Source organism: Scyliorhinus canicula, chromosome 11 (genome assembly GCF_902713615.1).
Source record: "Scyliorhinus canicula chromosome 11, sScyCan1.1, whole genome shotgun sequence".
In the NCBI taxonomy this organism is placed as follows: Eukaryota; Metazoa; Chordata; class Chondrichthyes; order Carcharhiniformes; family Scyliorhinidae; genus Scyliorhinus; species Scyliorhinus canicula.
Genome location: NC_052156.1, coordinates 93,237,689 through 93,309,777, shown reverse-complemented (window position 1 = coordinate 93,309,777; position 72,089 = coordinate 93,237,689). Strand labels below are relative to the sequence as shown.

The window sequence follows — 72,089 nt, the reverse complement described above, 5'->3', positions numbered from 1 at the left end:
TCATCCCCGTGTATGCGTGGGTTTCCTCCGGGTGCTCCGGTTTCCTCCCACAGTCCAAAGATGTGCAGGTTAGGTGCATTGGCCATGATAAATTGCCCTTAGTGTCCAAAATTGCCCTTAGTGTTAGGTGGGGTTACTGGGTTGTGGGGATGGGGTGGAGGTGTTGACCTTGGGTAGAGTGCTCTTTCCAGGAGCTGGTGCAAACTCGATGGGCTAAATGGCCTCCTTCTGCACTGTAAATTCTATGTAAATAAAGTGCAGTTCCATGTTGGAGTAACTAAAGGAGAAACTTATAACTCCAATACTTGCCCTTACATTCCAGAACGGCCAGAAGAAACCCTTTTGCAAGGACTTATGAGTAAGGCCTTCCTGAAAGCCCATACTAGTCATTGTAATCTAACCACAGGAATGCCTATCTTTGCCCACAATCATCCCGTGAAGCAAAGGCACCTTACACAATTCCAGTGTGTAACCTGCTCCAACCAGAATATTTACTGAAAGTACTCTCCCATTTGTCTGCACTGTTTGATCCAAGCATGGGAATTTATTATGGAAATAGAAATGAATTTTAACTACGACCCGAGATCCTCCGACCCAATAATTTCAGATCCCTAATCAAGGCAGCACGGTAGCATAGTGGTTAGCGTCAATGCTTCACAGCTCCAGGGTCCCAGGTTCGATTACCGGCTGGGTCACTGTCTGTGCAGAGTCTGCACGTCCTCCCCGTGTGTGCGTGGGTTTCCTCCGGGTGCTCCGTTTTCCTCCCACAGTCCAAAGATGTGCGGGTTAGGTGGATTGGCCATGCTAAATTGCCCGTAGTGTCCTAAAAAGTAAGGTTAAGGGGGAGTTGTTGGGTTACGGGTATAGGGTGGATACGTGAGTTTGAGTAGGGTGATCATTGTTCGGCACAACATCGAGGGCCGAAGGGCCTGTTCTGTGCTGTACTGTTCTATGTTCTATGTTCTATGTTCTAAGTACCTGACAATTATGAAGCCGATTCTAGGCTGGCAGAAAAGATAATTCTGAAATTAAATTCTTATAAAATAGCACCTCAAATAGGATGTAGCCCTGAACAAGTCCTCAAAATACTGACCATGGAAAAAGAAACAGGTCAGCAAACTCCATTCAATCCAATATGTACATTCTGGGCAGGAGGATATGCCAGGTGCCTCCAAACCAGGCATAACTACCCAAATACCATGACCCTAGCAGAGCTCCGACAGCCAGACACCTTCCGTATGACCTACCCAGATGATGGTAGATGGATGGTCTGCATGGAAAGGATAGTGTCCCTTAGAGGACAGGAAGACGTCCATAAAGTAATAAGACAAGCCGATACCCAAAACTTCCAAGAAATATTTTCAGTTCTTTCAGAATAGGAATATGTCCTCAATGCCAAGAACACCAGAGATGAGAACAGATTAATTGATCAATTTAAGAAATGATTCGAGAAATTCTCCCTCTGTCATGGGACACAACCAAACCCCATGCCTCCCAGCCTATGAGCACACGGAAGCTAAATTTTCCAACCTTACGCTGAAAATGGTCTGTGACGAAGTAAGTCACGAAATTGGATTTGGATCATGGCAATCGGATGCCCAAAAAATACACCAAATGGAAATAGCCAAATTAACCATGTATGGTCATTCTCCACTCCATGTGAGTACCTACCAAACCTACCTGAACGACCCCAGGTCATCAACCCAGACTTTTGCTGATTGGGTAAAAAACAAAGAAAGCCTGCTGCCCGGAACTGGCCGAATGGATTTAGAGCGCTGCAGAAAGCCGCACTAAGAGAAGGAAGTAATGATGTCCACCAGAGATAGGATAGATGGGACTTACCCCACCCAGGCACTAATTCTAACTGACTAGACCTGCCTTATCTTTCCAGATGGCCAACCCGGCTATGTCTCCATATACTTGGAGGATACTCAGCCTATGGAGAAAGATCAGGCATATTACTCTTGTATAATCTAAAATTTTAATTCTAATTAGCATTAGAAAACCTTAGAAATAGCTTGCCTTATAACAGGAAACTAATATTATTATTGAATGCATTAACCTTACTGTACCTTCGAAACAGAAATCTATTTCCTGAACAAAATACCCACAGTCCATATCTTGCTAAAAGAAAACTGTCCATAACACTAATCCCAGAATCACACTCAACATGAGGACAAATTACAAAGCAAAATTCCTCTTGGGATTCTGTTGTTATCTCCTCTTATTCTGGACCCTCAAAAAATAGACTGAACCGCCTATTCGGAAATCAGAAGCATATATCATGGGAAAAACACCCATAAAGGATTGGTGGCAGAATCAACCCTTTTCCAAAGAGCTAGAAGGAAAAGAGGAATGCAACAAAGATGGACATTCATTCAATATGAACCATGACTATAAAAAGCGAAACTCAAGGACATTCATCAAGAAAACTATCCGAAGAAAACATTAGCCACCAGACTTATTTCGTTCAAGAGGAGGATGTGGCGGTATCCACCTATATTAAAGGCTGATCAGAACTGATTTTATATTAAATCATTTATTTACTTTACATTAAAAGCTGATCAGAGATGATGCTATATTAAATCATGTATTATATTGAACCCTATATTAAAAACTGATGATTGATGAGTCCATTATCAATGTAAACCATTACTTATCGCAATAATGATTTTTTAATATGTATTATCTTTGTAAGAGTCCAGATGCAGTGAACTCATTAAGTCCAGTGGCCTTGCGACTAAGGGAGGCTACTGCTTGGCAAGAGACCCCGCCAAGAAAGGAGGCTGGTATTTTTCTGGAGATAGCTACCGGAGGTATCAATCTCGTATCTTTAGAAACAGGTGCCCTGATAGGCCTCCCAGAAATTAAGGCCTTGCCAACCAAGAGAGAGATTGTTCTTTCTCTTGAAATAACTCTGGGGAGTTAACTTGTTTTTCAGAAAAAGGGGCTGTGCTAAAACTCCCCTCGAACTCCTTAGCTCTCCCTGGGCGTAAAAACAATATAAATAGTCAAGCAAAAGCTGTGAAAGTTAGAGTTTCGCTTAGAGAGCTGTTTAGGATATTACTGGGTGTTTAAACTGCTATCTTGACTTGTTGAGCTCTGCTCTTGATTGAGTATCGAGCTCCGAGAACTACTAGTCGTTATAAGTATGAAATGTTAGTAGTTTAAGCAAATATGTAGTTAAAGAAGCTCAGAGGCCAACTCATCACGTCTCCTGTATTTGTCAAACTGTATCATTTATCAAAACACTTGTATTACCCTTTTTTCTTTAAATAAATTGCGTATATATTTTACAATACAGATCCGTGTCTATTTCAATAAATAAGAGTGACATTTAACTAAGGCTCATCATATTCTAACCCTCTGAGGCTATCTGGAGGGTCACTTGCCCATGCCTAGCTCTCAAGAATTAGAAATATTTAGTTGAAGTTAAGGAAAAGATAGCAATCTAAGTCACAGTCTATCCTGTACACTGAAGGTGGTGAAAGCAAGGCACATTGTGTATACTATAATCAGATATTCCATATAGCGAGTCTTACTTTAGATATTCACAAGACCTTGTCTAGTAGCTTACAACCTCGACTAATCGGGAAGATCTTAGATAAATACTCCTCAACTGTCACATCACCCAATTAGTGGGGCCCAAAAGAGCGCGAAAACTCCCAAGCATGAGAAGAGAGTCCGCCATGCGTTCGTCCTCTCTTGGACCTGGCGCCTCGGCTACGTCTGTTTCCAAGTGCAGCACCGCCAGAAGCAAGTCCAAGTTCAACGCTCGCTACCAGATGGATGAGCCCAGCTGAACAGCAGTTACTTCTCCAGACCCAGCAGATCCAGAATCGAACGGCGGCCACTGTTCCTCTGACCTAAGCCGGGTGCCTGAAGTTAAGTACAGGTTGTCTTAGTCGATAGGTGTAGTTAACTAGTAGTGTTTATGTTGCACAACTAATTGTGTGTAAATAAAGTACCCTTGACCTTGAACTAACTAACTGGTGTTTGGCTCTTCGATTGATAGCCGGTTGAACCTTGTGGTGGTATCATTTGATACCTGGCGACTCTGAGCATTGGAATATAGATACCAAAAGAAAGGAGGGCAAACCCACTGATTGCTGTAGTTAGAGCAAAGCTACAGAAAAGGCAACACCAAATAATATTTAGAATTTTAAATCTATATTACCTTTCACTATCCCTTCTGACAAAATGAATCACCTCATACTTTTCTATATTAAATTCCATCTGCCATTCCCCTGTTCAATCTGTTAGTTTATCTATGTGCTGTTGCTGCATTTCTTTAATCTTCAAATACTAATCTGAGTGGAGGATCAAGCACCTCATTGTAGACAAGCACAATACAAACTGGAGGCACTGTACAGGCAGCCAGCTTGCTTTCATTGAATGATAATATCTGACATTTTGGCCCTGGCCCAAATGACTGTCACAACATGTCATGCACCATGTACCAAAGTGCGAACAAATTCTATAATGTTGAGCAAAGTTATTTGGCTACAGGCATGACCAATATCTTACAATCTAAAACAACAGAACTTACCAATTTAAATATTCTCTTACATTTCAAAGACTGGTTTAAAGCTTTGAACCTATTCAAAAGCTTGCTGTAAAATGTTTAATTGAAACGGGAGAGAAACTAAATAAATACTTTGGCCTGGATTTTTCCTCCCAGGCTGGGTGCACAGAGTCGGGACATTTCCCAATTCCGCGAACCTGATCCAGGAGAAAGCCGTTCATACCCGTTATACCATACTATTCCCCTCTACACCCCCCATTGCTGCTTATACCCTCCATGCTACCTCATGCTCCTCTACCCACCCATGCCCAATGCTAACCCATGCCCCCCATTCATTCCATGGCCCTTTTTGGCCGTTATGCCAATTTAGTGCCAACCCATGTCATCCACCCTTTGCCCTTACCCCCTCCATGTCAACTCCCTCGTACCCACCATGGGCAAACCTCAGGAGTCAGGCTGACATAAAATAAAGCTGTGCATACTGATCATGTCACTATTTAAAAATAACTTATTGGAAATCGCAGCAGTGCTCCTGGGCATGGCCCAGTCACAGGCCCTGTTCTGCTATCTGAGACACCCGAGCAGCAGCCAGGCCCATCCAGGCCTGATCGCCCCACAAGATGCCCGCCAATGGGGACGCAGGTCACAGGGCAGGAATCACAGCAGGCCGCCTCCACTCCTGCTGTACTGTCTGGGGATCCACCTAGGGGGTTGGCTACGAGGAGAGGTTGAGCAGACTGGGACTGTACTCGTTGGAATTTAGAAGGATGTGGGAGGATCTTATAAAAACATAAAATTATGAAGGGAATAGATAAGATAGATGCGGGCAGGTTGTTTCCACTGGCGGGTGAAAGCAGAACTAGGGGGCATAGCCTCAAAATAAGTGGAAGTAGATCTTGGACTGAGTTTAGGAGGAACTTCTTCACCCAAAGGGTTGTGAATCTATGGAATTCCTTGCCTAGTGGAGCAGTAGAGGCTCCTTCACGAAATGTTTTTAAGATAAAGATAGTTAGTTTTTTAAGAATAAAGGGATTAAGGGTTATGGTGTTCGGGCCGGAAAGTGGAGCTGAGTCCACAAAAGATCAGCCATGATCTCATTGAATGGCGGAGCAGGCTCGAGGGGCCAGATGGCCTACTCCTGCTCCTAGTTCTTATGTTCTTATGATTACCACTGGGAGCGGGTGTCCTCCCCTATACCACCACGGTGCCAGGTGTGCCATCATCTGGCAGATATGTCGCAGTGTTTCTCTGCTCAGCTGGAGACTTCGATGGCATGCCTGGTCCAGCAGCTCCTCTAATGACAGGCGGTGTCGGTACACGAGAGGCCTCATGCGGTGCCTCCTTGGCATCTCCTCCTTCTTGGGACTGTTGGGCAGCTGGCTCACCAACCTTGGCGGCTGCTGGCTGTCCCTCTGTGGCATGCTCTGCTGCTGCATGCTCGGCGGCTGCCCGCTCCGCTTCTGCAGCTTCCTCCTCCTCGACCAGCACCTGCTCACACAGCTGCAGAGCGTCTCCCAGGGCTGCGGCAGGAAAGCCACCATTGATGGTTGAATTCCAATATCCATTGTCTGCAGGGGGTGAAAGGCCTACATGTTAGTATGATGCTTACACCTCTGCCCAACCATGTCCACTGGGCTACATGGTGGCCCCGGATGGCACTGCGGGCTCTGCCCTTGCAGGTCCTTCCCCCCATCCTCACACCCCTGGCCCCGTCGGCGCCCAGCACCGTGCGGTCCTCAGGCCCCCATCCCTGATGCCAAGGGTACTGTCGGCACTGCCCTAGCCCGGGGTATGCGCCGCGGCACCCGTCGGGAATACTGTGGGTGTTGCCCTGGACGGGCCGCTGGTGTGTGACGGCCAGATTTGGGGGGGAGGGGGGTTGGTGAGGTGCGGGGGCAGCCATACGGTCAATATCACTCTGCAGAACCAGGGGTCGAGGTGGGTGGTCAGTGGGGTGCGTAACGAGGTGGCAGCGGTAATGGCGATCCATGCCTGAGCACCGTCCCATCCCGTGGGGGGGGCGGGGTCACCCTGGCCACTCGGCCTGTACCCTCTCACCCCCTCCCCTGGCTCTGGCAGGGTCCCCCCCCACCGCCCTCGTCATCCTGGCCAATGTTCGGCCCGGCTGCCCACAGCTGCTCCTCTCTGTGCCCCACCTTCTCTCTCTCTCCTTCATCAGCCACCACGGTGGTTTCACGATTTTTAAAAGCACAAGTGAACGCGCCATCGGAATCGCAGAGGCCCTGGAAAATACCGGGTCGGGCCCGCTAATGATATGCAAACGGTGTTTACTGTATGTGTGTTCTGGTGCATATTGACACCGCTGTCGAGGTGACGGAGAATTGCGATTTGGCGTCAAATCAGCGCCTGCTGTGATTTTGGCATTGTAACCTATTCTAAGCCCAATTTCGGCGTCGGCAAACGGAGCATCCCACCCCTTGTTACTGCCCCTCTCCCATGAGATTATCACAAGCCCAGTGGTAATAGCCTCTTTGAGAATCTGGAACCAATTGGATGCCAAATTGCCAGCTAAGATTCTGGCCACAAGAATTGAGGATTGCGTCCCAGGGGTGATAGAGGAGGACCAGACTGGGTTTGATAAACGCAGACAACTCAATACCAAGTCCAGAGACTTTTGAATATTATTATGATGCCCTCAGAGGGAAGGGAGGTGGAGGAGGTAACAGGGATGGGTACAATCGAAATGTGGAGTTTTTTCAAGGAACAGCCACTGCATGTCCTTGATAAGTATGTACCTGTCAGGCAGGGAGGAAGTTGTCGAGCAAGGGAACCGTGGTTTACTAAGGAAGTTGAAGCACTTGTCAAGAGGAAGAAGAAGGCTTATATTAGGATGAGACATGAAGGTTCAGTTAGGGCACTTGAGAGTTACAAGTTAGCCAGGAAGGACCTAAAAGGAGAGTTAAGAAGAGCGAGGAGAGGACACGAAAAGCCGTTGGCGGATAGGATCAAGGAAAACCCTAAGGCTTTCTATAGGTATATCAGGAACAAAAGAATGACTAGTGTAAGATTAGGGCCAATCAAGGATAGTAGTGGAAAGTTGTGTGTGGAATCAGAGGAGATAGGGGAAGCGTTAAATGGATATTTTTCGTCAGTGTTTACACTGGAGAAAGACAATGTTGTCGAGGAGAATACTCAGGTTCAGTCGACCAGGCTAGATGGGATTGAGGTTCACAAGGAGGAGGTGTTAGCAATTTTGGAAAATGTCAAAATAGATAAGTCCCCTGGGCCAGATAGGATTTATCCTAGGATTAGGGGCAGCAGGGTAGCATGGTGGTTAGCATAAATGCTTCACAGCTCCAGGGTCCCAGGTTCGATTCCCGGCTGGGTCACTGTCTGTGTGGAGTCTGCACGTCCTCCCCCTGTGTGCGTGGGTTTCCTCCGGGTGCTCCGGTTTCCTCCCACAGTCCAAAGATGTGCGGGTTAGGTGGATTGGCCATGCTAAATTGCCCGTAGTGTCCTAATAAAAAAGTAAGGTTAAGGGGGGGGGGGGTTGTTGGGTTACGGGTATAGGGTGGATACGTGGGTTTGAGTAGGGTGATCATGGCTCGGCACAACATTGAGGGCCGAAGGGCCTGTTCTGTGCTGTACTGTTCTATGTTCTATGATTCTCTGGGAAGCCAGGGAGGAGATTGCAGAGCCTTTGTCCTTGATCTTTATGTTGTTTTTGTCGACAGGAATAGTGCCGGAAGACTGGAGGATAGCAAATGTTGTCCCCTTGTTCAAGAAGGGGAATAGAGACAACCCTGGTAATTATAGACCTGTGAGCCTTACTTCGGTTGTGGGTAAAATGTTGGAAAAGGTTATAAGAGATAGGGTTTATAATCATCTTGAAAAGAACAAGTTGATTAGCGATAGTCAACACAGTTTTGTGAAGGGTAGGTCATGCCTCACAAACCTTATTGAGTTTTTTGAGAAGGTGACCAAACAGGTGGATGAGGGTAAAGCGGTTGATGTGGTGTATATGGATTTCAGTAAGGCGTTTGATAAGGTTCCCCACGGTAGGCTATTGCAGAAAATAAGGAAGTATGGGATTGAAGGTGATTTAGCGGTTTGGATCAGTAATTGGCTAGCTGAAAGAAGACAGAGGGTGGTGGTTGATGGCAAATGTTCATCCTGGAGTTCAGTTACTAGTGGTATACCGCAAGGATCTGTTTTGGGGTCACTGCTGTTTTTCATTTTTATAAATGACCTGGAAGAGGGTGTAGAAGGATGGGTTAGTAAATTTGCAGATGACACGAAGGTCGGTGGAGTTGTGGATAGTGCTGAAGGATGTTATAGGATACAGAGGGGCATAGATAAGCTGCAGAGCTGGGCTGAGAGTTGGCAGATGGAGTTTAATGCGGAAAAGTGTGAGGTGGTTCACTTTGGAAAGAGTAACAGGAATGCAGAGTACTGGGCTAATGGCAAGATTCTTGGTAGTGTAGATGAAGAGAGAGATCTCGGCATCCAGGTACATAAATCCCTGAAAGTTGCCACCCAGGTTAATAGGGCTGTTAAGAAGGCATATGGTGTGCTAGCCTTTATCAGTAGGGGGATTGAGTTTCGGAGCCACGAGGTCATGCTGCAGCTGTACATAACTCTGGTGCGGCCGCTCCTGGAGTACTGCGTGCAGTTCTGGTCACCACATTATAGGAAGGATGTGGAAGCTTTGGAAAGGGTTCAGAGGAGATTTACTAGGATGTTGCCTGGTATGGAGGGAAGGTCTTACGAGGAAAGGCTCAGGGACTTGAGGTTGTTTTCGTTAGAGAGGAGAAGGCTGAGAGGTGACTTAATAGAGACATATAAGATAGTCAGAGGGTTAGATAGGGTGGACAGTGAGAGTCTTTTTCCTCGGATGGTGATGACCAACACAAGGGGACATAGCTATAAATTGAGGGGTGGTAGATATAGGACAGATGTCAGAGGCAGTTTCTTTACTCAGAGAGTAGTAGGGGTGTGGAACGCCCTGCCTGCAACAGTAGTAGACTCGCCAACTTTAAGGACATTTAAGTGGTCTCTGGATAGACATATGGATGAAAATGGAATAGTGTAGGTCAGATAGGCTTCAGATGGTTTCACAGGTCGGCGCAACATCGACAGTCCAGGGCAGCACGGTGGCCTAGTGGTTAGCACAACCGCCTCACGACGCTGAGGTCCCAGGTTCGATCCCGGCTCTGGGTCACTGTCCGTGTGGAGTTTGCACATTCTCCCCGTGTCTGCGTGGGTTTCGCCCCCACAACCCAAAAATGTGCAGAGTAGGTGGATTGGCCATGCTAAATTGCCCCTTAATAGAAAAAATAATTGGGTAATCTAAATTTAAAAAAAAAACATCGAGGGCCGAAGGGCCCTTACTGCGCTGTAATGTTCTATGAACACCCATTAACACTCAGGAAGATGCTGAAAAGAAACAAAAACCTTGGTAAAATATTCATTTTAGTAGGTTGGATTATACCCGCCAAGGACAGGGGAAAGTTATCCCACTTTTGCAAATTGGTCTTAACCCTACTCATTAGACTTACGTAGTTCAATTTATTGAGCTGGCCCCAATCGTGGGGCATCCAGACACTTAGATACCTGAAGCTAGAGCTGGCCAGGTGAAAAGGCAGCATCCCCTAGTTAGTTCTCTTCCCTGGGCGAGTTGACCACCATAGCATGGTGGTTAGCATAAATGCTTCAAGCTCCAGGGTCCCAGGTTCGGTTCCCGGCTGCGTCACTGTCTGTGCGGAGTCTGCATGTCCTCCCTGTGTGTGCGTGGGTTTCCTCCGGGTGCTCCGGTTTCCTCCCACAGTCCAAAGATGTGCGGGTTAGGTGGATTGGCTATGCTAAATTGCCCGTAGTGTCCTAATAAAAGTAAGGTTAAGGGGGGGTTGTTGGGTTACGGGTATAGGGTGGATATGTGGGTTTGAGTAGGGTGATCATGGCTCGGCACAACATTGAGGGCTGAAGGGCCTGTTCTGTGCTGTACTGTTCTATGTTCTATGTTCTATTCCTGGAGGACTGCTACATAAAATTCGCGACAGCGCTGGCCCCGCACCTGCGGGAGATGTTCACAGACTCGCTAGCTAGGGGCACACTGCCACCCACGTTAGCACAGGCCTCTATCTCGCTGATACCTAAGAAAGACAAAGACCCAACGAACACAACACAAGCTTTATACAATAATCTTACCCTCAAAATTAATTTGGCCCTCGACCAAACCTCTTTAGAACTTGAAAAAGGTACCTCCAATCCACCTTATCAAATGCCATTTCGGCATCTGAAGACACAATCACCTCGGGCCCAATGGATGGGGAAAGAACAACATTCAACAGCCTCCAAATATTGGCTGACAATTTCCGGCCCTTAACAATGTCTGTCCGATCCTCCGCAATCACCTCAGGGAGACAGGGAGACAGGGTTCCAGCCTTACTGCCAACACCTTAGCCAGTATCTTGGTATCAACACATAACAGTGAAATAGGTTGGTATGACTCACACTCAGTGGGGTCCTTATCTTTCTTCTACAGAAGGGAAATAGAAGCCTGCGAGAGTGTAGCAGGCAGGGATCCCTGGGACAAAGAGTCATTTTAACATATCTACCAACAACGGGACTAACTGATCCACAAACTTCTTATAGAATTCCACAGGAAACCCATCTGGCCCAGGAGCTTTACCTGTTTGCAACCACCCAATACCTATCAGAATTTCCTCAGGGCCTAACGGTGTCTCCAACTGTTCCTGCTTCTCATCCCCCACCACCGGAAACTCCAACCTACCTAAAAAGATTGACATGTCCAACTGCCGACCCCCCCCCCCCCCCCCTCCCACTGCCCGGTCTCTGACCTATAGAGACTCTTCTAAAAAGCCTCAAACGCAGCATTAACTTTATCTGGGGTGGAAACCGAGCTGCCCCCCCCCCCCCCCCCCCCCCCCCCGAGTCCCTAACCTGGATAATCTCCCGGAAGGTTACGTCAGCTGATGAGCTAACAGACGGTTGGCCTTCTCCGCAAATCATAAAAGACCCCCTTGAATGCTGCCAACTGCCAACTGGACATTGCAGCCCAGCCCCTGAGCGTGGGCCAGTCACAGCGGGTCATGGCTGGGAGTGTCGGCGACAATGTCCAGGCCGACATGGCGCAGATGCAGAGGGAAGTGGCCCAGTCCCAGAGGAAGATGGAGCAGTCACTGGCTGATGTGCCACAGATCCACAAGGTAGCGGCACAGTCACAGCGTGATGTGGAGCATTCCCAGATGGAGGTGGTCCACTACGTATGCGCCATGGCCACGAGCGTACAGGCCCTGGCTGAGACGAGAGTGGGCCTCCAGGACTGGCAGTGTCAGGTGGCAGGGGAGCTTCTGATGAGCCGGTGCTCCAAGGGGCACATGCGTGCCATCAATCAACTCTGGACATGGGCATGCCAGCGATGGTGGTGAATTCTGCTGCCCAGGTATCCTTATGTGCCTAGTCTAGACTGAAGGTTATATAGTCAGTCCTATAAGTACATTGGGCATCTGTCACAGTGAGGGTGCACCTACATGTGGATGTTAGCGATATCGCACACAGGTCCCCGCTCCACCCCGGAAAGACCCAAGGGCATAAACGTTCAGGGCGACCCTCACCGTTTCCTCCTCCAAACCCCGGCTGTGCCTTACAATCGGCGCCAGGTATAAACCTCGATATTTCAAATTTGTGCAATTCTCCACCCGATCGCGGTCTGCATTTCCAGCATCACGAAGCAGAGAATTCAGCCCCACCTTTTGTTCGTCTAAACTCTAAGTCATATAGGCTCAGACTGCTCAATTTCCCCTCATAGACAATTCTCTTTTACTATCAGTTTGGCGAACCTTTGTTGTAATCCCTCCAAGGCAAGTAGATCAGGGGATTAATTGTCACTTGACTCAATTAACAAAACAGAGATTATTACCTGTGAACTGAGCATTTTAATTTTGACTCTAACTGCTCAAACTCTCTCGACAGAAGCTCAAGTCTTTGTTGTTGGTTCCTGTATGGAACACAATAACTTGATCATTCCCCCTCCAGCTTCAAGATCTTGTCCAGCCACAAGATGTTCCGAACCTTGGCATTGGGTGGGCACAACCTTCACAACTGCTGTATCTACCCACACCCACCATTACTTAGCACTACCCTGGTTGTAAAGGTGTTGCATTATTTTGTCCATCATCTTTCTCTTTCCCCTATGCCTCATTTCTCCCCATAGTTCACCCTCCTCTCACCTGTCCATCAATAATACCTATGTCTCCTTTCACAATTCCTGGGATTGCAGGACTGACGTATGAGGAGAAATTAAATCTGTTAGGATTGTATTCGTTGGAGTTCAGAAGAATGAGGGGGAATCTCATAGAATCCTATAAAATTCTAACAGGACTGGACAGGGTAGATGCAGGAAGGATGTTCCCGGTGGTGGGCGAGTCCAGAACCAGGGGTCACATTCTTAGGATACAACTGAACCATTTAGGACTGGGATGAGGAGAAATTTCGTCACCCAGAGAGTGGTAAGCCTGTGGAATTTGTTACCACAGGAAGTAGTTGAGTCCAAAACATTGCATGGTTTCAAGAAGCAGTTTGTCTAGTTACATTTGTTTGATGATGAACTCCATAATGTTAGTGGTGGGGGATTCAGTGATAGTAGTGTCATTAAATGCCAATAGTAGGTGGTTAGATTCAGGGCTGGTTCAGCTCAGACAGGGCTGGTTTAGCTCAGTGGGATAGACAGCTGGTTGTGATGCAGAACAAGTCCGGCAGCACGGATTCAATTTCCATACCAGCTGAGAATTCTGAATTCTCCCTCAGTGTACCCGAACAGGCGCCGGAATGTGCCTACTAGGGGCTTTTCACAGTAACTTCATTGCAGTGTAAGCCTACTTGTGACAATAAAAATGATTATTATTATTTTGTTGTGGATGGTCATCACCGGCACTTGTGTACCCTGACTGTTATATGTAACAAAACAAATCTTAGTGTTGTCCAGGTCTTTCTGTACATATTCATAGAATCCCTACAGTGCAAGAGGCTATTTGACCCATCAAGTTTGCGCCAACCCTCTGAAAGAGCACCTCACCCAGGCCCACTTCTGTGTTGTAGCTTCACCAGTTTGGCATCTCTACTTTAGATATGCCTAGTGCTACTCCTGGCATGCTCTCCTACACTCCACATTGAACCAGTGTTGTTTCCAGACTTGCTGGTAATGGTAGAGTAAGGGATATGCTAGCCTTAGATTATAGTGCAATACAATCTGCTGCTGCAGCTCCTCATGGATGTCTAGTCTGGAACTGCTGGATCGATTCAAAATCCACCGCTTTTAACAGTGGCAGTCATGTACATAGAACAGTACAGCACAGAACAGGCCCTTCGGCCCTCGATGTTGTGCTGAGCAATGATCACCCCACTCAAACCCACGTATCCACCCTATACCCGTAACCCAACAACCCCCCCCCCTTAACCTTTTTAGGACACTACGGGCAATTTAGCATGGCCAATCCACCTAACCCGCACATCTTTGGACTGTGGGAGGAAACCGGAGCACCCGGAGGAAACCCACGCACACACGGGGAGGACGTGCAGACTCCGCACAGACAGTGACCCAGCCGGGATGTAATACAGTAATGTTTTCAATATGAAGATGGCACTTTGTCTTGAGGACTGTGTGGAAGAAACTCCTGCAAATACTCAGAGGATGAGGTAAAGTAAGTTTTACTCATAAGTTCTCTCACCACCTCTCGCAGGTTCTGCCTAGCAGAAATGTCCTTAACAACACAGCACTACTCGGTTTGTAGAGGTGCTACCGAGCCACATGTCATGATGGATAATGAAGTCTCCCGCCCAGAATGCATTTTTTGCCATTGCTACCCTCAGTTCTTCCAATTGGCTTTCAACATGACACCAATTCAGCAGCTGAGGGAGGGTAGCAAACAGTACTCAGCAGCATGTTTCATTGCCAATACTTGACTCGATGTGTGGAAACTTACTGGGGTACAGGGTCAATATTGCGGTGCCCAGGACTACTTCCTCACATTTACATACAAGCGTCATCACCTCTCGTGGGTTTATCCTGCAAATACAACATGACGAAGGAGATCCAAGGGTTCAAATCCCACTACTGCAGATGGTGAAATTTGAATTCAATAAAAATCTGGAATTAAAAGTCTAGTGATCACCATAAAACCATTGTCGTTAAAAAAAACTCATCTGGTTCACTAATGTTCTTTAGTGAAGGAAATCTACTGTCCTTACCTGGTCTGGCCTATAATGTGACTCGACCCACAGCAATGTGGTTGACTGTTAACTGCCCCTCAAGGGCAATAAGGGAGCCGGCAACACTCACGTCCCATGAAAAAACAAAAAAAAAAAGAGGGCATTTCAGTTGGTCTGAAGTCAATAATATGTTTATTTCCAAAAGAATCCTTCCAAAAAGGATGTTGAGTGAATGAGATTGGGCTTGATGACAATTCAGTTATTTCATGGTTACCACCGCTGAGGCTAGCTTTTTATGTTAGATTTATTTCCTAAATGGAATTTGAGTTCCCAGCAGCCGGGATGGGGTTTGAACAGCTTTGACAAAGTCATTGGACTTGAAACGTTACCTCTTTTCTCTCCCTACAGATGCTGCCAGACCTGCTGAGATTTTCTAGAATTTTCTCTTTCGTTTGGGATTTGAACTCATGTATTCAGAACGTTAGTCCATGCCTTCAACTCATCAGTCCTCAACAATTACTATGCTACCATCCATTGTGCAGTGATCTTCATAACATCTTCCCAAGACTCTCCTGCCCTCCACCTTTTCAAAGAAAAAATACTAACATGCTTTGGAACTTATCCTGAACCCACCCAACGCCACAGTACTGATGCACTTGAAAATCCCATACAAACAATTATCATGATTTAACTGTGGGGACTCACTTTCCCATTTTCAGAAAGAGTGTTAATTACTCAGGAGAGGCTTGGTTAGCATAGACCATGCTAATCAATTGAAACATACTTAAAATCTGATTTGTTGATGCATCCACTTTGAAAATCTATGCTGTTTACTGCATCAACACTGCCATCTTACCAAATATTGTTAGAAGTTAATCATTGCAATAACAGATTATGCACAACGACTAGCTATTGATTAAATGTGATACACTATTCCATGCTCTGGACTCTAATCCAAGATGATGATGAGCTCTTAGTTGTCAATTAATGGCGAGATAAAGGAGAAACATCTAGAAGGTAAATCTACAGCATGCAGATGCAGTCTCTGTTCAAAGGCCAGGCTTTCAGTGAGCATCCTGCATGATGGCACTTATATAATCCACATCATGATCAATGGTGAAGTATTCGGAGCCAGTTCCCAGAGTATTCTGTAACAACTGCAGCCGCAGCAGCCCTTTATTTACTCCGAAATGTCCCCCAGGTTCAATATAATAAAGAATGTGCCTAAAGGTTTTCTTGAGCAATGATCAACAATAATCCCTCCCATCATTTCCCCCAGAGTGAGAGCACTTCAAGGTTTAAACAGTTCTATTTTTTAAAGCACTGAATGGATTATGCCACTTGAAATACACTCACCAGCAGCAAAGGGAAGGGAGGGGGACTTTGGCAAGCAGGTGATAAGAAATTTAGGAGCAGAATATGCATCAGGAAGGCTTGGAATAGCTAACTGAAATATCAGAGCAGAATATTTCCCCATATAAATGTAAAGAAAGAATTTCAAACTCCTCCAATACAGCAATAATAGCCTTCATTCTTATGAAAGTAGGTTAGATAATTGGCACAATTATCCACTTGCTATCCAGTCTAACCTTCCCCATCTTTGAAGAGAGAAAGCCTGGCAGAAAGGCAAATATTAGTCAAAAAAAGTGGGATGAAGTTTCTGTAATAAAAAAATAATGGGGAATGTGAAAGTACAAACAAAATTGTAGAAATAAAATGTCTAACTTCCATGCCTGTAATTTGATTAGCAAATCATGAATTTCTTTTCATGAAAATCTTTTCTTCCAATGACAACTTCCCACCTCATATTTTGGCTGTCAAAGCTTTACAGCCAATAGATATATTAAATCAAACCAAAGCACTGAACTGTAACTATGTAAAGATGAAGCTGATTCAAGATTAGCTCCGACAGGTAGATCAGCTGCCCTTTCTGGTTTGCTCACATAGGGATTGCCTCCTCTCACATTCCCTCTTCTGCTTTCGGACAGAAATCAGAATTAAAATAGTTTTTCTAGTAACCTTTCTACTTAAAAGTAACTTTGTCGGTGTACTGCAGATATGGTTATTTAAAAAAAAAATAATAATTAGTGGGATAAGACCAGTGTTTATTTCCCAACCCTAGCTGCCCAGAGATGTAAGTGGTGGTCCCTCTCCTTGACATTGTAATGTAGCTGTGATTTGCTAGCTCAGTTAAATTAAATGGCAATCACAGGTACAGGACTGGGTTCACATATAGGCTGGAACAGATAAAGATGGCTCATTTTCTTCCCCAAAAAGGCATTTGTGAACCAATCAAACAGCTTCACGGTGTCACTTTCACTGATTAATATGCCAGATTAAGCAAAAAAATCTGAACTCACATTGTGCGGATTATGCATCTGATTTAAACATCATACTCCATGAATTACAAGCACAAGTCATAGACCATTAAAAAAAACCTTAGTTGATTAATTTACTTGAACCACATGTTTTTGGGGTTATGAGAAGTGAACACATGAGATTGTAAAGTTTATTGGACTTGACCTGCGCAACTATGATACATAGAGATATACGAAAAGAAACCTACAATTTAAGTGAAGCCCAGTAAAAGAGATTAGTCTGTTGGCAAATGCTACTCTGGTAAAGTACACAGCACAGCATTAAGACAATGACACTGCACCCACAGAAAATCAAAATAACATTAAATCACTTAGATGAGACTAATACTTGCTTTTTAAAAAAATAATCTTACATTAACATATCTTGCACATTTAAATGTGTTATAAATGATAGCCACTTCCTTGTTATATGTTTGCTGTAATGATTATCAAACTCTTAGACAAAATTAGAATAGTGTTTGTACAGAAGAGATATACCAAATGCTGATCATGTTCAGCACTGACTGACATTAATCACCTTGTAAAAAGTATTGATTGGAAAGAACAGGAGGATAGTTTTCCAAACACTTTTAAATGGGACTTTCAAAAACAGGGAGAGGTTTGTTGTATTGACTTCTTAACCCATTTCACCAGATCTGAGTAACCCTATCAAATTGTAGATGTTATAGAAATTTACCTGATTGCTGTTTCTCTTTGCTACTTAAGTCAAGTGTTTGAACAAACCCTGGCGTAGCAGAAACTCCATGGATTGTTGCAATGTGTGATAACAGCTAGTTCCTATATAAAAGGACAGAAATAAGGAACTGGGCCTTCTCAGATTGCTATATTTTACAAAAGAAAACAAGTCAAAAAGCTTTTAGGAAGTTAGTGGTTGTTTGAAGCAATTCAAAAACCTTCACTGTCCCTTTTATAATTACAGAGGATACCGTATTCCCAATTCAGTTCACTCCAAATACACCTGTAGCTTTTAAATTCAGAGCCAGCACCAATAATGTGTCAGCCTTTTGAGAAGGCACTCTTCCAGCCCTGTCCAATACGGAGGTGAAATGGGAGGAGGGGCAAACCTTTGTTCTCTCTTGCCCGAAAATCTCCAAACTGATTGAAGCAATTTTTACTGAGGGGTCATACTATTCATACACTTGACTGAAGGATCAAAGTGATAATGCGACAAGAAGCTCAACAAGGGAGGAAGGAGGGAAAAACTAAGGAGTATTGAATTACCCAACATGATCAAATTTTGGATTCCCTTTACCCTTGCGATCATATGTAACCTGGAATGTTATTAATCTTTCAGACACATGATTGCAGGGATGGAGCGAAGAGAAAAAAATTCAAAAAGTAAATCCGTTAAAATAAGAATGCGACAAGCTCAGACGCAATAACTTGGCTCTTCAGAGATAGAAAATTACTGCCTCAGGGGTTCAGTGGTGCCAGTTTTCAATATTCCACAGATGGCATGGTCTAGCAATGTGGACTATTACTCTTTTTGGCACATTCTCCGAAAAGGACAACTTGGGAGCCTTGGTATATTTTCAGGCTATTCCTTTTGATTTGATCTTAGTGGCAGCAATACCTCCTCTCGCCCACCTTCCTTTACTACATTTCAATTATGCTAGTTATTTGCTCTATTCAGAAAAGGACACTTCAAAAGACAGTAAATTAATGAATTTCCAGAACTAACCGCAAAAATTGCATCTAATTCATCATCAGTTCAAATGCCACCTCTAATAGTTATAGCCCCAGCTAGAGTTAAAGAATCATTAAATCCTGCTGAAGCCAGGCTTTGAGCACCACAGTTGCACAGGCCTTTATAATCTTTTTTTTCACTGCTGCACTTATTTTCCATTGAGATTGAAGGTGTTTCATTTAAACAGTTTGCAGTACTGATGCATATTTGTAGTATCTGTGCAACAGTAAATCACTTTCACTCCTACTCAATTGGACAATTTATCAATTGATGGTCTCTTAAGATCCTGATGAAAGACCTTGGAATGTAATGTGTTCTGCTGCTCCAGAATCATCTCCATCGCTCTTGTTGCTCTCGGGAAGCAAAGGCATATCAGACAAATCTTCTTTGTCATCTTCATCCATACTGGGCCAAGCTACTTGATCGTCAACGCGTTTCAGCCTTTCATTCAGCGCTTTCAATGCCAGTTGTCTAGGGACAAAAAGCAGAATGAAAAAACATGTTGAATATTCAAAGTGCAAATGGGTTTAGACATTCACCACATACCAAACAATCAAAACATTTCAAATCCAGTAAATTAGAACAATAACAGATTCAGATGTGACTGATTCTTACTGCTTAGTAGCTGCTATATCCTTACCTGTTCACTGTTCATCGCTTTAACAAACTAATAGCAAAGTTGGACTTAAAGCCAATCCCAGAAAGTTCCACACAAAAAGTATTTCAGGATATGGAGTCTAAATAGAAAACTTGCTTTAATGCCCTAGTAACCCCGACAAAGGTACAATTACTTGGGGATGTCCAACAAAGGCAGAGCCATTATTGTCTGAAATTACCCAACATTAAAGTTAGTATTTCACATTCATTCATTTGTGGCATTCTTTTCCGTGTCATGTTCTTTGGTCAGAAGCACCTAAGCAATCAATCAGCCCATTTTCATTGGGAATTGGATTCCATTCCTTGATGAAAATTTCTGTGAACTTCATACTCTGTCACTAGTTTTCCATTATCGGTTTTTTGGGGGTAAAGAACTAGTTCTCTCAAATCTGCTTTTGCATTGTAGTCCATTTCACAGTGATCAGATGATCCAGTCTCTCTCTGCTGGCCACAAGAATCCTACATAAAATATGTTTGAGATTATTACAACTCAGTTCCTCAGCAGAAGTAAAAGAGAAAATGCTGGGACATCTCAGCAGGTCTGGCAGCATCTGTGGGGAGAGAAAAATGCTCAGGTTTCAAATCCAGATGACCCTTTTCCAGCATTTTCTCATTTGGTTTTAGATTTCAGCATCCGCAGTAGTTTGCTTTTACATCTCTACTTCCTACGGAAGCTAAAGAAATTTGTCATGTCTGCATCGACACTCTCAAACTTGTACAGATGTGTGAGAGAGCATCCTATCCGGCTGCATTACAGCTTGGGAAGGCAACTGCCTGGTCCAAGATTGCAAGAAACTGCAGAGTGTGGTGAACTCAGCCCAACGCATCACACAAACTTGTCACCCCCACATTGATTCTGTATACACCTCCCGTTGCCTCAGGAAGGCAGACAGAATTATCAGAGAACCCTCGCACCCAGACATTGCCTTCTTTCAGACCCTTCCATCAGGCAGAATGTACAGAAGTCTGAAGACCCACACACCCACACGTAGGAACAGCTTCTTCCCCACAGCTACAAGACTCCTCAACGACTCCCTCTCGGGCTGATCTGTTCCCTGTAAGAACACTATTCATGACGCCCTATGCTGCTCTTGCTCATGTATTTGCTTTGTTTGGCCACTTGTTCTGCACTGTAACCAATCACTGTTTGTCGATGTACCATTTGTCAATGTTCTCTGTTGATTATTCTTTTGTCTACTGTGTACATTCCCTCGGCCGAAGAAAAATACTTTTCACTGTACTTCGGTACATGTGACAATAAATCAAATCAAATGCAGCTGATTATTGCCAATATTTCTCAGGGTAGAGCAGAGTTTCGGTTTTGCATTTGGATAGGTATAGTTGACCTGTGAAGGCTTGACTACAGCTGGCAACAGAAGTGGGACAAGTACTCTATTCCTCAGCATGGCCATCCCTCACTTGATTTGGATAAGCCACAAAGAATGAACATTTGTCCATTTCTGGCACCCTCAGGTCGGAGTTGAAGAGAACAGGTGCTGCAACAGTTTGGATGAACAAAGAACAAAGAGAACAAAGAACAAAGAAAATTAGAGCACAGGAACAGGCCCTTCGGCCCTCCCAGCCTGCGCCGATCCAGATCCTTTATCTAAACCTGTTGCCTATTTTCCAAGGATCTACTTCCCTCTGTTCCCCGCCCGTTCATATATCTGTCGAGATGCCTCTTAAATGATGCTATCGTGCCCACCTCTACCACCTCCGCTGGCAAAGCATCCCAGGCACCCACCACCCTCTGCGTAAAAAACTTTCCACGCACATCTTCCTTAAACTTTCCCCCTCTCACCTTGAAATCCACACTCTTGGAAAAAGCTTGTTGCTATCCACACCTCTCATAATTTTGTGGACTTCAATCAGGTCCCCTCTCAACCTCCGTCTTTCCATCGAAAACAATCCTAATCTACTCAATCTTTCTTCATAGCTAGCACCCTCCATACCAGGCAACAACAGGGGCTGGTTTAGCTCACTCGGCTAAATCGCTGGCTTTTAAAACCAGACCAAGGCAGGCCAGCAGCACGGTTTGATTCCCGTACCAGCCTTCCCGGACAGGTGCCGGAATGTGGCTACTAGGGGCTTTTCACAGTAACTTCATTGAATCCTACTCGTGACAATAAGCGATTTTCATGTCATTTCATTTTCATTCATCCTGGTGAACCTCCTCTGCACCCTCTCTAAAGCATCCACATACTTCTGGTAATGTGGCGACCAGAACTGCACGCAGTATTCCAAATATGGCCTAACCAAAGTCCTATACAACTGTAACATGACCTGCTGACTCTTGTACTCAATACCCCGTCCGATGAAGGCAAGCATGCTGTATGCCTTCTTGACCGCTCTATCGACCTGCGTTGCCACCTTCAGGGTACAATGGACCTGAACTCCCAGATCTCGCTGTACATCAGTTTTCCCCAGGACTCTTCCATTGACCATATAGTCCGCTCTTGAATTAGATCTTCCAAAATACATCACCTCGCATTTGCCTGGATTGAACTCCATCTGCCATTTCTCTGCCCAACTCTCCAATCTTTCTATATTTTGCTGTATTCTCTGACAGTCCTCCTCGCTATCTGCAACTCCATCAATCTTAGTATCATCTGCAAACTTGCTCATCAGACCACCTATACCTTCCTCCAGGTCATTTATGTAGATCACAAACAACAGTGGTCCCATCACGGATCCCTGTGGAACACCACTAGTCACCTTTCTCCATTTTGAGACACTCCCTTCCACCACTACTCTCTGTCTCCTGTTGCCCAGCCAGTTCTTTATCCATCTAGCGAGTGCACCCTGAACCCAATACGACTTCACTTTTTCAATCAACCTGCCATGGGAAACTTTATCAAATGCCTTACTGAAGTCCATGTATATGACATCTACAGCCCTTCCCTCATCAATTAATTTTGTCACTTCCTCAAAGAATTCTATTAGGTTTGTGAGACATGACCTTCCCTGCACAAATCCATGCTGCCTATCACTGATAAGTCTATTTTCTTCCAAATGTGAATAGATCCTATCCCTCAGTACCTTCTCCAACAGTTTGCCTTCCACTGACGTCAAGCTCACAGGTCTATAATTCCCTGGATTATCCCTGCTACCCTTCTTAAACAAAGGGACAACATTAGCAATTCTCCAGTCCTCCGGGACCTCACCCATGCTCAAGGATGCTGTAAATATATCTGTTAAGGCCCCAGCTATTTCGTCCCTCATTTCCCTCAGTGACCTGGGATAGATCCCATCCGGTCCTGGGGACTTGTCCACCTTAATGCCTTTTAGAATACCCAAAACCTCCCCCTGCCTCATGCCAACATGACCTAGAGTATTTAAACATCCATCCCTAGCCTCAACATCCGTCATGTCCCTTTCCTTGGTGAATACCGATGCAAAGTACTCAATAAGAATCTTACCCATTTCCTCTGACCCCACGCATAAATTCCCTCTTTTGTCTTTGAGTGGCCCAATCCTTTCTCTAGTTACCCTCTTGCTCCTTATATTACGGGCAGCACGGTAGCATGGTGGTTAGCGTCAATGCTTCACAGCTCCAGGGTGCCAGGTTCGGTTCCCGGCTGGGTCACTGTCTGTGCGGAGTCTGCACGTCCTCCCAGTGTGTGCGTGGGTTTCCTCCGGGTGCTCCGGTTTCCTCCCACAGTCCAAAGAGGTGCGGGTTAGGTGGATTGGCCATGCTAAATTGCCCGTAGTGTCCTAAGAAGTAAGGTTGGGGGGGGGGGGTTGTTGGGTTACAGGTATAGGGTGGATACGTGGGTTTGAGTAGGGTGATCAGTGCTCGGCACAACATCGAGGGCCGAAGGGCCTGTTCTGTGCTGTACTGTTCTATGTTCTATACGAATAAAAGGCTTTGGGATTTTCCTTAACCCTGTTAAAAACATTTAATGAAGGAGCCTCTACTGCTTCACTGGGCAAGGAATTCCATAGATTCACAACCCTTTGGGTGAAGAAGTTCCTCCGAAACTCAGTGCTAAATCTACTTCCCCTCATTTTGAGGCTATGCCCCCTAGTTCTGCTTTCACCCGCCAGTGGAAACAACCTGCCCGCATCTATCCTATCTATTCCCTTCATAATTTTGTATGTTTCTATAAGATACCCCCTCATCCTTCTAAATTCTAACGAGTACAGTCCCAGTCTACTCAACCTCGCCTCGTAATCCAACCCCTTCAGCTCTGGGATTAACCTAGTGAATCTCCTCTGCACACACTCCAGTGCCAGTACGTCCTTTCTCAAGTAAGGAGACCAAAACTGAACACAATACTCCAGGTGTGGCCTCACTAACAACTTATACAATTGCAGCATAACCTCCCTAGTCTTAAACTCCATCCCTCTAGCAATGAAGGACAAAACTCCATTTGCTTTCTTAATCACCTGTTGCACCTGTAAGCATAGAGACAAAGAACCAAGAAAAGTACAGCACAGGAACAGGCCCTTCGGTCCTCCAAGCCTGCGCCGACCATGCTGCCCGTCTAAACTAAAATCTTCTATACTTCCGGGATTTGTATCCCTCTATTCCCATCCTATTCATGTATTTGTCAAGATACCCTTTAAACATCACTATCGTGCCTGCTTCCACCACCTCCTCCGGCAGCGAGTTCCAGTCACCCACTACCCTCTGTGTAAAAAAACCTGCCTCGTACATCTCCTTTAAACCTTGCTCCTCGCACCTTAAACCTGTGCCCCCTAATAATTGACCCCTCTACCCCGGGAAAAAGTCTCAGACTATCCACTCTGTCTATGCCTCATAATTTTGTAGACAAACTGAGGAGGACACAGAGAGATCTGGGGGTGCAGGTCCACAGATCCTCAAAAGTGGCAGCACAGGACTTCCAGAGGCGACCATGGAGTGAACGGTTACACATTTGGCAGCTCCCGCTCATGGTGGTCTTTTTGTGGCTTTTAAGCTGGATTGTTGCAGAAAATTTGTAGAGAAAGGGTGCAGAAGCAAGAACAGATGAAAGGGACCCCGAGTTCAGGAGCTGCGGTCCAGAAGCCATCGGAAAAGAGCGGACCAGGCGGTGGTGCCGAGAGAGGAGCAGACAGCGTGTGTGGAGATGGTGGACGAACAGGTTTGGACCCCGTCAGCTCAGTGGTCGATGGACCAGTTGGTGAGCTTCTTAAATGAGAAGTTCACCCAACATAGGAAGGGCCTGGCCCTGGCGGTGGACTCGATCAAGGCAGTGGTTGACCGCGTGGAGGCGAAACTGGCGTGGGTCAGGCGATCCAGAGGTTGGAGGAGCCGGCGGGAGAGTATGAGGACCAGTCCACCTCTATGGCAGCAGAGATTGGGATGCTATGTTACCAGCAAAAGAGACTGCTGGAGAAAGTGGAAGACCTGGAAAATTGTTCTCAGAGGCAGAACTTCCGGACCGTGGGTCTGCCGTAGGGAATCGAAGGATCGGATGCTGGTGCTTATGTGGGGATGATGGTGGAGAAGCTGCTTGGGAAGGTGCATTTAATCGACCGTTGGAGGTGGATGGGGCCCACAGGGCACTGATGAGCAAGCCCCAAGGGGGGTGAGCCGCTGAGGGCGATGTTGGTGCGATTACATTGGTTCCTGGACGAGGAACGCATTACGAGGTGGGCCAGGCAGACGAGTCGATGTACGTGGGAAGATGTTGAGATCTGGGTGTATCAGGACCTGGGAGCAGAGCTCGCAAAGAAGAGGGCGAGCTTTAATAAGGTCAAGTCGGCCCTGTACAAAAAAGGCATAAAGTTCGGACTACTGTACCCGGCTGGCCTATGGGTGACCTATGGGGGCCGGGAGTTGCACTTTGGGTCGTCAGAGGAGGCAGCAGGCCTCATGAAGGAGAATAGACTGACGGGGAAGGAGGATCTTGAACTTTGACTGAGGAGAACTGAACTATGTTTTGTAAAGCTTTGGATCTGTGTTGTTTGGACTTACTTTGGGAGTTCTGCTTGTTTCTTGCCGTATTTTTCCTGTTCGGTTTGGGGTTAGGCTGGTATATAATAATTTGTAAAGGGAGGAGGGGTGGGCCTGTGTGCTTAGACCTTGGGAGGCATTGTTTGTTTGTTTTTGCTTCTTGCCTTTGCACTAAGCGCGGGGCGGGGGGGGGGGGGGGGGAAACCAGTGGGGGGTTAGATGCAAGCGCCATGGGCGGGGGCTGCCAGGCTAGCCGGGAGGGCTAGTTCATGGAAGCAAAGTGGGGTGGTGAGCTGAAGACCGAGGTGAGGAGGGGGTGGGGGGGGGGGGGGGGGGGGGGGGGGGGGGCGGAAACAGTACTGCTGACGGGGAGAGGACTTTGAAAGTGGAGGAGGAGGAGGGTTGATGACGGTGGTTGCCTGAGGGCAGGTCGGGGGAGGTGCGAGACATGGGCCGCAGACTGGCCTAGGAGAGGTTATGGTGATCAGCTGGGGGCGGAGCGGGGGTGGAACGATCAGAGGCTGAATGGGCCAGTCAAAAGGGCCTGCGTATTTGTGCACTTGAGGCAACTGGAGGCGGACATCGCCATGTTGGAGGAGATACATTTGAAGGTGGGGGATCAGATTAGGTGGAGGAAGGGATGGGTTTTTCATTCGGGATAAGACTTTAAAACGAGGGGGCCAATCTTGGTCAAACAACGGGTGGCGTTCGAGGTGGGGAAGATAGAGGCGTAACTGGGGAGGGTCGGACCTGGGGAGGGTAGATATGTTATGGTTAGTGGGAAGTTGGAGGGAATGGCCGTGGTATTGGTAAATATATATGCCCCAAACTGAGATGATGTTGAGTTTGTCAGACGGGTGCTGAGGAACATCACGGACCTGGATTCACATCGATTGATTGTGGGGGTAGATTTCAACACGGTCCTGGGTCGAGACTGGACAAATTGGAACTCCCAGCATGGGAGGAGCGCATGCAGTGATTCCTGGCCCCGGGGGGGGGGGGGGGGGGGGGGGTGTAAGGGTCTGGAGAGTTGTGGACCATGTAGACAAATTTCCCCGTTGAATGTGGATGCTAAATTGTTGGCAAAGATCTTGGTCATGCGCATAGAGGATTGTATCCCGGAGGTAGTGGGGAGGACCAGACAGGATTCGTGAAGGGACGACACCTGACGTCCAATATTAGAAGGCTCCTAAATGGGATAATGATGCCTGCAGAGGAGCGCGAGGTCGAGGTGGTGGTGGCCATGGATGCAGAGAAGGCCTTTGATCGGGCAGAGTGGAGGTACCTGTGGGATATCCTGGGAAGGTTTGGGTTCGGGGAGGGATTTGTGGAGTGCTATATCAGGCACCGGTGGCGAATGTAAGGACTGACCGGGTCCGGTCAGAGTATTTTAGTCTGTGCAGGGGGACAAGGCAGGGATGCCCACTCTCCCCACTACTGTTTGCCCTGGCCACAGAGCCTATGGCAATGGCACTGAGGGTATTGAACATTTGGTGGGGGATAGCGAGAGTGGGGGTGGAGCATAGGGTCTCACTCTATGCAGACGATTTGCTACTGTATATCACAGACCCGTTGGGGAGGATTGCAGGAATTATGGGAATACTGGAGAAATTTACCCGGTTCTCAGGTTACAAAATAAACATGAGCAAGAGCGAGGCCTTCACGATCCAGGCAAGGGGGCAGGAGAGGAGACTGACGATAATGCCGTTCTAAGTGGTGGGAGGGAGCTTTAGGTACCTGGGGATTCAAGTGGCAAGCGACTGGGGTCAGTTTCATAAACTAAATTTGGGCAGGATGATTGAACAAATGAAAGGGGACTTCCGTAGGTGGGACGTGCTCCCGCTGTCACTGATGGGGGAGGGTACAGACTGTGAAAATGACAGTCCTCCCGAAATTGCTGTTCGTGTTTCAGTGTCTCCCAATCTTTATCATCAAGGCATTTTTTAGGAAAATGAACGCGGCGATCTTGGGTTTTATATGGGCTGGGAAAGCCCCGAGGGTGAAGAAGGTCCTTCTTGAGTGGGGGCGCGGCCCTTCCGAACTCTATTAATTACTACTGGGCGGCTAATATTTCGATGGTGAGGAACTGGGTAGTGGGGGGGGGGGGGGGGGGGGGGAGTGGTCGGTGTGGTAGCGGGTAGAGGCAGCGTCTTGTAAGGGCACGAGTCTGAAGACTCTGTTAACGACACCTCTGCCATTCTTGCCGGCTCAGTTCTCCACAAGCCCAGTGGTAGCGGCAGCCCTGAGAGTGTGGGGGCAATAGAGGCAACACATGAGGGGGCGTCGATGTGGTCACTAATCTGTGACAATCACTGATTTGCTCTGGGGGGGGGCTGCTTGTGGGCTTTAGGAGTTGGCAGCGGGCAGGAATTGAGAGATTTGGGGATCTCTTCATTGAGGAGGGGTTCCCGAGCCTGGAGGAGCGAGAGGAGGAGTTTGAGTTGCCGGGTGGTACCCTGCAGGTACGAGATTTTGTCCGGGGGCAGGTTCCAAGCTTCCCTCGCCTCCCCCTAAGGGCACCACAGGATAAGATGATGTCAAAACAGGGGTTGGGAGGGGAGGGTCTCAAAAATATACAAGGAACTGATGGAGTGGGAAGGGGTCCCAAATGGGGAGGTGAAGAGGAAGTGGGAGGACGAGTTGGGATGGGGGGGGGGGGGTTGGAAGTCAGGCTATGGGAGAAGGCCCTGAGGAGAGTCAATGGCAGCCGTTCATCAATACTTTAACTAAAACTCACCGTCAGCAGAGGGGGGGGGGGGGCATGGAAATGGAGAATAAGGGCAGGGAATCTAATATATAATGGTAGCTAGGAGTTAGGGTGGGGGGGGGGGGAAGATTGGGCATGTTACTGTGGGGGTTTTAGGTTGTCGGACTGCTCTGCTATTTAGCATGTTGATATGTTAAAATGTTAAAAGCCTCAATAAAATGTTTCTAAAAAAAAAAGTGGCAGCACAGATGGAAATGGTGGTAAAGAAATCACGGAGTAGCGATATAAAAGCTTGCAAATTATGTTACAATTATATAGAACGTTGATTAGGCCACATTTGGAATACTGCGTCCAATTCTGGTCACCGCACTACCAGAAGGACGTGGAGGCTTTGGAGAGAGTACAGAAAAGGTTTACCAGGACGCTGCCTGGTATGGAGGGAATTAGCTATAGAGATTGAATAAACTGGGATTGTTCTCCCTGGAGAGACAGAGGCTGAGGAGCGACCTGATTGAAGTTTATAAAATTATTCGGGGTATAGATATGGTGAACAGTTGGAGGCTTTTTCTCAGGGCGGAAATAACAATTACAAAAGGGCACAAGTTCAAGGTGAGGGGGATAGGTTCAGTGGAGATGTGCGGAGGAAGTTTTTTTTACACAGATGGTGGTGGTGGCCTGGAATACACTGCAAAGTGAGGTGGTTGAGGCAGATACATTAGCGACCTTTAAGGCCTATCTGGATAGGCACATAAACAGACGGGGTATAGAAAGGTACAGGCGGTTGATCTAGATAGGACACATGATCGGTGCAGGCTTGGAGGACCAAAGGGTCTGTTCCTGTGCCGTATTGTTCTTTGGTCTTGACTGGACTAAAATTAAGGTGAAAAGTGACAGTGTACTAAATCAAGTAACCATTCAGAACATTCGAGATATCAGACACATAGAATGCACAACCCTAACTGGCTGCAGAGAGTATTCCACCCTGCTCCTGACTTCTACCTACTAGGCATTTATAGAATATCCTGCTCTTGTAATTATAACATCCTTTATTACAGTCGCAGGCCTATTTGTTTAAAAAGAACTGCGAGAATCTTACCCCAAACTTCAAACAAATGTTGCAAGTGCCTGTCTGCAAAGTTCAGGGGAGAGAAACCTGCTATGAACACAGACTAATTTGTTCAAAATGTATGTATGACTGGCAGTAATTCAAATCCAGAAATGGCCTCTTCCAAATATTTTAACAGTTACAAACTACAATCTTCTGCTTTTCATTAAACTAGCTGATTTCACAGAATCGTTGCAGTGCAGAAGGCGGCCATTTGGCCCATCGTGTCTGCACCAGCTTGCCAAATGAGCACCATGACTGTGTCATTCCCCTGCCTTGCCCCGTACCCTACACATTGTTTCTATTCAAGTAATCATCTAATACCCTCTTGATTGCCTCGATTGAACCTGCCTCCACCACATTCCAGGCAGCGCATACCAGACCTGAACCACTAGGTGTGTGAAACAGTTTTTGCTCACATCACATTTGCTTCTTTTGCAAATACCTTTAAATCTGTGCCCTTTCATTATTGATCCTTTTATGAGTGAGAACAGTTTCTACCTACTCTGTCCATCCCCTTCATGATTTTGAACATCTCTATCAAATTTCCTCTTAACCTTCTTCTCTCCAAGGAGACAGTCCCAACCTCTCCAATCTACCCTCGTTCCACCCGGGGGAAAAGTCTCTGACTGTCTACTCTATCTATTCCTCTGATCACCTTATAAACCTCTATCAACTCGCCCCTCATCCTTCTCCGTTCTAATGAGAAAAGGCCTAGCACCCTCAACCTTTCCTCGGAAGACCTACTCGCCATTCCAGGCAACATCCTGGTAAATCTCCTTTGCACCTTTTCCAAAGCTTCCATATCCTTCCTAAAATGAGGTGACCAGAACTGCACACAGTACTCCAAATGTGGCCTTAAAGAGCGCGGAGAGACAGGGGCGAGACTTCATTAAAGAGCGCGGAGAGACAGGGGCGAGACTTCATTAAAGAGCGTGGAGAGACAGGGGCGAGACTTCATTAAAGAGCGCGGAGAGACAGGGGCGAGACTTCATTAAAGAGCGCGGAGAGACAGGGGTGAGACTTCATTAAAGAGCGCGGAGAGACAGGGGCGAGACTTCGAAGGTAAGTTTACCTCTTTAAAACTTTAAAAACTTACCTGGAAGAGCGACATCACAGCAAAGCAGAGATCTGATTGGCTGGTAAGGAAAGTGCTCCAATTAGCAGCAGCTGGGAGAAATTTAACTCTTCGTGTGTTGGTAAGTATTGTGATTGGTAAGTAAAATCTTTGTTCCTTTCATTTATTAATTATTTGATAGTATAGTTTGTAGTCAGTTAAGGTAAAGGGTAAAAATGGCAGGAGATCCCAGACCCGTGTTATGCTCCTCATGCTCAATGTGGGAGTTTAGGGACGCGGCCGATGTCCCTGACTCCTTCATGTGCGCGAAGTGCGTCCAGCTGCAGCGCCTGTTAGCCCGCATGACGGCTCTGGAGTGCGGGTGGACTCACTTTGGAGCATCCGCGATGCTGAGGAGGTCGTGGATAGCACGTTCAGGGAGTTGGTCACACCGCAGATTAGGATTGGTGAGGGAGACAGGGAATGGGTGACCAAAAGGCAGAGAAAGAGCAGGAAGGCAGTGCAGGTATCTCCCTCCAAAACAGGTATACCGTTTTGGATACTGTTGGGGGAGATGACTCACCAGGGGAAGGCAGTAGTAGCCAGGCTCATGGCACCGTGGCTGGCTCTGCTGCACAGAAGGGCGGGAAAAAGACTGGCAGGGCTATAGTCATAGGGGATTCAATTGTAAGGGGAGTAGACAGGCGTTTCTGTGGTCGAAAACGAGACTCACGAATGGTATGTTGCCTCCCGGGTGCTCGGGTCAGGGATGTCTCAGATCGGCTGCAGGACATACTAAAGGGGGAGGGTGAACAGCCAGTTGTCGTGGTGCATATAGGCACCAACGATATAGGTAAAAAAAAGGCTGAGGTCCTACAATCAGAAATTCAAGAATAGTCAGTATGAATTCGTGGCTTGAGAAATGGTGCAGGAGGGAGGGGTTCAGATTTTTGGGACATTGGAACCGGTTCTGGGGGCGGTGGGACCATTACAAACCGGATGGTCTACACCTGGGCAGGACTGGAACCAATGTCCTAGGGGGTGCTTTTGCTAACACTGTTGGGGAGGTTTTAAACTAATGTGGCAGAGGGATGGGAACCAGATTAGGAAGTTAGAGGTCAGTAAAGAAGCAGCAACTAAAGCCGGTAAGGTATGAGATAATAAACTCCATGTGACTAAGGGGCAGAGTCGACAGGGAAGAGATGATGAACGCAAAGGGACAGGTGGTCTGTCGTGCATTTGTTTTAATGCGAGAAGTGTAGCAGGTAAGGCAGATGAATTTAGGGCTTGGATCAGTACCTGGGAATATGATGTTATTGGTATATACTGAGACTTGGTTGAGGGAAGGGCAGGACTGGCAACTGAATATCCCAGGGTATAGATGCTTCAGGATGGATAGAGAGGGAGGTAGAAGGGGTGGAGGAGTTGCATTTTTCGTCAGAGATGATATCACAGCTGTGATTAAGGAGCGCACGATAGAGGATTCGAGCACTGAGGCAATATGGGTGGAGCTAAGAAATAGGAAGGGTGCAGTAACATTGTTGGGACTTTACTACAGGCCTCCCAAAAGTGAGCATGAAGTAGAGGTACAAATATGCAGACAGATTATAGTAAAATGTAGGAGCAATAGGGTGGTTGTGATGGGAGATTTTAACTTCCCCAACATCGAATGGGATTTGTGTAGTGTTGGAGGCGTAGATGGAGCAGAGTTTGTAAGGAGCATCCAGGAGAGTTTTTTAGAGCAGTATGTAAATAGTCCAACTCGGGAAGGGGCCATACAGGACCTGGTATTGGGGAATGATCCCGGCCAGGTGGTTGATGTTTCAGTCGGTGATTACTTTGGGAATAGCGATCACAATTCCGTAAGTTTTAGAATACTCATGGACAAGGACAAGAGTGGTCCGAAAGGAAGAGTGCGAAATTGGGGAAAGGCAGAGGATAACAAAATTCGGCAGGAGCTAGGGAATGTGGATTGGGAGCAGCTGTTTAAGGGCAAATCCACATTTGAAATGTGGGAGTCTTTTAAGGAAAGGTTGATTAGAGTGCAGGACAGACATATCCCTGTGAAAATGAGAGATAGAAATGGCAAGATTAGGGAACCATGGATGACGGGTGAAATTGTGAGACTAGCTAAGATGAAAAAGGAAGCATATGCAAGATCGAGGCGACTCAAAACTGATGAAGCTATGGAGGAATATCGGGAAAGTAGGACGAATCTCAAACACGCAATAAAAAGGGCTAAAAGGGGTCATGAAATATCTTTGGCTAACAGGGTTAAGGAAAATACCAAAGCCTTTTATTCGTATGTAAGGAGCAAGAGGGTAACTAGGGAAAGGATTGGCCCACTCAAAGACAAGAGAGGGAATTTATGCGTGGACTGGGAGGAAATGGGTGAGATTCTTAATGAGTACTTTGCATCGGTATTCACAAAGGAGAGGGACAAGATGGATGTTGAGGCTAGGGATGGATGTTTAAATACTCTAGGTCAAGTTATCATACGGAAAGGGGAAGTTTTGGGTATTCTAAAAGACATTAAGGTGGACAAGTCCCCAGGACCGGATGGGATCTATCCCAGGTTACTGAGGGAAGCGAAGGTCGAAATAGCTGGGGCCTTAACAGATATCTTTGCAGCATCCTTGAGCACGGCTGAGGTCCCGGAGGACTGGAGAATTGCTAATGTTGTCCCTTAGTTGAAGAAGGGTAGCAGGGAAAATCCAGGGAATTACAGACCTGTGAGCTTGACGTCAGTGGTAGGCAAACTGTTGGAGAAGATACTGAAGGATAGGATCGATTCACATCTGGAAGAAAATAGACTTATCAGTGATAGGCAGCATGGTTTTGTGCAAGGAAGGTCATGTCTCACAAACCTAATAGAATTCCTTGAGGAAGTGACAAAGTTAATTGATGAGGGAAGGGCTGTAGATGTCATATACATGGACTTTAGTAAGGCGTTTGATAAGGTTTCCCATGGCGGGTTGATGGGAAAAGTGAAGTCGCATGGGGTTCAGGGTGTACTAGCTAGATGGATAAAGAACTGGCTGGGCAACAGGAGACAGAGAATAGTGGTGGAAGGGAGTGTCTCAAAATGGAGAAGGGTGACTAGTGGTGTTCCACAGGGATCTGTGCTCGGACCACTATTGTTTGTGATCTACATAAATGACCTGGAGGAAGGTATAGGTGGTCTGATTAGCAAGTTTGCAGATGATACTAAGATTGGTGGAGTTGCAGATAGCGAGGAGGACTGTCAGAGAATACAACAAAATATAGATAGATTGGAGAGTTGGGCAGAGAAATGGCAGATGGAGTTCAATCCAGGCAAATGCGAGGTGATGCATTTTGGAAGATCAAATTCAAGAGCGGACTATATGGTCAATGGAAGGGTCCTGGGGAAAATTGATGTACAGAGAGATCTGGGAGTTCAGGTCCATTGTACCCTGAAGGTGGCAACGCAGGTTGATAGAGTGGTCAAGAAGGCATACAGCATGCTTGCCTTCATCGGACGGGGTATTGAGTACAAGAGTAGGCAGGTCATGTTACAGTTGTATAGGACTTTGGTTAAGCCACATTTGGAATACTGCATGCAGTTCTGGTCGCCACATTACCAGAAGGATGTGGATGCTTTGGAGAGGGTGCAGAGGTGGTTCACCAGGATGTTGCCTGGTATGGAGGGTGCTAGCTATGAAGAAAGGTTGAGTAGATTAGGATTGTTTTCGTTGGAAAGACGGAGGTTGAGGGGGGACCTGATTGAGGTATACAAAATTATGAGAGGTATGGACAGGGTGGATAGCAACAAGCTTTTTCCAAGAGTGGGGGTGTCAGTTACAAGGGGTCACGATTTCAAGGTGAGAGGGGGTAAGTTTAAGGGAGATGTGCGTGGAAAGTTCTTTACGCAGAGGGTGGTGGGTGCCTGGAACGCTTTACCAGCGGAGGTGGTAGAGGCGGGCACGATAGCATCATTTAAGAGGCATCTAGACAGGTATATGAACGGGCAGCAACAGAGGGAAGTAGACCTTGGAATACAGGAGACAGGTTTAGATAAAGGATCTGGATCGGCGCAGGCTGGGAGGGCCGAAGGGCCTGTTCCTGTGCTGTAATTTTCTTTGTTCTTACCAAGGTTTTGTACAGCTGCATCATCACCTCACGGCTCTTAAATTCAATCCCTCTGCTAATGAACACCAGCACACCATAGGCCTTCTTCACAGCTCTATCCACTTGAGTGGCAACTTTCAAAGATCTATGAACATAGACCCCAAGATCTCTCTGCTCCTCTACCTTGCCAAGAACCCTACCGTTAACCCTGTATTCAGCATTCATATTTGTCCTTCCAAAATGGACAACCTCACACTTGTCAGGGTTAAACTCCATCTGCCACTTCTCAGCCCAGCTCTGCACCCTATCTATGTCCCTTTGCAGCCGACAACAGCCCTCCTCACTATCCACAACTCCACCAATCTTCGTATCATCTGCAAATTTACTGACCCACCCTTCAACTCCCTCATCCAAGTCATTAATGAAAATCACAAACAGCAGAGGACCCAGAACCGATCCCTGTGGTACGCCACTGGTAACTGGGCTCCAGGCTGACTATTTGCCATCCACCACCACTCTCTGACTTCTATCGGTTAGCCAGTTCGTTATCCAACTGGCCAAATTTCCCACTATCCCATGCCTCCTTACTTTCTGCATAAGACTACCATGGGGAACCTTATCAAATGCCTTACTAAAATCCATGTACACTACATCCACTGCTTTACCTTCATCCACATGCTTGGTCACCTCCTCAAAGAAGTCAATAAGACAAGACCTACCCCTCACAAATCCGTGCTGACTATCCCTAATCAAGCAATGTCTTTCCAGATGCTCAGAAATCCTATCCCTCAGTACCCTTTCCATTACTTTGCCTACCACCGAAGTAAGACTAACTGGCCTGTAATTCCCAGGGTTATCCCTGTTCCCTTTTTTGAACAGGGGCACAACATTCGCCACTCTCCAATCCCCTGATACCGCCCCTGTTGACAGTGAGGACAAAAATATCATTGCCAACGGCTCTGCAATTTCATTTCTTGCTTCCCATAGAATCCTTGGATATATCCTGTCAGGCCCGGGAGACTTGTCTATCCTCAAGTTTTTCAAAATGCCCAACACATCTTCCTTCCTAACAAGTATCTCCTCGAGCTTACCAGTCTGTTTCACACTGTCCTCTCCAACAATATGGCCCCTCTCGTTTGTAAATACTGAAGAAAAGTACTCGTTCAAGACCTCTCCTGTCTCTTCAGACTCAATACACAATCTCCCGCTACTGTCCTTGATCGGACCCACCCTCGCTCTAGTCATTCTCATATTTCTCACATGTGTGTAAAAGGCCTTGGGGTTTTCCTTGATCCTACCTGCCAAAGATTTTTCACGCCCTCTCTTAGCTCTCCTAATCCCTTTCTTCAGTTCCCTCCTGGCTATCTTGTATCCCTCCAGTGTCCTGTCTGAACCTTGTTTCCTCGGCCTTACACAAATCTCCTTCTTCCTCTTAACAAGACATTCAACCTCTCGTCAACCATGGTTCCCTCACTCGACCATCTCTTCCCTGCCTGACAAGGATATACATATCAAAGACACGCAGTACCTGTTCCTTGAACAAATTCCACATTTCACTTGTGTCCTTCCCTGACAGCTTGTCTTTCCCTGACAGCCTATGTTCCCAACTTATGCACTTTAATTCTTGTCTGACAGCATTGTATTTACCCTTCCCCCAATTGTAAACCTTGCCCTGTTGCATGCACCTTTCCCTCTCCATTACTAAAGTGAAAGTCACAGGATTGTGGTCACTACCTCCAAAATCCTCCCCCACTAACAAATCTATCACCTGCCCTGGTTCATTACCAAGTACCAAATCCAATATGGCCTCCCCTCTGGTCGGCCAATCTACATACTGTGTTAGAAAAGCTTCCTGGACACACTGCACAAACACCACCCCATCCAAACTATTTGATCTAAAGAGTTTCCACTCAATATTTGGGAAGTTGAAGTCACCCATGCCTACTACCCTGTGACTTCTGCACCTTTCCAAAATCTGTTTCCCAATCTGTTCCTCCACATCTCTGCTGCTATTGGGGGGGGCTATAGAAAACTCCCAACAAGGTGACTGCTCCTTTCCTATTTCTGACTTCAACCCATACTACCTCAGTAGGCAGATCCTCCTCGAACTGCCTTTCTGCAGCTGTTATACTATCTCTAATTAACAATGCCACACCCCCACCTCTTTTACCATCCTCCCTAATCTTGTTGAAACATCTTTAACCAGGGACCTCCCAACAACCATTTCCGCCCCTCTTCTATCCAAGTTTCCGTGATGGCCACCACATCATAGTCCCAAGTACCGATCCATGCCTTAAGTTCACCCACCTTATTCCTGATGCTTCTTGCGTTGAAGTATACACACTTCAACCCATCTCCTTGCCTGCAAGTACTCTCCTTTGTCGGTGTTACCTTCCCCACTGCGTCACTACACGCTTTGGCGTACTGAATATCGGCTTCCTTAGTTGCTGGACTAAAAATCCGGTTCCCATTCCCCAGCCAAATTAGTTTAAACCCTTCCGAAGACTACTGGAAAACCTCCCTCCCAGGATATTGGTGCCCCTCCGGTTCAGATGCAACCCGTCCTGCTTGTACAGGTCCCACCTTCCCCAGAATGCGCTCCAATTATCCAAATACCTGAAGCCCTCCCTCCTACACCATTCCTGCAGCCATGTGTTCAACTGCACTCTCTCCCTATTCCTAGCCTCGCTAACACGTGGCACCGGCAACAAACCAGAGAGGACAACTCTGTCTGTCCTGGCCTTTAACTTCCAGCCTAACTCCCTAAACTGGTTTATTACCTCCACACCCCTTTTCCTACCTACGTCGTTGGTACCAATGTGCACCACAACTTCTGGCTGCTCACCCTCCCCCTTCAGGATCCTGAAGACACGATCCGAGACATCCCAGGCAACATACCTTCCGGGAGTCTCGCTCACGACCACAGAATCTCCTATCTATTCCCCTACCCATTGAATCTCCTATTACTATTGCTTTTCTAGTGTCCCCCCTTCCCTTCTGAGCCCCAGAGCCAGATTCAGTGCCAGAGACCTGGCCGCTAGGTCATCCCCCCAACAGCATCCAAAACGGTATACTTGTTTTGAATGGGAACGGCCACGAGGGATCCCTGCACTGTCTGCCTGTTAGTTTTCTCTCCCCTGACTGTAACCCAGCTACTCTTGTCCAGTACTTTGGGTGTGGCTACCTCCCTGTAACTCTTCTCGATAACCCCCTCTGCCTCCCAGATGATCCGAAGTTCATCCAGCTCCAATTCCCTAACACGGTCTCCGAGGAGCTGGAGTTGGGTGCACTCCCCGCAGGTATAGTCAGCGGGGACACCGGTGGTATCCCTCACCACCCACATCCTACAGCAGGAGCATGCAACCGCCCTAGCCTCCATCCCTTCTTACTTTACAGAGTATAGCTGCCCTGTAGACCAACTGGACCTCCGCCCTCCGAATCTGCTTCCAGTCAGCTGTACTCTAAACTCCTGGCTCCCTTCTCGCTCTTTGCGGAAATGAAATGAAAGGAGTACCTTGCTCCCTCCTCACCTAACTCCCTCAGTCACCAAACTCTCACTGAAGCACTCAAATGCACTAAGTTCAGCACTCAGTGCAAACAAAGTCTGCACTGTAGCTGGATCATTTTTATAAATCCAATTAACTAATTAACAAACTCCAGCTGCAAGTACCTACAAGTAGAACCTTGTTTAAGGCTGACTCAAAATTCACCTTCTTCTAAACCAAACAGCAACTTTCAAGTTAATTAACTAAATAAAAGAAATACTAGACTTTAGATAAAAATGAACCCTTATACTCCCTCAGTCACCAAACTCTCACTGTAGCATTCAAATGCACCAAGTTCATCAATTTGCAGGTGATACAAAGATGGAAGTGAAGGCAGGTTGTAAGGAAGATATAAATAGTTTACAGAGATATTGGCAGGTTAAGTGAGTGGGCATAAAATTGGCAAATGGAATTCAATGTGGGAAAATGTGAGATTGAGAGAATTTCTGGTGAATCGTTGGAATTTTTTACCCCAGGGAGCTGCCCCTCTGCGTCAGGGCCCAGATTAAATTCCGACCTCGGGTGACTGTATGGAGTTTGCACATTCTCCTCCCGTCTGCGTGGGTTTCCTCCAGGTGCTCCAGTTTCCTCCCACAGTCCAAAGTTGTGCAGGTTAAGTGGATTAGTCATGTTAAAATTGCTACTTAGTGTCCAAACGTTAGATGGAGTTATGGGGTAACAGGTATCGGGCGGGGAAATGGGCTCAGGTTGGGTGCTCTTTTGGAGACTTGGTGCAAACTTGAATAGCACTGCAGAGATTCTATGAATCTATGTTACCGGACTAGTAATCCAGTGACCAGAATGACATCTGAAGAGTTGGAAATGGTGCTGAATATTGTGCAATTATCTGAGATCATCCCCACTTCCGATCTTAAGATGGAAGGAACGTCATTGATGAAGCAGCTGAAAATGGTTGAGCCTAGGATACTACACTGCAGTGATGTCCTGGAACAGAGATAGCAGCCGTCCATGAACTATCTTCATTTGTGCAAGGCAAGACTCCAAGATGCCTGTGGAGAGCCCCACATATACCCCCTCCACCACCCGCCCCCCCAATTCCCATTGGTCCCAGTTTTGCTTAGGGCTCCTTGACGCCACACTTGGTTAAATGCTGCCTTGATGTCAAGACGAGTCACTCTCACCTCACCTCTGGCATTCAGCTCTCTTTTCAGTGTTGGGAATGGAAGTCTTGCTTGAACATTGTTTAAGGGTTAGCCGGACGGGCAAAGACACTCCCAGATCCTTTGACAACTAGCCGCCTTCTCAAATCCCCGCCACCTCCAAAGCCAGGTGACAGAGACGGCAACGCACTCCATAGGAATTAAAATATGGTTAATCTTCCAGCTTAACCAGGCTGTGCTAATATTTATCTTCCACACAACTGGTGACCTAACCCAATGTTCCTTCTATTCCACCGTCCTTCAGCTAACAATCTAGCTGGTTTTTAAATGTTGACATGGCGTCTGCTTCTGTCAATAACTCTCGTAATAAATTCCACAAGCCTTTGTAAAATAATATCTTCAGCTGGTTTACTAAATGAAGTTACATTTTACATATATGCCCTTCATTCTAGGCCCCTTAACTACAGAAAGTCAACTTCTCTGTATCCAACCGCATCCTGTCAATCTGAAACACCTCTTTGAAACCAATCACTACTTTAAGTTTCGATATTTATATTTCTGCACAGGCAACAGCATCCTCATGAATCTGTGCTGCACTTTTGACTTCCTTCCTGTATAACAGTGTGTAGCTCAAAACTGCATGCAGTGCTCCAATTGTCAGATTACCAGGGTTTAATACAGATCACACTACATATTTTATAATTCCTCTTGTAAGAAGACCATTGGTCTTCAATGGTCTTATCCACTATTGGTGCTACATTTAATGTCTTGCAAACTTTAACCCCCTAATCCCTCTGCCCTTTGGACACAGGCAACCTCCCTCCATTAAAAGTATACTTAAAAGCACTCATCGTTACTGATGTAAAACATAGAACAGTACAGCACAGTACAGGTCCTTCAGCCCACAATGTTGTGCCGACCATTTATCCTAATCTAAGATCAACCTAACCGAGACCCTTCAATTTACTGCTGTCCATGTGCCTGCCCAAGAGTCACTTAAATGTCCCTAATGACTCTGACTCCACCACCTCTGCTGGCAGTGCATTCCACACACCCACCACTCTGTGTAAAGAACCTACCTCTGACATCTCCCCATACCTTCCTCCAATCACCTTAAAATTATGTCCCCTCATGACAGCCATTTCCACCCTGGGGAAAAGTCTCTAGCTATCCACTCTATCCATGCCTCTCATCACCTTGTACACCTCTATCAAATCACCTCTCTGCCTTCTTTGCTCCAGTGAGAAAAGCCCTAGCTCCCTCAACCTTTCTTCATAAGACATGCCCTCCAGTCCAGGCAGCATCCTGGTAAATCTCCTCTGTCCCCTCTCCAAAGCATCCACATCCTTCCTATAATGAGGCAACCAGAACTGGACACAATATTCTAAGTGTGGTCTAACTAGAGTTTTATAAAGCTGCAGCAAAACCTCGCGGCTCTTGAACTCAATCCCCTTGTTAAATGAAAGCCAACACACCATATGCCTTCTGAACAACCCTATAACCTGTGTGGCAACTTTGAGGGATTAATGTATGTGGACCCCAAGATCCCTCTGTTCCTCCACGCGTCCAAGAATCCTGCCTTTAACCCTGTATTCAGCATTCAAATTTGACCTTCCAAAATGAATCACTTCACATTTATCAAGGTTGAACTCCATCTGCCACTTCTCAGCCCAGCTCTGCAGCCTCTCAATGTCCTGCTGTAACCTGCAACAACCCTCAACACTACCTACAACTCCCCCAATCTTCTTGTCATCGGCAAACTTGCTAAACCACCCTTCCACTTCCTCATCCAAGTCATTTATAAAAACCACAAAGAGCAGAGGTCCCAGAACAGATCCTTGCGGGACACCACTGGTCACCGACCTCCAGGCGGAATAGTTTCCATCCACTACCACTCGCTCTCTTCTTTCGGCCAGCCAGTTCTGTATCCAGACAGCCAAATTTCCTGTATCCCATGCACCCTAACTTTCTGAATGAGCCTACCATAGGGAACCTGATCAAATGGCTTACTGAAATGCATATACACCACATCCACTGCCCAACCTTCATCAATGTGTCTCGTCACATCCTCAAAGAATTCAATGAGGGTTGTGAGGCATGACCTGCCCCTCACAAAGCCATGCTGACTATCTTTAAACAAACTATGTTTTTCCAAATAACCATAGACCCCATCTCTCAGAAATCCTTTCCCATATTTTGCTCACCACAAACATTAAGACTGTAATTCCCAGGGATTTCCCTATTCTCTTTCTTGAACAGGGGAACAACATTCACCTCCCTCCAATTATCCAGCACTACTCCAGGAGAGTGGAGACGCAAACATCATCGCCAACGGCGCAGCTATTTCCTCCCTCGCTTCCCGTAGTAACCTTGGGTATATCCCATCAGGCCCAGGGGACTTATCTATCCTGATGCTTTTCAAAATTTCCAGCACATCCTCCTTCTTAATATCAGCCTGTTTGAGTCTATTAACCTGGTTCACACTGTTCTCATGAGCAACAAGTTCCCTCTCTCTCGTGAATACTGAAGCAAAGTATTCATTTTGAGCCTCTACATCTCCTCAGACTCTAGGCACAAGTTCCCTCCACTATCCCTGATCGGCCCTACTCTCACTCTGATCATCCTCTTGTTTACATAGAACATACAGTGCAGAAGGAGGCCATTCGGCTCATCGAGTTTGCACTGACTCACTTAAGCCCTCACTTCCACTGTATCCCTGTAACCCAATAACCCCTCCTAACTTTTTTGGTCATTGAGGGCAATTTATCATGGCCAATCCACCTAACCTGCACTTCTTTGGACTGTGGGAGGAAACCGGAGCACCCGGAGGAAACCCACGCAGACACGGGGAGAACGTGCAGACTCCACACAGACAGTGACCCAGCGGGGAATCGATCTTGGGACCCTGGCACTGTGAAGCCACAGTGCTATCCACTTGTGCTACCGTGCTGCCTTATTTCTCACATAAGTGCAGAACGCCTTGGGGTTTTCCCTAATCCTTCCCGACAGGGCTTTTTCATGTCCCCTTCTAGCTCTCCTCAGTCCATTTTTGAGTTCCTTCCTGGCTACCTTGTAACCCTCTAGAGCCGAGTCAGATTCTTGCTTCCTCAACCTTATGCAAGCTTCCTTCTTCCTCTTGACTAGAAGCTCCACTTCTCTAGTCATCCAAGGCTCCTTCACCTTACCACTCCTTCCTCGATTCAGTAGGCCAAAATTATTCAGCACTCGCAGCAAGTGCTCCTTAAACAATCCCCACATTACTGTTGTGCATTTCCCCAAGAACAATTGTTCCCACTTTATGCTCCTCAGCTCCTGTCTAATAGCAGTATAATTTACCCTCCCCCAATTACATGCCTTCCCATACTGTGTGTTCCTATCCCTCTCCATGACTGGTAAAGGTCAAGGAGCTGTGGTCACTGTCACCAATATGCTCTCCCACGAAGACATCTGACACCTGGCCTGGTTCGTTGCCGAGCACCAAGTCCAATATGCCCCCCTAGTCAGCCTATCTACATATTGAGTCAGGAATCCTTCCTGTACACACCTGACAAAATCTGCTCCATCCAAACCATTTGCACTAAGGAGGTTCCAGTCACTATTAGGGAAGTTGAAGTCACCCATTACAACAACGCTGTTACTTCTGCACTTTTCCAAGATCTGCCGCCCAATCTGTTCCTCTATCTCTGCTGCAATTGGGGGGGGGGACGGACTATAGAAAACTCCCAATAAAGTGATTGCTCCTTTCTTGTTTCTGCCTTCCACCCATACTGACTCAGTAGACAAACCCTCCTCAACTACCTCCTTTTCTGCAGCTGTGGTGCACTCTCTAATTAACAGTGCCACTCCCCCTCCTCTTTTACCTCCCTCCCTATTCTTCTGAAAACATCTAACAACCATTCCTGCCCCTGTGAAATCCATGTCTCCGTAATGGCCACAATATCGTAGTTCCAAGTACTGATCCATGCTCTAATTCCTGCCACACCTTGCATTGAAACAGACACACTTTAACCCATTCCACTGAGTGCAACTTTGCCCTTTCAACTGTCTATCCTCCCTCACAGACTCGCTGCATACTATTTCTGACTGTTCAACAGCTAACCTATCCTCTGATCCATAGCTCTGGTTCCCATTCCCCTGCCAAACTAGTTTAAACCCTCCTGAAGAGCTCTAGCAAACCTCCCACGCAGGATATTGGTGCCCCTCCAGTTTAGGTGCAATCCGTCCTTTATGTACAGGTCCCACCTTCTCCAGAAGATATCCCAATGATCTACATATCTGAAGTTTTCCCTCCTGCATCAGCCCTGTAACCACATGTTCAGCTGCACTCGCTCTCTGTTCCTTGCCTCACTTGCACGTGGCACCGGTAGCAATCCTGAGATCACTACTCTTCTTGTCCTGCTCTTTAGCTTCCAACCTAACTCCCTAAAATCACTTTTTAGATCCTCATCCCTTTTCTTATCTATGTCGTTGGTGCCTATGTGCACCACGACTTCTCGTTGCTCACCCTCCCCCTTAAGAATCCTGTAGACTCGATCCGAGACATCCCTGGCCCTGGCACCCGGGAGGCAACATTCCGGGAGTCTCGCTCACGACCACAGAATCTTCTATCCATTCCCCTAACCATTGAGTCTCCTATCACTGTTGCTTTTCTGTTCTCCCTCCTTCCCTTCTGAGCCAGACTCAGTGCCAGAGACCTGGCCGCTAGGGCCTTACCCCGGTAGGTCATTCTCTCCCCCCCCCCCCCAAAACGGTATACTTGTTTTGAAGGGGAACGGCCACGAGGGATCCCTGCACTGTCTGCCCGTTTCTTTTCCTTCCCCTGACTGTAACCCAGCTATTCTTGTCCTGTACCTTGGGTGTGGCTACCTCCCTGTAACTCTTCTCTATCACCCTCTCTGCCTCCCAGATGATCCGAAGTTCATCCAGCTCCAATTCCCTAATGCGGTCTCTGAGGAGCTGGATGCACTTACCGCAGGTATCGTCAGTGGTGACACCGTTGATGTCCCTCACCACCCACATCCCACAGGAGGAGCATGCAATTGCCCTAGCCTCCATCCCCTCGGATCTGAATTCACAAAGAGATTTAAAGGGGGACAAAAAGAAAGATTAAACACCCGTAAAATTCCATCTGCTAGTACATTTGCTATGATACAACAACTTGCATTTATGTAAAACCTTTAATGTTATAAAACCTCCTAAGTCACTTCACAAGAGATTGATAAATCAAAAAAAAAATGGCATCAAGTCTCATAAGGAAATATTGGATCAGGTTACCAAAAGCTTGTTCAAACAGCAGATTTTAAGTGGCTTAAAGGAAGGTGAGGTGGAGACATTTATGGAGAGAATTGCAGAACTGAAGGTAGGCCACCAACAATACGACGGTTAAAACCGAAGATGCTCAAGAGGCCAGAATTAGATGAGGGCAGATAACTTGGGAGAGTTGTGGGGCTCGAGCAGATGTGAGGAGCAAGTCCCTGGAGGGCTTTGAAAACAAAGATGAGAATTTTAAAATTAAGACTTTGCTTAGTTGGGAGTAAATGTAGGTCAGCGAGCAGAGGCATTTGCAACAAGTAATGATACAGGCAGCCGAGATTTAGGTGAGCTGAATTTGTGGAAGCACAATGAGAGAGGCTGGTCAATAGAAAGGTCAGGTGTAGAGGTAACAAAGGCATGGATTAGGGTTTCAACAACAAATGAACTGGGGAAAGTCGGGCAATGTTATGGAGGTAGAAATAGTGACATTGGTGATGGTGCGAATATGAGGTTTAAATTAATATTGGGGTCAAATATGAACAATCTGATTCAGTTTCTGGCAGGTACCAGGGAAATGGATGGAGTTGAAAGCTGGTGGACGTAGTATGTGCCAGGGTCCAAAGACAATGGCTTCTATCCAGATAGGGCAGCACGGTAGCATTGTGGATAGCACAACTGCTTCACAGCTCCAGGGTCCCAGGTTCGATTCCCAGCTTGGGTCACTGTCTGTGTGGAGTCTGCACATCCTCCCCGTGTGTGCGTGGGTTTCCTCCGGGTGCTCCAGTTTCCTCCCACAGTCCAAAGATGTGCAGGTTAGGTGGATTGGCCATGTTAAATTCCCCTTAGTGTCCAAAATTGCCCTTAGTGTTGGGTGGGGTTACTGGGTTCTGGGGATAGGGTGGAGGTGTGGACCTTGGATAGGGTGCTCTTTCCAAGAGCCGGTGCAGACTCGATGGGCCAAATGGCTTCCTTCTGCACTGTGAATTCTATGATCCTCACAATATTTAACTGTAAAAACTTCGACTCACCCAGTACTGGATGTTTGACAAGCAATCTGATCATTTAGTGAAGGTGGAGGAGGTTAAAAGAGGTGGTAGTGAGGTAGAACTGGGTGTCAGCAGTGCACATACATGTGAGAACCATTGTGTTTTCAGATGATCTCACCAAGAGACTGGGTGGAGATAAGAAACAGGAGGGGGGTGCATATACATCATATCTGCTACATCAAGAAAACTCCTTTCAAAAATTCAGTTTAATTATTTTGTCACTTAGATAGCTAATAAATTGATCTTTCACCTCACTTTCAACTAATCTCAGATTTACCAACTCTTTAGTATCCTTCCCTTTTGTAAATGCAGCCAAGACCACCCTGTCCTGAACAATATTCACACATGTACATGTAATGATCCCTGGATAAGAACAGAAAGACTGGCCAATCAGTTTCCTCTGACTTGGGACTTGTTGCTGCTGCCTTTGTGGATCCGATTGGCTAAAAAAGCTCAAGGTTAGAACCTGGGTCTGTATGAGTCAACTAAGAGCGAGCTACTGATTAATCATTCTGCTCATTCTCTCCCTACCCGTAACGTATTGAGGCACCTGCATACTTCAATTTTGACCCTCCAATAAAATCACTGTCCCAGGATAAAGCAGCTCAGATTGCATGGAATTGCATTTTTCCTCTCTCATACAAAGGGCTGCTAAAAGTTTTATAACTTCAATCCAAGGCCTCCCCAACCTGAAGCGAGAATTTTACAATGTCATCTTAAACTTGCAAAGATTTAGCATAATGGCTTCCGTTGTATTTCAACATAAGGCAGCACAGACACTCGGTCATCTCCTTCTCATAGTCAATGTGTGACCCACATATAATAATGGAATTTAAATTGCATCGTTGAGATTTATCAATATTGCAACTCTTGCCTTTTAAGCTTGTTTGGCCAGATTGTGCAACACAGTTGCCTTGTTAATACATTTTGAAGGCTCAAAATTTCCCAATATCATTTTTCTAATTGGAAAGAAATGTTGCTACAAGTACCTTCTCCGTTCTGCATCCTGTGGGTCAGTGCCAGGTAGGCTTATTGTAATGGATGACGGTGCCCCAACATCATATCTCTTGACGGTCTTCTTACATATTCTGATTTTCACCAGCACGCTGTAGATCACATTGGCCACCATGGAGACAGGTGGCTGCAGGATCTCAGGAAAGAAGGTGGCAAATGCGAAGTGGTCAGACATGTCCCCTCGGCCACGGCTATGTTTTTGATAGAAACGAAGATAAACCCAGCTGGACAGGAGTCCAAACCCGTACGATGCCAGCAGAGAGCTACTGAGAAGCATGGTCAACCGTAGGACACCAATAATAGCCAACAGCACCATTGGGACATCTTTCATTTGCACCTGTGGCACCTTTATTACCACCGTGTCTCCCATGGTCTGCTTCAAAGCCACCAGCATGCCACCAACAAAGCCCCACATGCCATGGATACGCACAGTAAACAAATAATCCAAGTTGAAAGTTGCCACATAGGTCAGGAGGTAAGAAAGTCCTCCAAGGATTCCCACCGACACATTGAGGACTGTGAAGAAGATGAGGAGCTCCAGGGCTCCCCAGAGAGGTTCCAGGAGCCTTCCAGCCAACACCACCGCCCCCAGGCCGACAGCAACATCCCAGATGTGATTCTCCACCACGGCGTGAGTCAGCAGTGTCCACACCCAGAAATTGGGAGGGAAGAGGTATCCGGGAGTGACCCCCAGGCCGTGTACCGTGTCCAGGAGGAAAGAGAGGCAGTAAAGGCTCAGCACCGTCCCGCACACCGATTTCACCACCACACTGGTGCTGGCCGCAGCCGCCAGGAAATGCTGCCTGGCCACCGGCAAGTACCGGCTCATGGCGGCGCCTGGGGCCTAGGCCCGGCCTCAGCGGCAAGCGCACACCCGGCTCGGCAAAGACATGGGCTGCACGGCTGGCCCTCAGCCCCTGCGGCCCGCCGCCCTCTGCAGCCCGGCTCCAGGAGGCGAGGACGGGGATACTAGGCCTCTCCCTGGCGGAGCCGTCTTGTCGGCAACTCAATCAAAATAAAGCCGCTTCGCCGGGGCCGTGCGTAGTCTCCTGCTCCTTAAAACGGCGCGCGTTGGTCCTGATGCCGAGAGCGGGATCGCATTCCTGCCTCCGAGCAGCTCACAACCAGAGCCCAGCGGCCTTCACATAGCCGCCTTGTGCCCCGCACTGACGTCATCAATAGAGCGCCGACTTCTGCCCCTCACTGACACCTTCAACAGCGGTCCAAACGGCCTCTGTGCCGCACTGACACCATCAGCAAGAACGCCCCCTGCCCCGCACACACATCATCAACGGAGCGCCCGACCTCCCTCTGCGTCGGACATCTTCATGGGAGCACCTACCCTCCACTGCCCCGCACTGGCATCATCAACAGAGCGCCCGCCTTCGCTGACATCATCAGCAGAACGCCTTTCCGCCCTCTGCCCCGCACTGACATACAGTATTCAACAAAGCGCTCACCTGCTCGCGCACCATTGCCCCATATTGACATTATCAGCAGAACGCTTCTGCCCCGCACTGACATCATCAGTAGAGCGCCACCGCACCACATTGACATCATCACCAGAGTGCCATTCTGCTGATTCTCTGTACCACCGGTGCTGAAAGAACCTGAGATAGTGGAGACTCAATCTGTACCAGTATAATTCCAGTTTAATGGAAAGAGTCAAATAAAGCACTGAAGGACAACTCAGCTCCCTCCTGTTGTGTTATGCTTCTTCATGTAGCATAAGCTGCTTCCTTGATGTATGCTGTGACAAAGCTAGGTTCTGACTTGGGAGATAGGTTTAACACATTTATTGAACAGTTAACAATTCTTCTACTTGAGTGCGACCCTCCTGCTAATCTTGGTATAGTATCTCAGTCTGCTCCAAGCACATGGTGGGTATGATGCTTCTGATCTGCCCCTGTCCTTCTCTCTAAGTGTCATCTGTGTGCCCTGTCCTTTTATACGGGTTGCCCCCTTGTGGTAGTGTCACCTCTGGGTGTGTCTTGATGCCCATTGGTCGTGTCCTATTCTATGTGTTCATTCGCTGTATGTCTGCATGTCATAACATCCCCGGTGTTCCCTCTAGTGTTTACTTAGTTGTACTGTACTTACATTAACCCCTTGTGTATTTACAGTGATGCATATCACCACACCTCCCATTGGGACATGTTGATTGATTGATTTATTGTCACATATACCAAAGTACAGTGAAATATATTTTTCTGCGTCCAAGGGAACGTACACAGTATGTACATAGACAAAAAGAATAATAAACAGAGAACATTGACAAATAGTGATTTGTCAATGCGGAAGTCAATGACAATGTTAGTGAGGAAGGGCCAAACAAAGCAAATACATGAGTAAGAGCAGCATAGGGCGTCGTGAATAGTGTTCTTACAGGGAACAGATCAGTCCAAGGGAGAGTCGTTGAGGAGTCTAGTAGCTGTCGTGAAGAAGCTGTTCCTATGTCTGGATGTGCAGGTCTTCAGACTTCTGTACCTTCTGCCTGATGGAAGGGTCTGGAAGAAGGCAATGCCTGGGTAGGAGGAGTCTCTGACAATGCTGTCTGCCTTCCTGAGGCAGCGGGAGGTGTAGACAGAATCAATGGGAGAGCAGGATTTCACAGTAACTTCATTGCAATATTAATGTAAACCTACTTGTGACAATAAAGATTATTATTATTATTATTAAGCTTGAGCGATGCATTGAGCAGTCGTCATACCAATCTGTGATGCAGCCAGATAGGATGCTCTCCATGGCACATGTTGAAGTGTGTGAGAGTCAATGCAGACATGCCGAATTTCTTTAGGTTCCTTAGGCAGTAGAGATGTTGTTGCACCAACATGAGAGGACAGATTGTTGATGATGCTGACCCCAGGAACTTAAAACTATCGACCATCTCCACTTCAGAGCCATTGATGTAGACAGGTATTGCTGACATTTAGAGAGAGGTTGTTTCCGGTACACATGCAACCAAGTGATCTATCTCCTTTCTGTAGTCTGATTTGTCATTGTTTGAGATACGCCCACCATAGTCGTATCATCCACAAACTTATAGATCAAATTGGAGTTAAATCTTGCCACACAGTTGTGTGTGTATAGGGAGTACAGTAGAGGCCTGAGCACAAATCCTTGTGGGCCCCGGTGATGAGGACTATTGTGGAGGAGGTACTGTTGCCTATCCTGACAGATTGTGGTCTGTTGGTGAGGAAGTCAAGGATCCAGCCGCACAGGGAGGGGTCAAGTCCAAGATTGCAGAGTTTAATTATTAGTCTTGTCGATATAATGGTGTTGAAGGCAGAGCTGTAGTCTATGAACAGCAGTCTGAAGTAGGTGTCCTTGTTGGCGAGGTGTTCGAGTGTTGATTGCCGGTCAGGGAGATAGTATCTGCTGTGGACCGGTTGTGGCGATAGGCGAACTGCAATTGATCAAGACCACCTGGGAGGCTGGCGTTGATCCACCTCATGATTAGCTGCTCAAAGCATTTCATGATAACAGACGTCAGGGCCACCGGTCGGTAGCCGTTCTTCTTTGGTGCTGGTATTATGATGGGCTTCTTGAAAGAGCTGGGGACCTCGGAGCGGAGAAGTGAGGTGTTGTAGATGGCTGCGAATATGCTTGGCAGCTGGTCTGTGCAGGCTATGAGTGCTCACCCAGGGATTACGTCGGGGCCCATCGCTTTCCATGGGTTCACTTTCAAAAAGGCAGCTCTTACCTCTGAGGCTGTAATAGTGGGTATGGGTGTGTCCAGGGTCGTTGGGGTGGTTGGCACTGATGTATTGGCTGACTGTTCAAAGCGGGCATAGAACTTGTTCGGTTCATCGAGAGAGATGCTCCAGCCCCAGAGATTCCGCCTGGCCTTGCTTTGTACAGGAGGCCTTCAACCCATTGAGTCTCTGCTAGCTCTCTGTAGAACAATCCAATCAGACGTGTTCTCCCATTCTATCCCGGGTAAACAATGTCAAGAATCTTTTTTTAAAAATATGTTTATTATCGTTTTTACATAATCATAGGTCAGTACAGTGCAGAAGAAGGCCATTTGGCCCATTAAGTCTGCACACACCCTCTGAAAGAGCACCGTAGTTACGCACTATCCATGTAATCCCACTTAACCTGTACAACCCTGGACACTAAGGAACAATTTAGCATGGCCAACCCACCTAACCTGCACATCTTTGGACTGTGGGAGGAAATCAAAGCACCCAGAGGAAACTCTTGGAGACACGGGGAGAACCTGAAAACTTCACACCAACAGTCACCCAAGATCGGAATTGAACCTGGGTCCCTGGCACTGTGAAGCAGCAGTGCTAACCACTGTGCTACACATATAATCAACACAAATGAAAATACAAGACTGCAAAAGTCACAAGCAAATATAAAAGTTTAAAAAACTAACACATAAATAACTTAAATACTAAAACTAAACTAAAGCTCCTCGCAGCTGATGGTGACTAGATTGTTAAGAAAATAAATAAATGGTTGCCATCTTATGTAGGACCTGGGATTGATCCCCGCCCCGGGTCACTGTCCATGTGGAGTTTCCACATTCTCCCCGTGTCTGCTTGGGTCTCACCCCGACAACCCGAAGATGTGCAGGCACACTAAATTGCCCCTTAATTGGAAAAAAGAATTGGGTACTTTAAATTTATTTAAAAAAAATTATGTGACTTGAGCTTTCGCAAATTCACTTTTAATCAAGTTTACCACCAATCCAGCCTCCTGTAGTTGATCAAATAATCCCTTTAAAAGTTTTGAATCCTCCTTCCATGTTTGACTAAACACCACCAAATTGTCAATGCACACTGCTCAATTGTTTAGTCCAGAAATTACCTTGTTGGTTAATCTTTGGAATGTTGTGGCATATTCTTTATTCTAAAGAGCGTAACTTTAAATTGATACAGATCATTTGGCGTCACAAAAGTCTCAACTTTCTTCACCCTGTCAGATCAAGGTACTTGACAGTACCCTTTAAGTAAGTTAAGTTTGTAATAAAATTTGCTTGTCCCACCTTCTCAACAGTCTTCCAAATGAAGAGTAGGATACAAATCTGACTTTGTAACTGCATTGACTTTTCTATAGTCTACACACAATCGTTGTGTTCCATCCGGTTTTGGTACCATCACAACAGGTGAGCTCCAAACCCGGCAAATCACTTTGATGATTTGATGCACGTCCTCCCCCTGTGTGCGTGGGTTTCCTCCGGGTGCTCCGGTTTCCTCCCACAGTCCAAAGATGTGCGGGTTAGGTGGATTGGCCATGCTAAATTGCCCGTAGTGTCCTAATAAAAGTAAGGTTAAGGGGGGGGTTGTTGGTTTACGGGTATAGGGTGGATACGTGGGTTTGAGTAGGGTGATCATGGCTCGGCACAACATTGAGGGCCGAAGGGCCTGTTCTGTGCTGTACTGTTCTATGTTCTATGTTAATTCTTAAGCATGCTTTCCATCTCCTTTTGTACTTGTGCTAACTTTAGTGGATTGAGCCTGCAATTATAATTGGAACTACCCTTATGCACGACTATCCTCATGTACATCTTACAACCTTCTCCGGATAACTGGATCTGCCCTCACTTATATCTGACGTCACCTGCTGGTGGGAGTTCACACTTCTGTATACATGGCCACCTGCTGGTGGAAGATTAACACTACTGCATACACGGAATATTATCTATAGGCATTCACCAGAGTAGCCACATTTGGGGTGTCAGATTTGCCAGTGATCCAGTCTGGGGTAGAGGTAGATGTTGTCACCTTTGCCTCAATGATAGGCAACATGGTAGCACAGTGGTTAGCGCAGTTGTTCCACAGCTCCAGGGTCCCAGGTTCGAATCCCTGCTGGGTCACTGTCTGTGCAGAGTCTGCATATTCTCCTCGTGTCTGCGTGGGTTTCGTCCGGGTGCTCCGGTTTCCTCCCACAGTCCAAAGATGTGCAGGTTAGGTGGATTGGCCATGCTAAATTGCCCTCAGTGTCCAAAAAGCTTAGATGGGGTTACTGGGTTAAGGGGATAGGGTAGAGGTGTGGGTTTAGGTAGGCTGATTTTCCATGGGCCGATGCAGACCCGATGGGCCGAATGGTCTCTTTCTGCATTGTAAATTCTGGGCTGGGTTCTCTGCAGCTCCGCGCCAAAATCGGGTTTGGCACAGGGGCGGAGAATCCACTTTTACGAGAGAATCGGGCTCGATGCCACTCCCGTGATTCTCCGGTCCTCAGAGAATCGCTCGTGTGCGATTTACGTGGCACGGCTGGGGGACCATTGCCAGAGGCTCGTCTAGCAATGCTCCAGTCCCAACCAGCCGACTTCCCGATGGCGCGGTTCTAACCACGTCTGGCTGGTCGGGACTCTCGCGCAGCGGCTGCGGACTCAGTCCATGGCCGCCCTGGTGGTGGGCGGGGGGATCAAGTACCCGGGGGGGGGGGGGGCCTTATAGCGGGCGGGGGGGGGGGGGGGGAGGACGGGGGATGTGGGGCAAATTGTTGGGCTCTTGTTTGTTGGTCCAGGTTCGCCGGCTGAGTCCGCCATCGCGTTCGGCTCGACCGCCGGAGGCCGCCGGCATGTGCATGCGCAGACTCGGAAACGGACTGCGGGGGCCCGCATCCACAGCCAAAGCTGCAAGAAGCACTCTAGGGCCCTGCCAGCCTCCTGCAGGTAGGTGAATAGCTGTATGTTTTTCTAAGGAAAGTCTGGGAACGCCAGCGTTTTTACACCGGCGTGGGGACATAGCCCCATTTGTGGAGAATCCAGCCCCATATGTCTATGTCTAATTTCCCTCACTCAATTTCCTTTCAATTTGATAATCATAGAATCTACAGCATGGAGACAGGCCCTTCGATCCAAACTGGTCCATGCCAAACAAAAAGCCGATCTAAGCCAACTCCATTTGCCTGCATTTGGCCCATATCCCTCAATAACTTTCGTATCCATGTCTCTGTGCGGTGGTGGCCATGGTGTGAGTGGTCACACACAGGGCAGCTCCTGCTTAAAGGGACAGAAAAAATTCGGGAGATCAAAGGAGCGATCTTGGACCACAGCGATTGTGTGGTGATTCTGGAGGCGGAGGTGGGGCTCCTCGGAGACTTCTGTAAAATGTTGAAGGCAAAGGTGGAGCAGCAGGAGAATACCTTGAGAAGTTGAATAGTGGGCCTACCTGAAGGGGTGTTTGTGCCCAAAGTATGTCTCCAAGGAGTGTTAGTGCCATGAGGTATTTCTCAAAGATGCTGGCGAGGCTGGCGGCAGAAGGGGTGCTAGATAAGGTCCCTGACGTGGACAGAGCACTAGGTCCCTGAGACAGAAGCCTAGAGCTGTGGAGCCGCCACGGGCGATGATCGTGAGACTCCACAAATTTGTGGAGAACGAGAAGATTTTGTGATTGGCCAGGGAGAAGCGTACCTACAACTGGGAGGGGAATAAGGTCCCAATTTATGAGGACATCGGAGCCAGGTTGGCGAAGCGACGGGCAGGTTTCAACAAGGCCAAGGCGGTGCTGTACCGGCAGCAGATCATGTTTGAGATGCTCTACCCGGCGAAATCATGGGTGACGTTCGGAGGCCATGAGTATTATTTCAAGACCACAGAAGCGGCCGAAGACTTCATTAAGGAGCATAAACTGGGGGAGAACTGAGCGGACAATGCTTGGGAACCGGGATGCTGGCACTTTGTAATGGTCGGGGGCATGTTTGAAGCGGGGTGGGGATTAGGGGATTTTTGTCTTTTTTAGGGCGGGGTTGCTGTTTAATGTTGGGGTTGTAAGGGATTGTAGGAGTGAAAAGTTTATGTGGGGATGGATGTTCCCGTTCCCCCCCATCTGTTTTATGGGACTGTTTGTGTTTGTTTGCTTTTGGAGAAGGCTGCCTGGAGTTCAGGAGAAGTCTTTGTTTGGGTGGGGAAGGGGAAGGTCAGCAGGGTGCCTTCCTCCTTGAGCTGAGGAGTGAGGGGAGGGGGCGAGGGGAAGGTAATAATAATAATAATAATAATAATAATAATCATCTTTAATTGTCACAAGTATGAATTACTGTGAAAAGCCCCCAGTCGCCACATTCTAGCGCCTATTCGGGTAAGCTGGTACAGGAATTGAATTGAATACTTGCTGCTGGCCTTGTTCTGCATTACAAACCAGCTCTCTAGCCCACTGGTGCCTTTGGGCAGGGGCTAGCATGTGATGCTGGTGAACGGAAGTGAGGTGGTGGGGGAGAAGGCTGAGAGGGATGGCCGGGGCGGGGGGGGGGGGGGGGGGGTTGTTGCGACGTGGCAGGGGGCAAGACATGGCATGGTCGGGGCGGAGAAAGGGGCCATCTGGGATGGGCTAGGTATCGGGTGGAATTGAGCGGGTGGGAGTTAAGTGGGGAAGATGATGGACGTAGAGGGGATTGGAGGCATAAGCTGGTAACGTGGAATGTCGGGGACTGATCTGGCTGGTTAAAAGGTCAGGGGTGTTCGAGCACCTCAGGAGCTTGAAAGCGGGTGTGGTCTTTCTGCAGGTTACGGACCTCCATGTGAAGGACCAGTTTAGGTTAAGGAAGGGGTGGGTCGGGCAGGTTTGTTACTTGGGATTTGATTTGAAATGAGGGGAGTGGCGATTTTAATGAGAACAAAGATGGGATTTGTGATTGCGAAGGAGGTGAGGGATCCAGGTGGGAGATATGTGATTGTGAGTGGGGTATTGGAAGGGTGCAGTGGTGTTGGTAAATGTGACTGCCCCAAATTGGGATGATGTGGGTTTTACGAGGGGGTTGCTGGCAGCGATCCCGGATTTGGCCACACACCAGTTGATCATGGGAGGAGATATTAACTGTGTCCTAGAGCCGAGGGTGGATTGGCCGAGCCCCAGATCGATGGGTAGGGTACAAATGGCAAGGGAGCGGGGGGGGGGGAGAGGGGGAGGTTTGGAGAGGATGGATATGGTGAATCCATGGCGCTTTCAGAACCCAGGAGGAAAGGAGTATTCCTTCTTTTCACGTGTTCTATAAGGTGTATTCAAGGATTGATTACTTTGGGGGGGCCGAAGTGCCCCCAAACCAGGCTGATCACCTGGTATGTTAGAGGGTTAAACGGGCCAGTGAAGAGGGCGCGTGTGTTTGCGCATCTCCGGTCATAGTCTTGCTGAAGGAGACGCACCTGAAAGTGGCAGACCAGGTTAGGTTGAGGAAGGGCTGGGTCAGTCAGGTCTTTCATTCGGGGCTTGATTCTAAGACGAGGGGGGTTGCGATCCTGATTAATAAAAGGGTACAATTTGAGGCGGAGGGCACAGTCGTGGATGGGTGTGGCAGGTTCGTTATGGTGAGGGGTAAGCTCGAAGGAGTGCAAGTAGTCCTGGTCAGCGTGAATGCCCCTAATTGGGACAATGTGGATTTTATTAGGAAGATGCGAGGGAAGATCCCCGACTTGGACTCGCGTAAGCTGATCATGGGCGGGGACTTTAATACAGTCCTAGACCCGAGCCTGGACCGGTCATGTTCAAGAACGGGCAGGTTGCCAGCGATGGCAAAGGAACTGAGAGGGTTCATGGAGCAAATGGGGGGAGCAGATCCGTGGAGATTTAGCCGGCCGACGGCGAGGGAGTTTTCGTACTACTCCCACGTCCACAAGGTGTATTCCCGAATTGACTACTTTGTTGTGAGTAGCGACCTGCTGGACGGAATGGTGGGGGCAGAATAGAAATTTTTTTTACGGTGCAGAAGGAGGCCATTCGGCCCATCGAGTTTGCGCCGGCTCCTGGAAAGAGCACCCCACCCAAGGCTAACACCTCCACCCTATCCCCACAACCCAGCAACCCCACCCAACACCAAGGGCAACCCTGGACACCAAGGGCAATTTATCATGTCCAATCCACCTAACTTGCACATCTGTGGACAGTGGGAGGAAAACGGAGCACCCGGAGGAAACCCACGCACACACGGGGAGGAAGTGCAGACTCCGCACAGACAGTGACCCAAGCCGGAATCGGACCTGGGACCCTGGAGCTGTGAAGCGATTGTGCTATCCACAATGCTACCGTGCTGCCCCTAATACTCGGCAATTGCCATATCGGACCATGCTCTGCACTGGGTAGACCTGCAGTGTTGTAAGGACAGCTTTCAGCGCCCACCATGGAGGCTGGAAGTTGGATTACTCGCGGACGAGGCGGTGTGTGAGAGGCTGAGGAAATGCAAGCAGAATTACCTGCAGGTGAACGATACTGGAGAAGTCTCGGCAGCGGTGCTCTGGGAGGCACTGAAGGCAGTGGTGAGAGGGGAGCTGATTTCAATCCGGGCGTACAGGGACAGGACAGATAGGGCAGAGACGGACCGACTAAGGAAATTCTACGGACGGACAGGAGTTACGTGGAATCCCCGAGGCCAGAGTTACTCAGGAAATGACAGAGGCTGCAGGCCGAATTTGGGGTGCTGACTACAGGCAAGGCTGTAGAGCAACTTAGAAAGGTAACAGGCGCGATTTATGAGCATGGGAAGAAGGCCAGTAGAATGCTTGCGCAACAACTAAGGAAGAGGGAAGCGGCTAGGAAAATAGGGAGGGTAGTGGATGGGGAAGGTAATCTAGTGGGTGACCGGCAGGGCTGAACAAGGTCTTTAGGGACTTTTGTAGGAAGCTGTACAGTTCGGAACCACCCGGGGGACTGTGGGGATGAGGTGATTCCTGGATGGACTGACCTTCCCAAAGTGGGGAGGGGGTTGGTGGACGGACTGGGGGCCCTGGTCAGGATCAAAGAGGTATTGGGGGGGGCCTGAGGGTCATGCAGTCGGGTAAAGCCCCGGGGCCGGACGGGTATCCGGTGGAGTTTTACAAAAAAATTTGCCGGGATAGTGGGGCCGGTGCTGGTCAGGGTCTTTAACGAGGCAAGAGACAGAGGGCGTTTACCCCCGATGATGTCGCAGGCCACCATCTCGCTCATTCTGAAATGGGATAAGGACCCGGAGGCTTGCGGGTCATATAGGCCGATCTCTTTGATCAACGTAGACGCCAAGTTACTGGCCAAGATTTTGGCGACCAGAATTGAGGACTGTGTACCGGATGTAATTGTGGAGGACCAAACCGGGTTTGTAAAGGGGAGGCAGCTGGTGGCCAACCTAAGAAGGCTGCTCAATGTGATTATCATGCCCCCGGAGAGTAGGGAGTTAGAGATAGTGGTAGCCATGGATGCTGAAAAGGCTTTTGACCGGGTCGAGTGGGATTATCTGTGGGAGGTACTAGGACGGTTCAGGTTCGGGGTGGGGTTCATCGACTGGGTTAGGCTATTGTACCAGGCCCTGGAGGCGAGTGTAAGGACGAACAGGACAACATCGGACTGCTTTAGACTGCACTGTGGGACAAGACAGGGCTGCCCTCTCTCCCCACTGCTGTTTGCGCTGGCCATAGAGCCGCTGGCAATTGTACTGAGAGCTTCTAGGGGCTGGAAAGGGCTGGTCCGGGGGGGGGGGGAGTGGAACATAGAGTCTCGTTATATGGAGATGATCTGCTGTTATATGTATCGGACCCAATGGTGGGGATGGACGGTATTATGGCAACCCTGAGGGAATTTGGCCGGTTCTCCGGATACAAACTGAACATGGCTAAGAGCGAGTTGTTTGTAATTCAGGCGAGGGGGCAGGAGAGTAGGCTGAAGGGATTACCGTTCAGGCTAGTGGGGGAGAGTTTCCGATATTTGGGGATTCAGGTGGCACGGGACTGGGGCAGGTTGCACAAGCTCAACCTGTCCCGACTGGTGGAACGAGTGAGGGAGAAGGTCCAGAGGTGGGATGCGCTCCCGCTGTCATTGGCGGGGAGGGTGCAGACTGTTAAGATGACAATTCTCCCGCGGTTCTTGTTTGTTTTTAAGTGTCTCCCCATCTTTATCCCGCGGTCCTTCTTTAAGAGGCTGAATAAAATTATTCTGGGATTTGTATGGGCTGGGAAGTCCCCGCGGGTGATGCTTGAAAGGAACAGAGGAGAAGGGGGGCTGGCGATACCAAACTTCAGCAACTATTACTGGGTGGCCAACATAGCAATGATAAGGAAATGGATGGTGGGTGCGGGGTCAGTTTGGGAGCGGATGGAGGCTGCTTCGTGCAGGGGCACTAGCTTAGCAGCCCTGGTCACGGCGCCTCTGCCGCTTTCGCTGGCACGGTACTCCACCAGCCTGATAGTGGTGGCGGCTCTTAGGATCTGGGGCCAGTGGAGGAGGCATGTAGGCGAGGTAAGAGCATCTGTGTGGACCCCAATCTGTGGCAACCACCGATTTGCCAACGGGGAACATGGACAGGGGTATCGACTGTGGAGGAGGGCGGAGATTGTGAGGATGGGGGATCTGTTCCTGGAAGGGAGCTTTCCGAGCATGAGGGCGCTGGAGGAGGAGTTTGGGCTGGCGAGAGGGAACGACTTTAGATACTTGCAGGTGAGGGATTTTGTACACAGACTGGTGCCGTCCTTCCCACGTCTCCCGCCGTAGGGGAGGCAGGACAGAGTAGTTTCTCGGGGAGAGATGGGAGAGGGTAGAGTCTCAGACGTCTACAAGGAACTGATGGAAGCTGAGGATATGCAGATCGAGAACCTGAAGCTTAAGTGGGAAGAGGAGCTCTGGGGGTGGGGGGCAGATGGAGGATGGTGTCTGGGTAGAAACCCTGAGCAGAGTAAACACGACCGCAACATGCGCCATGCTTAGCCTGATCCAGTTTAAGGTCGTGCACCAGGCCCACATGACAGTGGCCTGGATGAGCAGATTCTTCGGGCTGGAGGACAAGTGTGCTAGATGCGCCGGAGGGCTGGCTAACCATGTACACATGTTCTGTTGTGCCCTAAACTCAGGGGGTATTGGCAAGGATTCGCCAATGTCATGTCCCGGGTATTGAAAACTGGAGTGGTAATGAGCCCTGAGGTGGCAATCTTTGGGATTTCGGAGAACCCGGGAGTCCAGGAAGTGAGAGAGGCCGACGTTCTGGTCTTTTCTTGCCTGGTAGCCCGGCGACAAATACTGTTAGCATGGAGAGACTCAAAGCCCCCGAGGGCTCAGGTATGGCTATCGGACATAGTGAGCTTTCTTGGCTTAGAGAAAGTCAAGTTCGCCTTGAGAGGTTCGCTACTAGGGTTCAACCGCAGGTGGCAGCCATTTATTATTGACTTCTTCGCAGAGGAGTAAGTGTCAGCGGTGGGTGGGGGGGGGGGGGGGGGGGGGGGGGGGTGCTAGGGTAGAGAAGAGTAGAGTAGGGGGATATTGAGGCAGGTCTGTGCGTGAACAGAGCCGTGGTTTGCACCATGTTTAATTTGTGTCCTGACTTTTTTTTGTACTGTACAATGTCACTTTTTCTAAATGCCTAAAATACCTCAATAAAATTGTTTGTTAAAAAAGGGATTGATTACTTTGTCGTGAGTCGGGAGATTTTGGTTGGGGTGGAGGGGGCAGAGTACGTGGGGATAGTTATCTCAGACCATGCGCCCCACTGGCTGGAGATTCAGTTTAGATCGGGACGAAAGCTGAGGCCGTGGTGGAGGTTTGACTCGGGGTTGTTGCCGTTGAATCAGAACGGGGAAGTGTCAGCGGCCATTTTTTGGGAAGCACTGAAGGCAGTTGTCCGGGGAGAAATTATTTTGTTTAAGGCTCGTGCGGATAGGGAAAGGAGGGAGGAACATGACCGTCTAGTGAGCGAGATAGTGGAGATGGACAGGGAATATTCGAGGGTGCCCATCGTGGAGGGATTGGCGAGGAGGAAAAAATTGCAGGGAGGGGTAGTTTGACAGGTTGACAACGGGGAGGGCAATAAGGCAACTGGGTGTGCAATATGAGTATGGGGAGAAGGTGAGCCACATGCTGGCGCACCAGCTGCGGAGGCAGGCTGCATCCAGGGAAAGATTGATGATATGGAACTGGGGCTGGGGATATGATGTCGGAGCCAGGGAGGATAAACTAGGCATTTGGGGAGTACTACCAGGGACTTTACGAGGCAGACCCAGGGGGAGAGGAGGGGGACATTGGGTGGTTTCTGGACGAGATGAAATTTCCCCAGGTGGAGGAAGCAAAGAGGCAGGCGTTGGAGGGACTCCTGGGGCTGAGGGAGGTGCTGGATAGTATCAGGGGTATGAAGTTGGGGAAGGCCCCTGGGCCGGATGGGTACCCAGCGAAATTTTATGAGGGATTTGTGACGGACCTGGCACCACATCTGTTGGGGGCGTTTAATGAAGTGCTGGAGACGGGGGTAGTTTCCGGAGAGGATGACAAAGGCAGTAATCACACTAATCCCGAAAAAGTGGAAGGACCTGGTGGAATGTGGGTCGTATAGGCCCATATCACTATTGAACATGGACGTAAAAGTACTGGCTACGTTGTTGGTGGGGAGGATGGAGGATTGTGTCCAGGGGGTGGAAGATCAAACAGAAGATCAAACAGGCTTTGTGAAGGGCAGGCAGCTCACGAATATTATAAGACAGCTGCTGACTGTGGTGATGAATCCGTCATGGGTTCTGGTATCGGAGCTGGTGTGTCCATATACACGGAGAAGGCATTTGATCGGGTGGAGTGGTGGTACTTGTTCGAGGTTTTGGGAAGGTTCGGGTTTGGGCCAAGATTTGTGGCATGGATGCAGTTGCTGTAGGTGGCAACAAGGGCGAGTGTAAGGACGAATGATATGATTTCATGAAGCTTTGACTTACACAGGGGTACGAGATAGGGGTCCCCGCTGTCGCCATTGCTGTTTGCACTGGCCATAGAGCGGTTGGTGATGGCTCTTAGGGGGTCGGCAGCGTGGTGGGGGACTATGAGGGGACAGAGGGAGCATCGGCTGTTGCTCTATGCCGATGACCTCTTGCTGTATGTTTCGGATCCTTTGGAGAGTTTGGGAAGGATTATGGGCCTGCTGGGGAGGTTTGGAGGGTTCTCGGGGTACAAGCTGAATGTAGGGAAAAGCGAAATTTTCCCAGTGAATGAGCTGGCACAGCGGGCTAATTTAGGGGGGGACGCCATTTACGGTAGTGAGGGATAGGTTTAGGTATTTGGGGATTCAGGTAGCGAGGGAATGGACGGAGCTCCATAAGTAGAACTTAACGAAGCTGGTGGAGGAGGCCAGGGAGGACCTTAAAAGGTGGGGTACACTGCACTTAACGTTGGTGGGGAGGGTCCAAGTGGTGAAAATGAATATTCTGCCGAAGATCTTGTTTATCTTTCAGGCTCTCCTGACCTTGATACCAAAGGCCTTTTTTCGGAAAGTGGACACAATATTTTGGACTTTGTATGGGCAGGGAAGGTGCCGAGGGTGGGGAGGACCCTGCTACAGAGGCAGAGGCAGCGGGGGGGGGGGGGGGGTTGGCATTGCCAAACTTGCTTCATTACTGTTGGGCGGCAAATGTGGACAAGCTGCGGTGGTGGTGGGAAGGAGAAGGGGTAGAGTGGATGAGGATTGAGGAGGGATCTTGCAAGGTGTCTAGTTTGAGGGCTATGGTGACGGCAGCGTTGCCAATAGCAACGAGTAGGTATTCAGGGAGCCTGGTGATGCAGACCACAGTGAAGATATGGAATCAGCTGAGGAGGCTTTTTAGGGTGGAATGGATGTTGGTGTTAACACCGCTGTGCGCGAATCATGTGTTTGAGCCGGGGGGGGGGGGGGGGGGGGGGGGGGTGGATATTGTATACAGGAGATGGAGGAAAGTGGGGGCTGGTCAAGGTGAGGGATCTTTACTTGGAGGAAGAGTTTGCCAGTCTGGAGGAGCTAAGGGAGAGTGTAGAGCAGCTGAGGGGGAGTGAGTTCAGGTATCTGCAAGTTAGGGACTTTTGCGAAAGGTCTGAAGGGGTATCCCTAAGTTGCCGGGATACACCCTGCTGGAGCAACTGTTGCTTCCGGATGTGGAAGTGGAGGGAAGAATTGGGGGAAGAACAAGTGGCTGGGGAGCAGGGAAGCGAGCGGGTGGTGAAGATCAAGAAGAAATGGGAAGCGGAGTTGGGAGTGGAGATCAATTAGGGAGCGTGGAGTGAGGCACTGTGTAGGGTAAACGGGACCTCCTCTTATGCAAGGATGAGCCTGATACAGTTTAAGGTGGTGCACAGGGTGCATATGACTCGGGCGAGAATGAGTGGGTTCTTTCAGGGGTTAGCAGATGAGTGTGAGAGATGTGGGCAGGTGCCAGCGAATCACAAGCACATGTTTTGGGGTTTCAAAAATTTGGGGAGATTCTGGGTGGGCGTGTTCATGGTCTTAGCCAGGGTAGTGGAGGAGGAGGTGGACCTGGACCCTTTGGTGGAGATATTTGGGGTTTCAGATAAGCTGGAGCTCAGGGAGAGGAGGAAGGCCGATGTCGTGGCCTTCGCCTCTCTGATTGCACGGCAGTGAATTTTACTGGAGTGGCAATCAGCATCGCCACCGGGGGTAGCGGTTTGGTTGGGTGACCTGTACGACTTCCTGTGGTTGGAGAAGATAAAGTATGAGTTAAGGGGCTCAGCAGGGGGGGTTTGAGAAAAGGTGGGGGATGTTTGTGACCATGATTGAGGAGCTGTTCGTCACAGCGGGGTGGGGGGAGGGGGGTGAAAAAGGGAAAAAATCTGTGTCGACTATATAGTTTATTACTGGGAGGTATGTTTCCCGGGGTGTTTATTTGCTGTAACTTGTTTTGATACATGTTTGCAATAAAATTGTAATGATCTGGTGCTGTGATGTGAATGGTTGTAATGGATTGATGCTGCGATGTGATTCTGATATTGGTTGTAAAAGTTTGAAGCTGTGATGTGATATTGGGAGTGATTGTAATAGTCTGTGCTGTGACCTGAATAGTTGTAATACAGGTTGATGTGGTGATGTGATTCTGTTAGTGGTTGTAATGGACTGATGCTGCAATGTAAAACTGGAAGTGGTTGTAATGGACTTGTTTTGGTTGTGTGATCCTGGGAGTGGTTGTAAAGGGCTGGTATTGAGATCTGCTAATGGGAGTGGTTGTAATGGGCCGATGATGTGATGTGGTAAAGGGTGTTGTATAGGGCTGATGCTGTCATATGATACCGTGATTGGTTGTAATGGGCATATGCTGTGATATGAATGGTTGTACAAGCTGATGCATTGATGTGATACTGCAAAGGGTTGGAATGGGCTGATATTGAGTATAGTTGTAATGGACTGGTGCTATGATGTAATACTGGGAGTGGCTGTAATCATCTGATTCAGTGATGCAAATTGTTGTAATGCGCTGATGCTGTGATGTGATACCGAGAGGGCTTGGAATGGGCTAGTGCTATGATTTGATTCTGAGAGTTCTTGCAATGGTCAGATGGTGTGATGTGATACTGGGGATGGTTGTAATGGAATGTTGCGATGTAATACTGGGAATGGTTGTCATGGACTGATGCAGGAAGTGATTGTAATAACTTGATGATGTGATGTGAATGGTTGTAATGGGCTGATGCTGTGATTTGCTACTGGAAGTACTTGTAATGGGCTTCTTTTGGTGGTGTGGCACTGGGAGTGGTTGTAAAGAGCTGATGTAATGTGAGACTGGGGATGGTTGGAATGGGCTGATACTGAGCTTTGATACTGGGAATGGTTGTAATGGACAGGTGCTGTGATGTGATTGATTGTAATGTGCTGCTGCTTTGATCTGATTCTGGGAGCGGTTGGAATGGCCTGATACTGTGCTTTAATACTGGGAGTGGTTGTAATGGGCTGATTCTGTGATTTGATTGGTTGTAATGTGCTGATGCTATGATCTGATGATGGGAGTGCTTGCTATGGTCAGATGGTGTGACGTGATACTGGGAGTGGTTGTAATGGGCTGATTCTGTGATGTGAATGGTTGTAACGTGCTGACACTATGATCTGATGCTTGCAATGGTCACATGGTGTGATGTGATATTGGGAATGATTGTAATGGGATGCTGTGATGGGTACTGGCAGTGGTTGTAATGGGCTGATGCTGTGATGATACTGGAGTTGTTGAAATGGACTGCTGCTGGAATGCAATACTGGGAGTGCTTATAATGGGCGGATGATGTAATGTGATGCTGGAAGTGATTGTAATGACTTGATGTTGTGATGTGAATGGTTGTAATGGGCTGATGCTGTGATGTGCTTCTGGAAGTGGTGGTAATGGGCATCTTTTGGTGGTGTAATACTGGGAGTGGTTGTAAAGGGTTAGCGCTGGGATGTGATACTGGAAGCACTTGTAATAGTCAGATGGTGTGTCATGGGAGTGTCCCTTTAAGACATTTTTTGTCTTATCACATGGCTTCAGTGATGTCACTCTGTGGGTGGAGCTGGGCTGTGGCTCCGAGATTTTACTTTCGCTTTGAGTTTGAAGCCGGTTTGTGGCTCTGTGAGATTTTACTTTCATTTTCACATTTGGCTGCTGTAGACTCAGACAGTGGAGTATTTTGGCCTGTCTCTCTATTATCAATTATTCCAAGTTATTCCAAGGTAGAAACCCAATGAGTATAGTTACCTACTGTTTTGGTAAAAAGGGTTTTTTGGCATCTTGTTATTGAATTGGAACAGTTAAGGGGGACTTCATTATGGGTTATACATAGATTACTGTAGCTGTGTGGGGTCTTTATATTTGTAGTTGATAATGATTCTGACTGTTTATGTTTACACAAATGTTAACTAAATTTGTAGAATAAAGCTTGTTTTGTTTTTTGATTAAAAGCACCTAAGAACTCTGTTGAATTACACCTGAAAGACGGGCTCTTGTGCTCATCGTAACCAAAATCAATAAACAGTTATAGGTCAGGTGAATTCCATGATATATTTTGGGGTTTTCTAAACCCTGGCCCATATAAGCGATTATTATTATTAACAGGTGTGATGTGATACTGGGAGTTGCTGTAATGCGATGTTGTGAAGTGATACTGAGAGTGGTTGTAATGGGCTGACTCTGTGATGTGAATGGTTGTAATGTTCTGATGCTATGATCTGATGCTGGGAGTGCTTGCAATGATCAGATGGTGTGATGTGATCTTGGGAGTGGTTGTAATGGAATGCTGTGATATGATACTGGGAGTGGTTGTAATGGGCTGATGCTGTGAAGTGTTACTGGAAGTGGTTGCAATGGGCTGAAGTTGTGATATGATACAGGAGATGGTTGTAATGTGCTGATGCTGTGATATAATACTACTTTGGTTGCAATGGGCTGATGTTGTGATGTGATACTGGTAGTGCTTGTAATGGGCTGATGCTGTGATGTGATGCTGGAAGCGATTGTAATGACTTGATGTGATGTGAATGGCTGTAATGGGCAGTTGCAGTGACGTGATACTGGAAGTAATTGTAATGGTCAGATGCTATGATGTGATCTTGGGAGTGGTTGTAATGGGATGTTGTGATGTGATACTGGGAGTGATTGTAATGGGCTGATTCTGTGATGTGAATGGTTTTAATGTGCTGGTGCTATGATCTGATGCTGGGAGTGCTTGAAATGGTCACATGGTGTGATGTGATATTGGGAATGGTTGTGATGGGATGCTGTGATGTGGTACTGGCAGTGGTTGTAATGGGCTGATGCTGTGATTATACTGCGAGTAGTTGTAATGGACCGTTTACCAGCAGAGGTGGTAGAGGCGGGCACGATAGCATCATTTAAGAGGCATCTAGACAGGTATATGAACGGGCGGCAACAGAGGGAAGTAGACCTTGGAAAATAGGAGACAGGTTTAGATAAAGGATCTGGATCGGCGCAGGCTGGGAGGGCCGAAGGGCCTGTTCCTGTGCTGTAATTTTCTTTGTTCTTTGTAATACTGGAAATGCTTATAATGGGCGGATGATGTGATATGAATGGTTGTAATTGACCTATGCTGTGATGAGGAACTGGGAGTGTAATGGCCTGATGCTGTGTTGTGAATCATTGTAATGGGCTGATGCTGTGATACTGGAAGTCATTGTAATGGGCGTATGCGATGACGTGATATTGGGAGTGGCTGTCATGAGTGGATTCTGTGATGTGATACTGGGAGTGGTTGAGATGGGCTGATGTTGTGATGTGATACCGGAAGAGATTGCAATGGCCTTGATTTCTTGGCATGGTACTGGGTGTGGTTGTAATTGTCTGCTGCTGTAATGTGAATAGATGTAATGGGCTGGTTCTGTGATGGGAGTGGGTGTCATTGGCTGATACTGAAAGTGGTTGTCATTGTCTGATTCTGTGCTGTGATTGGTTGTAATTGGCTGATGCTGTGATATGAGACTGGAAATGGTTGTAGTAGCCTGGTGCTGAGATGCAATTTTGGGAATGGTTGTAATGGTCTGATGCCGTGATGTGATACTGGGAGTTGTTGTAAAGGACTGATGCTGGCATGGGATACTGGAAGTGCTTATGATGGGCAGATGCTGTGATATGAATGGTTGTAATGGACTGATACTGTGATGTGATACTGAGAGTGGCTGCAATCGGCTGATGCTGTGATGTGATATTGGATTGATTGTAATGGACTGATACTGTGATGTGATACTGAGAGTGGCTGCAATCGGCTGATGCTGTGATGTGATATTGGATTGATTGTAATGGCCTGATGCTGTGATGTGAATGGTTGTAATGGATTGATGCTGTGATGTGATTCTGCTAGTGATCGTAATGGGCTGAAGCTGTAATGTGATAGTGGAAGTGGTTCTAATGGACGGAAGTTGTGACGTGATACAGGTGTGGTGAATGTGATTCACACTACATATAGTTGCCAATATCACTCCATGTATATATGTTCGTATCTACCCATTGTAAGTGCAGTTGCACTATCCGACCACCAGGGGGAGTCGCTCTGGGAGTACGCGAGAGTTTGTACTGGGCTCCTCCCTTGGGTCCACCCAGGACTCCTCCCCCTGGGACCGATGTATAAAGATCAGTGCCTTAGAGCCAGCCTGCCATTTCACCTGAAGTTCAACGACGAATAGGCTGGCTCTATTGTAAGTGTATTAAAGCCTCTGTTCAGATCCAACTACATGTGTTCGCTGAATTGATGGTTCCATCAATTTAATACACTTAAGAAGCTGCCGAAGTAAAGCATGGAATCCGCTCTAAAACCAGGACGTCTAGAACTCGATCCGCAGGATGCAGAGGTGAAAGAAACCTTCTGCCACTGGCTGAAATGTTTTAAGGCCTACCTGGCCGAAATCAGCACCGCTGAAACTACGGAGGAACAAAAGCTCAGCCTACTGCACGCGAGGGTAAGCCACAGAATTTCTACACAATTAAATCCAGTCGGTTCCTACACCGCTGCGCTGGCGATTTTGGACAAAATGTATATTAGGCCCATGAACGAGGTCTTTGCCCGCCATGTGCTCACAACTCGCCGACAACGGGCTACTGAAACTTTAGCTGAATTTGCACGCGAGTTGAACAATCTCTCAAATGACTGCAATTACCAGGCCGTAACCGCGGCCGAACATAGGGAGTTTGCTCTGCGGGATGTTTTTGTAGCGGGCCTTCGATCTAGCTATGTACGCCAGAGACTATTAGAAAATGGGGCCCAGGGCTTAGAGACTACCGTAGAGGCTGCTATCACGATGGAAGTTTCCTTCCGCAGCCTCAACTCGTTTCCTGCGGACCCCGCTAACCCCGCATGGGCCCCCGACCTGAGGACCCCCCCCCAAGCCTGTGCCGCAAGGCCCCCCAGCTATCGTGCTGCCACAGCCGATCCTACTGTCCCAGTCAACTACTCAAACTATCCAGCTGCTCCAGCTAATTACTCAGCTCCCCCAGCCAGCTACTCAGCTCGCCAAACCAGTTATTCAACTGCTCCAGCCTGCCACTATTCATCTCCCCAAACCAGTTATTCAACTGCCACTTCTGTGGACAAAGCCAGCACCCACGGCAGCACTGCTCAGCCCGATCCGCGACCTGCAGCACCTGCGGGAAGAAAGGCCACTATGCTAAAGTGTGCCTCGGCAGAAGGGCCCCAGTCCTCAACACCCCAACAGTCCAAAAACATCGCCCCTAGCACCAGCAGGCCCGCGGGGCCCGAAACACTGTGGCCTACGTTCAGGCTCCGCCCCCTCCCGCCACGTGCGATCCATGGGGGCCGCCATCTTGGCAAACCTCCACCATGCGGACGGCCATGTGCGATTCATGGGGGCCGCAATCTTGGATGCCATCTTCATCACCACCCTCCACGTGCGATCCACGGGCCCTAGCTGCATCCCCAGACTCAAACAGCTCATCGGAGGAGTACGACCTCCCCGGGCAGTCACCACATGGCCCGCAACTCAGCGCAGTGTTCCTGCATCAAGCTGGCCAGAACGCAGCGACATCTACTCGACAAGACGCCCGATCGGAAGAATGCAACTCCCCCAGGCACCCACCACGCGGCCCGCAACTCAACACGGTCACCCTCGACCAATCTCGCCCCAAGCATCTGAGACATTCGATGACGGAGGTCCAGATCAACGGGTACAACACGTCGTGCCTCTTCGACTCCGGGAGCACAGAGAGCTTCATACACCCAGAGCTGGTAAGACGCTGTTCCCTCCCTATTTATCCCGTCAACCAAACTATCACCCTCGCTTCGGGCTCCCATCCCATCCAAATCCAAGGCCACACTACAGCAACGCTAACGATTCGAGGCGCTAGCTATTCCAAATTTAAACTGTATGTCTTGCCCGACCTCTGCGCGCCACTCCTCTTAGGCTTGGATTTCCAATGTAATCTCAAGAGTCTCACCCTCAGCTTCGGCGGGCCCCTGCCCCCACTCACTATCTGCAGCCTCGCCACGCTGCGCATCAGCCCCCCTCCTCTCTTCGCCAACCTCACCCCGGATTGCAAACCGGTAGCCACCCGCAGCAGGCGGTACAGCCTGCGGGATAGGGTATTTATCAGAACAGAGGTCCGAAGGCTGCTCAGTGAGGGGATCATAGAGGCCAGTAACAGTCCCTGGAGAGCTCAGGTGGTGGTCGTCAAGACCGGGGAAAAATTCCGCATGGTTGTTGATTATAGCCAGACCATCAATCGCTCCTAGACGCGTATCCCCTCCCCAGAATCGCAGACATGGTAAACCAGATCGCCCAATATCGGGTATTTTCCACGGTGGATCTGAAGTCTGCATACCACCAGCTCCCAATCCGCCCGGAGGACCGCCACTACACGGCGTTCGAGGCCGATGGCCGCCTCTTCCATTTCCTCCGGGTTCCCTTCGGTGTCACTAACGCGGTTTCGGTGTTCCAACGAGCAATGGACCAAATGGTAGACCAATACGGGCTGCGGGCCACGTTTCCGTATCTGGACAATGTTACCATCTGCGGCCATGACCAGCAGGACCATGACGCCAACCTCCACCGTTTTCTCCAGACGGCCCAAAAATTAAACCTTACATATAACAAGGAGAAATGCGTGTTCCGCACAAACAGACTAGCCATCCTCGGCTACGTCGTGGAGAACGGAGTCCTGGGCCCAGACCCGGACCGCATGCCCGGACCTCTTAGAACTCCCCCTCCCCCATGGCCCCAAGGCCCTCAAATGGTGCTTGGGGCTCTTTTTGTACTACGTCCAGTGGGTCCCCCAATATGTGGACAAAGCCCGCCCACTCTTCAAGGCCACACTATTTCCCCTGTCCCCTGTCCCAAGCCTTCAGCTGCATCAGGGACGACATCGCCAAAGCAGCCATGCGGGCGGTGGATGAATCCACTCCCTTTCAGGTTGAGAGCGACGCCTCAGCGGTAGCGCTAGCAGCCACTTTAAACCAAGCAGGGCGGCCTGTTGCATTTTTCTCCTGTACCCTATCCACTTCAGAACTCCGACACTCCTCAGTCGAGAAGGAAGCACAAACCATCGTGGAGGCTGTTCGTCACTGGAGGCACTACCTCGCAGGTAGGAGGTTCACCCTCATTATCGACCAACGGTCGGTCGCCTTCATATTCGACAACTCGCAAAGGGGCAAAATTGAAAATGACAAAATTCTTCGGTGGAGAATTGAACTCTCCACCTACAATTACGATATCAAATATCGACCGGGGAAGCTCAACGAACCCTCGGATGCCCTATCCGTGGTACATGCGCCAGCGCGCAAATCAGCCGCCTAAAAGCCATCCACAATGACCTCTGCCACCTAGGGGTCACCCGGCTCGCCCACTACATCAGAGCCCGAAATCTGCCTTTCTCCAACGAGGAGGTAAAAGCGGTCACCAGGGACTGCCCGATCTGTGCGGAGTGCAAACCGCACTTCTATAGACCAGACAGGGCCCACCTGGTCAAGGCTTCTAGGCCCTTTGAACGCCTTGCGATCGATTTCAAAGGGCCACTCCCCTCCACTAACAAAACATTTACTTCCTTAACAATATTGACGAGTTCTCCCGATTCCCCTTCGCCATCCCATGCCCTGATATGACCTCCCACACAGTCATTAGGGCCTTGCATAGTGTCTTCACCCTGTTTGGTTTCCCCAGCTACGTGCACAACGACCGGGGTGCGTCCTTTATGAGTGACGAGCTGCGTCAGTACCTGCTCGACAAGGGCATCGCCCCGAGCAGGACTACCAGTTACAACCCCAGGAGGAACGGACAGGTGGAGAGGGAGAACGCGACGGTCTGGAAGACCGTCCTACTGACCCTCAGGTCCAGGAAGCTCCAAGTTTCCCAATGGCAGGAAGTCCTCCCTGACGCGCTCCACGCAATTAGATCCCTCCTGTGTACAGCTACCAACCAAACCCCCCACGAGCGGCTCTTCATTTTTTCCAGGGGCACTACCACAGGGGTCTCACTTCCGTCGTGGCTGAGGACGCCAGGCCCGGTTATCCTAAGGAAGCACGTCAGGGCGCACAAGACCGACCCCATTGTTGAAAAGGTGCGCCTGCTTTATTTCAACCCACAGTACGCATTTGTTGAGTTCCCGGACGGTCGCCAGGACACAGTATCCCTCCGGGACCTGGCACCCGCTGGATCCAGCCCCCCATCTACCCCCACCGAGGAACTCCTTTCCCTATTCCCTATGCGGCAGCCCCCTTGCGTTCCCTATTCTGCGAGCTCACCCCACCAGTCCCGAGTGCCAGCAACAGCCCGCCCCCCCAGTCTCCATTCGACCAGGAGGTGTATGAGGCTCAGACAAGACTCGCCCCAGAGCCGGCAACCGTACCCCAGACCTCGACGCCCGCCCAGCCACCGCAAGAGGCTGCAACCCCGGTGCTCCGCAGATCAAAACGGACAATTCGTCCACCGGACAGACTGACTCTTTGAGCCATCACCCCCGCCGGACTTGATTTTTTTAACAGGGGGCGAATGTGGTGAATGTGATTCACACTATATATAGTTGCCAATATCACTCCATGTATATATGTTCGTTATCTACCCATTGTAAGTGCAGTTGCACTATCCGACCACCAGGGGGAGTCGCTCTGGGCGTACGCGAGCGTTTGTACTGGGCTCCTCCCTTGGCCCTGCCCAGGACTCCTCCCCCTGGGACCGATGTATAAAGATCAGTGCCTTAGAGCCAGCCTGCCATTTCACCTGAAGTTCAACGACAAATAGGCTGGCTCTATTGTAAGTGTATTAAAGCCTCTGTTCAGATCCAACTACACGTGTTCGCTGAATTGATGGTTCCATCAACAGGGAGTGGTTCTAATGTGGTAGTGCTGTGATGTGATACCGGAAGTGACTGTAGTGGCCTGATGTTTTAATGTGAATGGTTGTAATAGTCTAATATGTGATATGAGAAGTGGTTTTAAATGCCTGATGCTATGATGTTAATTGTTGTAATGGGTTGATACTGCGATGTGATACCGGGAGTGATTAGAATGGGCTAGTGCCATGATATGATACTGGGAGTGGTTGTAATGGTCAAATGCTGTGATACGATGCTTTGAGTGGCTGTCATGTGTTGATGCTTTGATGTGACACTGAGAGAAGTTGTAATGGCCTGATTCTGTGATGTGAATGGTTGTAATGGGCTCATGCTGTGATGTGATTACATTTATGGGA

General features: G+C 48.2%; 1 protein-coding gene across 1 annotated transcript; it reads right to left on the bottom strand.

Annotated features, from left to right (window-relative positions):
* Positions 1–17,184: 17,184 nt before the first annotated feature.
* On the bottom strand, positions 17,185–47,596 carry tmem115 (transmembrane protein 115). Its single transcript, XM_038810848.1, has 2 exons — positions 46,253–47,596; positions 17,185–19,252 (listed from the first exon to the last, which is right to left on the bottom strand). Exons 1-2 carry the CDS (start codon positions 47,104–47,106, stop codon positions 19,060–19,062), a joined length of 1,047 nt encoding a protein of 348 aa, XP_038666776.1. The 5' UTR covers positions 47,107–47,596; the 3' UTR covers positions 17,185–19,059.
* Positions 47,597–72,089: the final 24,493 nt, after the last annotated feature.

Excerpts from the sequence above, each read along its gene's own strand:
- tmem115 (XM_038810848.1), bottom strand. The coding sequence starts at position 47,106 with ATGAGCCGGTACTTGCCGGTGGCCAGGCAGCATTTCCTGGCGGCTGCG. Across the intron at positions 19,253-46,252 it reads CAGGATGCAGAACGGAGAAG|ACAACTGGCATTGAAAGCGC; the intron begins GTACTTGTAGCA and ends TTTTGTCCCTAG.